A 72,089-nucleotide genomic window follows, 5' to 3' on the forward strand; every position below is an offset into this window, starting at 1 on the left:
TTTTCAAATATCTGTAGACAAGGTGACACAAATTTAAATCGTATTTATCATGAGTTTCTCGGTGGCAATTTCAGGTTTGCTGATTTTAAAGAAATTTGTAGTAAATGTTGGTATGATGAATTTGGATTTTATTATCGACGTGACTAGAAAAGTGAATGAAGACAAATTCAGAAATAAACAATAACATTTCATGACAACATATACGTTAAACAAAATTCTTAAAAATGTTTCATTAATGGTTTTCATCTCTATTAAATGTATGCGAAATAGAAGAGTAAAAGAAAACTTAAAAGGAGAGTTTAAAATGGAAGAAACAACCAAGAACAAAGTATGAAAAATATAAAAAAGTAGATCAGCCAGTTATCAATGCAACTGAAAAAGTTAAACAAGGTATCGAAGGATTAGGTGATAATGTTTTGAAAAATACTGAAGAAAATACAGAAGTTGAAAACCAAATGGTTCCTTATCCTCATTATCAGTTAGAAGAATTCAGTGATATACGGCCATTTACAGAATATGAAAGTCCACAGCGTCAGAGAGAGAGAGAGAGAGAGAGAGAGAGAGAGAGAGAGAGAGAAATGTTAAAAGAAATGTAGCTGAAAGAATGTTAGAATATATTAATCACAGTGAAGATAAAATTTTTGGATTAAGACCTGTTGGTTCCTTTATATTCGTTGTTAAATTAAATTTTGATAGAGGTAAATTATCTGTTGGTGGTAGAACATCTGAAGGTACAGGTGGTTTAATGAATTTCTTAACTAGAAAGCAGAGAACTGTGAAGACATGAATACACTATTTACAGTTTCTGAGTTATCAAATTATGCAGATATATTATACAATTCAGGAGCATTATATTCTGATAAAAATCCAAATAAAAGAAAATCGAGTAGACGAAATATATATAAATATTTGATGAAACAAGTTGTTTATGACTTTTTTCCAGCACTGAGACAAAATTTTATATGATTCATTACAAAGTGACAGAGAAAATGTTGGTGAAGGGTTGGTAAAAAATATTCAGAAAAATTAATCTAACATGTATGGATGATTTACATATGTCAATTAATTGATAGATTAGCTGTAATTTAATTGAAATAAAAACTATAATAATGAAGAAGTGGGAATAATGCAACTGTTGACAAATAAATTTAGTGATTTTGTCGTCAACAATCCAAAATGAATTCCATATTTGATCAGAATTTTGTATAACTTTCCTCATACACTTGGTAAAAATGAAAAATATGGGAAAGGATTAGTCAGTTGGGTTTCAAATAATGTACCATTACCTGATATGCATCTTCCGGGCTATAAATTTTGCAGGCCCTTCATTAAGGTAGCAAATAGAATAGCACTTGGAGATTAAGAAATAATTCCATTAGAAAAATCTTGCAAACTGCATGATATTACCTATCAAGATCATAAAGATTTAGAAAAAAGACATGAATCTGATAATGAACTTGAGTTAGCTGCAAAAGATAGAATGCATGCAAGTGACGCTTCTTTAGGAGAAAAAGGTTGCAGTCACTGCAGTTATAGGCTTTATGTATGGAGAGAGAAAATTAGGTATGGGCTTAGGTGTGGATGGTAATGATTGGGGAGTGTAAAACTTTCAATAGTGGTAAAACACTGCTAACTGAAAATATTATTCCTTATACATTTCTTGATCTGTGTAAATGAATAACTTTTCAATCGTTTATACTTTATACCTAGTGGAAATACTAAACCAAAATCTGTTAGATTTAAACTGAACAATGCTCAGCTAAATCGTATTGAACCATTTAACTGAGGCAGAAAAAAGAAAGCCAGAGAAAAAACTGGTGGTAATTTACTTATTACACTGGGCATTCCTGCTGTGAAAAAGATTATTGAATATCTAACAAAAAAGAAGGAAGATGCTAGATTAACTCAACATGAAGGTGGATTTCTTCCATTACTACTAACAGCATTACCATATCTAGCAACTGTTGGTTGACATGCTGGTGGATTTGCAGTAATTGCAAATGCAGTAATAAACAAGAAAAATCTCATGTAAAATTGGCAGAACAGAAGAGACATAGTCGACTTCCATTACTACTAACAGCATTACCATATCTAGCAACTGTTGGTTGACATGCTGGTGGATTTGCAGTAATTGCAAATGCAGTAATAAACAAGAAAAATCTCATGCAAAATTGGCAGAACAGAAGAGACATAATCGAGCAATGGAAAAGAAAGACGCAGGATCTAGAAAAAAGTCAAAAAACTATCGATTTCTGTTCTAATGCATTAAGTAATTTCCATATAGAAGAATTTGTCACAATTAAAAACCACACACTTTTGTGGCCTTTTTGTGAATAATGAATACGAATCTGGAAATGCTAATTTAGAAAAATCTGATCATGTTTGCTCTCATTGAATTTTTTATTATGAGGATAAGGATATAAAATTTGTTTTTGACTCATTTTCTAGCAAAATATCAATTATACTAGTTAATTATTTGGGAAAAGAGATCTATATTACAATGCTGAGAGAAATAAGAGTTTAATGTATTAAATTGTGGTCATTTATTTTTATTTGCATTAAAATTGCTGTCACATTATTACAAGTTTAATGATATTTTGACCCTACTAAATGGATATATTTGGAAATAGACTCATTGAGAATTTTCAGTCACGAGAGCCAAAACTTGATAAAGAATTTAATCAAAAATTTGAATCACAAATCAAAGAGTTTAAATAATTAATAGATCCAAAACCACATAATATAATTAAACAATTTCAGAAATAGTTTAATGCTACTTTTAAAGTAATTAGAGGTTATATTGGGTTTAAAGGTAGAAGAACTGGGAATGTAAATGACCCAATTGACGGAAGGGATGTAGTAAACAAACATTATTTGCAGAATGGGCTATCAAATGTTGTTACAAAACCCAAATATACAAGTATTCTAACACAGTTGAATAATTATGTCACTAAAACTGATCTATCAAATTACTTTACCAAAAAAGAATTACAAAAACATTTCTCAGATTATTTCTCAAATACAGACTTAGCTGCATACTTAGATGACTTGAGTAATCTTAAAGATAAAGTATATGATAAACAAATAACAGAATTTACACTTATGACTGAAGGGGAACAAAAATAAACTATTCTTAATATGACTTCAGGTTTAAAAGAATTATTGTTGTTGGTGAGAATATAAACAGGTAAGTAAAATCTGATGACTTTGACATCACTGCATGCATGGCTGATAAAAAATACCAAATAAACAATAGTAACCAATCAATAATGGGAAGATATCAAATTTTCCCACCATAAGATTATAAGATTCAGTTAAAACTATTACAGTTGAGGTTAACTGTATTTGATGAAATAATACAACCTTACTTAATTTTCATTCTATATAAAGTGACAATCATAATCACATCTACTGTTAGAAGTGTTAAAAACTAACTGAGACTCATAATCAACACAAATTCACCACTAAAAATGGACAACAGGGGATTGAAGATCTTTGCACTACACGTAAAATCAAAAAGAGTACATTCATCAAAATGATTTTGAAGGTGAACTAAGTTCTAGGACTGCATTAGCAGTCAGTGAAGGGTGTCCACTAGACTCCTTCAATATCCGTGAAGAAATCATTTACGAATTACATAAACAAATAAGAAATCATTTTAAACAAAGAAATGTAAATTCTCTCAGTGTTGATGATCTATGGCAAGACAGTCTAGTCGAAATGAATTCCAGCAAAGAGAAAGATATTTTGAAGATAAATTGAGGATATAAATATTTATTAACTGTGATCGATATCTTTTGTAAATATGGTTGGGCTATCCAAATTAAAGATGAAAGAGGTATGAATGTAGTTGATACTTTTGAAAAAATTTCCCATCGCTAGAAAGCCAAAAAAATTACAAACAAATAATGGTAAATAATTCTTCAATGAAGAATTTAAGGAATTGATGAAGAAATATAACATTGATCATTAACCAACTTTAAGTGAATTAAAAGCATCCATTGTTGAAAGATTTAACACAACATTTAAAGAAAAGATGTGGAAAAGATTTGCTCTTCAAAGAAATTACAAGTCGGTTGTCTAGGTTAAAAATTTAGTTGATGAATATAACAACACAAAACATTCAACTATAAAAATGAAACCTGTACAAGTTAATGAGAAAAGTTTGAGGCCCATATGGGAAGCAGGTCTAGCATCTCCTAAATTTAAAAAAAGGAGATAAAGTACGGATCAATAAACTTAAAGGACTTTTTGATACACAACACACTGCCCAACATATATTTCTGGAATTGAAGATGTTTTTCTTTCTATTCCGATCACGTATAAATTGAATATAAATTGAAAGATATGGAAGGAAATCGTTATGAGCAAGAACTGCAAAAAAACAAAATTTCAAGCTGAAAAAGTTTTGAGAAAAAAAAGGAGATAAAGTTTATGTACAATGCTTAGGTTTTGATAATTCACACAACACGGCAGATTGGTAAGAGTAAAGTAATTATTTAATGTTTAATTTAAATATTCATTATTTCTCTTATATCTTCATTTAAACTTGTACCAAAATAATTTCCATGAAAAATTATTTGTAGTCTTTCATTCATTACATTATATAAATTTATTGAATTTAGCTTTCTGATTCTCAAAGTTATTTTCATTTCTGGAGAATCTACTCATAAGTCAGTCAATGTAGAATTTACAGAACAATTTCGAGTTCTTATAACATAATATGGATATTCCCCCTTATGATTTTTCTCGATTAAAATAAATTCACAATGTTTATCTCGTTTAACAGTTGGAGGAGTGGCATGTTTGTGAACAATTTTATTCTTCTCGTGAATTATATCTCTGGCAACATTTAACATACTTCTCATACTTTCAACTCCATTTTCTACATAATTAATTTTTTTTGTAGTTCATATTGACCATATTTTCTAATTCTGGTAAAACTTCATGAGTAACCTAATGTTACAATTTTTTGCTTCTTCTTTTCTAGAAGATAAAAGCAGAGAAAAAAGACCACATTCATTAACAAATATTGTATGGGGTTAGTAAATTTTCTAATGAAATATGATCATCTTCATCAACATTTATTATGACGGTTTGTTGTGGATTACCATATTCTAAAATTTCAGCAACATCTTTTGCTGTAAAACATGGATTATTATTTTCATCAATAATCACAGAAGCTTGCTTACTGTTGTATGCAAGCTTGTTATTAACGAGATCTACAATCGACTCTATTTATATAGAATAAAGAATAGAAGATAAATTAAAATTCTAGTGTGTGTGCATTCAAAATTTTCCTCAGAGATGTAATTTATATTCTCATTTATTTAATCAAGAATATCTTGGCTTGGTCACATCATTTGTCATAAAAATAAGACAGACTGTTGAAGTGTGCATTGAATACTTCTTTTCTATTGTTTACTGTGCATATGCCAAAATAAGTCCTAAATCTATTCTTTACCAATTTGTAATCTGTACATTTTTATTTTCTGACATAAAATATTTTATCATCTTTATATCTTCCACTACTATAACTGGATAATCTTCCTGAAGGAAGATACTGTGAAGATGTGGCAAAGAAAATAATCTGCAATTTTTTGATCTCAAGTACATCAGTTATTAAATCTTTTAAATGAAGGCATTCTTTTCTCTTTCCTTTAATTCTTTAACCTGTTGTTCAGTAACTTTTGAGATTGAATAACTAATTGTTAGCTTGAATTACTTTGTTCTCTGATGTGTATTTCAAATAATCGAAAAATAAATTTTCTAGGGTTAAGTAATATTTTCTTACTTGTTTACATTGTTTTGTATTGAATGTCATTAGACATTCTTTAAATTTTTCAACTGTTAATGAAGACCATTTCTTTTTTAGAGCATTACTAGGTCTTAAGATTCTTATTTCATTTTGAAGTGGATGATTATACATGATTTCTGTACATGGTATTTCATTACCTCTCAAAAATTTAACATAATGTTTTTTGTTTTCCCTAGAATATGCTGTTGACAAATAATTGACTGTGCGAATATCATATAAAAATGACAAAATATTGTCAGCAATTAATACACTTTTTTATTCAAATAAAGGAAATCAAATAACTTTAAACCAACTTCCGAATTTTAATGTATAGTTTTTCTTTTGAACGAATTCAGAAATATTTGACATGGGTGAAGTTGTGTCGATGGAATCAACTTCATTTATTTATTTATTCATTTAACCTGGCAAGATTAGGAACATCAGGCCCTCTCTTACATCTAACCAGGCATTCTACTTATTTTACATTCATATGTTTTAGTAGGCATGTTAAACTACATCTAGTACAAAAAGTGAAATAAACAATTAGGAAGGCACACCTGTAAAAATACATGCATATAGAGTTTATATTCATAGATCATAAGTACTGTTATAATTAGACATTATTGAAGAGACAGATTTTAGATAGGAGTGCTAGCAGCAGGGAGTATGAGGGAGACTCATGGTGAAGGGAGGAGAAGAATAGAGAGACATGATGAAACAAAATTAAGGAAATATAAAGGAAAAGAAGATTCCATGGCTAATAGAGATAGATGAAGAAGAAGGCATCTCAGGAGCAAGATAGGATACGCTAGCTTTGCTATTTGACAGATGAGAGGATTGGCCTTGTACATTAATTTTGTGGAGAACGTTATGGGGATGATAGTAGGAAATGCTTCAACTTCTTCTTAAAAGCAGCAGGAGATTGAATTTTGCGCAAAGTAAGGGGCAGCTTGTTCCAGAGGCGGACAGCGGCAACTGAGAAGGAGTTCGCAAAAGTTTTTGTTTTGTGAGTGGGCACAGTTAGGATACCAAATAAGAGTGACCTCGTGTTTCGATTATGATGGCATGACAGGTTTTTAATCTCTGAAGCAAGGTACTGGGGTGCTTGCATGACGAGGAGTCGGTGAAGTAGACACAGAGTGTGGTAGTCACGCAATTTGTCCGGCCGCAGCCACGCTAGCTCGGAGTATGAAGCACTAACATGATCGTATCGGCGAATATTGCAGGTGTAACGCACACAGGCATTCATGGTTAGTTCTAGCCGTCTTTTGTTTTCACTACTCATGCCTTGTTGAATCACATTACAATAGTGGAGGTTCGGTAGAACGAGTGCTTGCACGAGCTGGCGTTTCAAGTCCTGTGGAAATAAGTTCCGAAACTTTTTGAAAGCATAGAGACAAGCAGACGTCTTTCGGCACACTGTGACTGTATTCTCCGCCCAGTTGAGATGCTCATCCAAAGTTACACCCAAGTTCTTAACTATTCTGATATGGTATTGGAGTACCGTCGAGCAGAATAGGAGGTAGCCGTTCGTGAAAATCTGAACTTATTAATTTCTGATGGGCTATTAAGATTACTTGCATCTTTTTTGCATTTAGTTTAAGCCCCAGGTTTTTCGCCCATATCACTACTGAAGACAGATCATCATTAATCTGAGCGATTGCAGTGTTTATATCTTCAGGTCGGACGCTTAGGTAGAGCTGGAGGTCGTCAGCATAGAAATGATATTTACAGGAGGACAGAACGGACGAAATATCGTTGACATATAAAGAAAACAAAAGTGGTCATAAGACTGATCCTAGTGGCACTCCCGAGGAAACATGTTCCCATGAAGATTTTCTATTTACGCGGACAACACATTGCTGCCTGTCTTTTAAGTAGCTTTCAAACCATCTGATTGCACTATCAGAGAAATTAAGCTGTTGCATTTTTCTGAGCAATATGTCAAAATTAACAGTGTCAAAAGCTTTGATGACGTCCAGTAACGTCATTATTGTTGCCTTTCGATTGTCGATGGCATATTTCAGGTCATCAGTTACTTTAATTAGAGCAGTTTTTGTGCTGTGATGTTTATGGAAACCGGATTGAAATTTGTCATATAGGCTGAATTCATGCAAGTGTTCTGTGATTTGGTCATGAACAATATATTCAAGTGCTTTGGAAACAGCAGGCAGTATGCTAATTGGTCGGTAATCACTAGGCAGTTGCGGGTTTTCGATCTTAGGGATGGGTCGAATTATGCTTCTTTTCCATGCAGTGGGGTATATTCCGTTCACGAGGGAAACATTAAATATGTTAGGATATCGGCAACATTCTTAGTCATGGTTATACCGATACTGTCGTTGCCTTTTGCATCAGAAGAGATTCTCATTATTGCTTTTCTTGCCGTATTTGTTGTTACATGTTTTAGATGGAAGGTATCGTTGTTAGTTATCCTGTTTGGGGATTCTTGTGGATGGTAATTATCAGCTGTGCGGGTATTCAGAGGTGCAGAGAAGAATTCATTTAATTCGTTAGCTGACACATGAAAAGTAGTTTCCGATTTTGCCTTTCCCACCCCCAAGCTACGGAGATCCTTCCATAGAGTCGTGGGCGTCAGATCGCTGCATACAAGGGAGCGAGCGTGCCTGATTTTAGCATTGCGAATGCATTGTTTCACTCTGTTCCGTAGCTTTCTATATTCTTCGAAACGCTCGGGTTTCGGATCTGCCTTGAAACGCCTGTGGGCAGCATCCCTATTAGTCATCATTTGACGTAATTCAGCTGTCAGCCATGGAGCATGAGATTTTCTTACACGGATTTTGCGCACAGGTGCATGTTTGTCATAGAGGGCAGTGAGTTTATCACCAAGTTCATTAATTTTGCCGTCGATTGTAGGTTCTCTGATTATTTGATGCCATGAGATGTCTGAGCAATCGGCTGTTAGAGCGTCAAGGTCAATAGTTTCATGTTCCTACAAGTTATGTAACGCGATTTGATCCTTGGGGGCTGCACAGAGTAGGCCAGGAATATTACATCATGTGCTGAGGGGCCAGGGGTCGATGTTTGACCAACATCTCTTACTTTGTCAGTCTCTTTCGTTGCGATAATGTCTATAAGAGTATGACTGTGCGCCGGATGGTGTGTAGGTTGTAATGGAAGACTGTTAATGCTATTGCAACTAAACAGTCTTCTTAGGTTTATTGCGGCGGGAGTGTCTCTTAGCAGGTCAATGTTCAAGTCACCCATTACGATGATATGTTCGTATTGATACTGAAGTGAATGTAATCCCGACCGGAAGGAACTCATTGAGCTTATTTTTGGCGGCTTGTACACGACGCCAGACAAGAGCTTCCGACTTTGTATATATATTTCAATGAACATGAATTCAGCCTCTTTTTCTTCAGCAGGGTTTGACGTACATAAGACTTTCGCTTTGAGGTCTGTTCGTATATACGCGCCGACCGCGCCACCTCATTTTTTTTATCTGTCTGCCCTAAGAAATGTGTACCCTGGGAGATGAATAGATGTAGAGGATATGTGTGGTTTCAACCACGTTTCGCATAAGAGGATTACGTGGTAGTTTAGTTGGTTGAAGAAGAGGCTAAGTTCTTCGTAATGAGCAGGTAAAGACTGGATGTTGCAGTTAGCTGCTAACAGCTCTGACGCATTCCGCTGAGCAGCCTGGAGCAGGGTGGCAGACTGGTTTGTCCCTTTGTTAGGCACTACCTGCAGCGAGGGGCACTGGCCGGTGCTTCCGCCAAGTGACATAACACAGGGGTGTCCGAGATTTTGAGCGCCCTGTTTGTGACTCCCCGAATGCCGAAAGAAAGGCGACTGCAAGAGATTTCCTGAGGTAGCGGGAGGATAGAAAATGGATTAGTGGTATTTGGTGCAAGGAGAATATAACCAAAATAGTGACGGCTGTGTGTCACTGTGTATCCTATGTCGTAAGAGGAGAAATGTAATTAGCGTATTTGAAACAGCTTAGCGTGGAAATAAGGGAAAGGGGAGTGATTTAAGAGGCTGATGCTGCCAGCAGAGAGAAGTAAGCTTAATAATTAATAGATTATCGTAGGAAGCTAGAATTAAATTGAGATTTACTCAAGTGATACTGGTAGTGATTATCAAAGGACGCTACAATTAGATTGAAATTTGCTAAAGTGATACTGATTTTTGTTATGAGCAATTTAAACCGAAGAGATGGGTGATTCATGAACTGAAGGAGAGACTAATAATTGCAATAGAACTATTATAGAGAATAAACTGAGAAAATGAAAAAAGTATTAGTAGTAACTAAAATTAAGTATTGGTTAGAGTTACAGATACAAAAAAATAGTAAAAAGTTAATACAGATACAAAAACAATTAGTTGAAGGTACAAATATGGGTATAATTAAAAAGTTAATACTATTACAAGACTATATCTGAGTATATGGCTGTTACAATTTGCAAATGGTGTTAAGTTTGCACTTTTGGCTCGAGTAGCTTCACTTAATACTATTCAGTTCTGTCATGTTTGTGACTGTCTTCTTTCCAGCTGTTTTAATAACCTTTTAGAATTTTAATCTTTTACATATGATGATGTATTGGATAAATTTAAATTCGACTGTTTGTCAATACAAATAATAAACCAATAGAGAGAAAGTTGAATGTGATATATGCAACATTTAAGCCATCTTTAACTTTAGAACATTTGAGAACATGGAATCATGAAAATGTAAAAATAAGTGATATAGAAATATGGGAGGACATAGAAAACTGACATTCTCTCTTTTATGACTGTAAAAGTAAAAGTAAATCATAAATACATATAAATAATTAACCAAAAATTACAAAATTACATTAAAGACTACTCAATATCTTTAAAACTTTTTCACTCTATATTTAAAAAGTTTGACATTGGAGAATACATAAAAACAAATTACTAGGTTATTCTGTTTGTTGAAGGAATGTGGTAGGAATTTTTTATTTACATTAGGAGATAGAGATAAATTATTTGATTTTTAATATCCATCTGGCACTGTACGATAATTTTCTAGAACAACTCTCTGATCATAGTGAAATGAGAGTTCCTTTTTAACCTGTTTTTTGACCAGATTTTTAGTATCAACATCTCTAGTCATCTAACTATACTCTAACTGTGTCTTTTCTTTCACATCACTCTCAATTAGCCTTATCACAGATGGGCCATTAACTTATAAATATTCTTGTAATTTAATGTGAATCAGCATAGAACGTTTTTCGTTTTTCTCATAACAATAACTCTTTGATACAGTTAAAGCCCAGTCTATAATCCATTTATTATCTCTTAACTCATCTGTCCATTTGCCTAACATACAGCCTTTCTCTAAATTGACTGTGCCATCATCAATATATATTACAGAGTCAGTGTCCAAATATATAACATTTCTTCTAAGATTATTTAACCTATCATACTATCTAAGTCTTGTATTTGATGTAGTCAATGGAGCTATGTTTTCCAAATAATAATCCTTAAAACTGTACCTCATCTGTACCTTATGTTCAGTAATAAAATCCACATCCAAACTATCTAGTCGATCATCCAGTAGTGTCTCATAAAATTGCTGTAAATCTGTGATATACTCAGTTTGAATCATATTTTGTCTTTGCCCAAGTTTACCCCATAACGGGTTAAGACATCTCTTAGAAACAGCTCGCTTTCCTCGTTTTTCCTTTATTCTACCACAATCCAAGTTAATATCAAGTTATTCATTAACTGTTTTGATATACTCTTCATCACTTTCAAAATTATGTGAACTGGCTTCTAATTTTATTTTCAAAAAGTCTTTCACATAATTTTTAAACATGTTACTTTTATCTCTAAAATCCCAAACTTCACCAACATCTAAAACCTTATACTGCATTTCCATACCCAACTTCACTTCATCTGTTACGGAAGTTCCAATAAAACATCTTTCTTTATCGCTGTGATTGCACATCCATAATTTTTCGTCTTCACATTTGACACACAAAGGAAACAACTGTTTTTCATTCTCATCGATTCGTTTACATAGAGGTAAAACAGGGTGATACAATTCTGTAGGTGCCAATGCTTTATATTTTATAAATCCATACAATTTTTTACTACAATATCTTTGTCTATATATATTTCTTTCATGTCGCTCAGTATAATAATCATAATATTTCACAATTGGATAAATGTTGCATACAACATATTTCTAATGTTTGTGCTAACATCATCAGCTTTAGCTCTTAATTTTGTAGCATTTGCTTGGCCACCATAACAAACATCTCTTGGATTCAATGGTTCGACAATTTCGGGTAACTTCCAATTTCTTAAGCTTTTTATACTCTGGTGAGTTAAGCCAATCACATTCCCATATTTTCCACTAAATTGTATCCAGCATTTGGTATTTCTGCACTTCTTGTTAATGTCTTTTGATAAAGGTCACACACTGCTGCCTTACTTTTATTGTTAATTATCTCACTTTGGAAACATTTTTTTTCAACCATGCCAGAAGAAACCATGATATTGATAAACAGTATTTCATTCTTCATCAAATCCGTTTACATCTGCACCAGCAATTCATACTTCACCATTAAGAGCATGTTGAATGTTGTTAATGTTTAAGCAGTTGAACCAAGCTATGGATTAAGAATGAGATTTTCACTCTGCAGCAGAGTGTGTGCTGATATGAAACTTCATGGCAGATTAAAACTGTGTGCCGGACTGCAATATCCTTTCTTTCAGGAGTGCTAGTTCTGCAAGGTTCGCAGGAGGGCTTCTGCAAAGTTTGGAAGGTAGAAGGTGCGGTACTGGCAGAAGTAAAGCTGTGAGGACGGGATGTGAGTCGTGCTTGGGTAGCTCAGTTGGTCGAGCACTTGCCCGCGAAAGACAAAGGTCCCGATTTCGAGTCTCGGTCCGGCACACAGTTTTAATCTGCCAGGAAGTTTCAAGCTATGGATTCTTTAATTGTCTTTCTGTTCTTTATCCAATGTAGCAATTGTATTTTTAGGTAAATACTTAGAACTGTAAATAGCTATGCAAACTCTAGCGATGAATAAATAAGACAATGGATCAATATTAACTATTGCTATAAATTGTTTTCTTAGTTCTAAAGAATCTCTTCTCAAAATGTCCATATTGGAATTACAATACATGTTAATCTTTTTCTTCATATTGAATACATAGTTTTCTTTAACTCTTGGGCTGTACCATGCTTCTCTATCTTTTGGCTTCATAGTGTTAGCAGAGTAATATTGAGTATGAGGAATTGGCCCTATCTAATTTTCATTTTCTTGTGTATTGAACAAATGAGGGAAGCAGCATTTCTTCAATTGTTTCAGATCAAATGTTTTTGAAAAACTACTAAGACCCCTTGGACAAATTTACTGCTATCTATAAAATTATGCCTAACCATTTGATCTGCAATAAATCGGTTTAGCTCCTGTGTGGATGGTTTATGGCTTTATTGTATTTTCAAGACAGTACTTCAAAGTGGATGGCATTGTGACCTGTTGCATAGTGGTCTACTAATGTATGATAACTGTTTTTTTTTTAGATATCATCCAACTACAGAACTCATTATTTGTCTTAAATTTGTAAACCGTATCTCCAATAAAATTGCGAACAATTATGATATTTGGAATTTGTGTTCCAGTTTCTTGTTGAGATTCATAATCAAACCATATATCTCTCTTAGCATAGGTACAATTCACCCTACTGGTTAAGCCTTTTTCACAACATTTGTACTATTCACCTGTAACTATTTTATTGCATTCGAAGCATTGGTAAACATAAAAATCTTTGAATTCACCATTAACGTAGCAACCATTTTTATTATAATTTGGGAAACCTTGCACTATAAAATCCTCACAGCTATTCTTTCACAGATACCTCCTTTATGCAACTTCTATTGCATGTAACAGTTATGATTTTGAATTTTCACTGTTTGTTTACAATTCCTGCGATGTTCAAAGCCACGTTTATGTCTTTTAGATCTCAAACAAATCTTTTTGCATTCTTCACATTTGTAAGCTGTATCACAAACTTCTTGGTTCTTTTTTAAGCATTATTCATTATAACAGTATCTGTTACACTTTTCACAATAAATCTTAATTTCTACACTTTCATGTTCTGTCCTATTTTACATCTGCATTGGTCCTTGTTGTTATGTGGCTTATTACAGTTATCACAGAAATTTGATGACCCTAAGAAAGCTGTCATACCGTTAATTACATCAAAATTGTTATGATCTTTATACAGATAAATCTTTTTTTCTTTCTCAGGACTACTATAGTTAACTGAATTGAAATTCCCAGCAATTACAACAATTATTTGGATATCCAACAATTCTTCAATGTTTTTAATGTCAATCCAGAGTAAATCCTTCTTCGTTGCATTCACCCAACTGATTACAAAATATGTCAGTCATCTCTTACAGTAATCAGTATTTTTCTCATTCTGTAATTTTCTTAATGTCATTCGTAGTTAGATCTCTGCCCAAGATATTATTTGTGTGGTATTTTAGTGCCACAATTACTGCTCTAGGACAACACAGATTATCATAATTTTTATTTGTTGTGATATATCTATTAGTCTTTTTGTCTTCAGCTGGATTTATAATTTTTTTATCTAAACAGCCTTGGCCTATGGGAACTACAATCATCCGAATATTAAATAAGGTATCTGCCATATCAGTAGTCTCATCAGATGTTAGGAGATCCCTCATTTTATTGCAGAAAACGTGAATAGATACTCGAGTATTATGTGATGCTTTATATCCTGTGGAAATAGGATAAAACACTTTTGGATTGATGGTAGTTATATTCAGCTTATCTCCTTTCCTGAAATTAGTTCTCTTTTTTGCTACTACAAGCTTAGAATTGAGTGCTTTCGTTATATAATCTGTTTTATCACTGAAAGTACTGAATTTGGAAATACTGACATCATTAAAAACGATTTGGTAGTCTCTAATCTCAAATAAATGCATTTAAGATGGCTCAGTCTCTTTTTTTTTTTTTTGCTTCAATACGTTGCTACTGAATGGATAAATTTGATCTAGTCTGATAATTTTTTCATCACTCAGTGGAAGAGTCTTTTCAATAACATCACCATCAATCCTATAAAAATAATTTATGTCAGGTACGCGTTTTGGTCTTGATCTAGTATTCTGGAATGATTTCAAAGGAAACTGAAAGTCCTGCAACCCAATAGCATTAACTAACTCTGATTACTTTAATTTACTGTATACTTTAATACCAAGCTTTTTAGCTCGAGATTTGAGTACATGTACATTCAAATTATTGAGACTTTTTATAGGAGGAGGTAAATTTTTGAAACAAATTAATTAAGTGATCTTTTCTAAATCAGCAGTTTACTTGTAAATTATTCCTTCTGCAATAATCATGGAGTGATGTCACTGCAAACTCTCTCGGTGAGGGTTCCATTCAATTGTCTTTTTTAGGAAAATTTGTTCATTACATTTTTGAAAAATAGGCAGTGGTAAATTATTTTAAAAGTTTTAATTAATTAAATGACCTTTTTTTAAATCTGCTATAAATTCGGAAATAATTCCTTCGGCAATAATCATGGAGTTGAGCCACTGTAAACTCTCCCAGTATGGCTTCCTGTTAGTTAAAGACAGAAAACACTAGCTTTGCGGAAAATGAGCGTTTTCATTTTCAGTTATTTTGATGTGTCAATTTATCTATAAATGTTTATTGAGAAAACTTTTAAATTTTTCTTTTCCACATGTACACACTATTTTATTTTTTCACAATCTTCTAGTTGGCAAATCTTGCACCTATATGAGAACTTGTTCCTGGATGTATGAATTAAGTAAAAACAACTAAAATCTTTAATTTCGTGACAACCAATACTTTTTACAATGTGCTTCACTTCGTTGTTCTGTATTTAACTAGTGTTGATTGGAGAAGGCAAGAAAATCTTTCATGTCCTTAACTTTTTCCAAAGGATTCTTATAATTAGGTACAAGCTCTTTAAAATAATTTTTTATTCTTATTACCTATGTTTTTCTTTACACATAAGTGAAAGGTTATCCATTGTATATTTATGTGAATGCTAGTTATCAATTGCATTTTTTACACTTCTGCAACACTACCATTTCTTGAGTCAAGTTTTAATTAGATGAATTAAAATTATTCCTTAATAAATGAATCCGCTTTCTTGTTGCTGTGGTGTAGATAGTTGTATAGATAAAATATTTACACTGTTTATTTTCTTCCTATCACTAGCATTTTTACTGTGTATTTTTTTATCTCAATTATGAGCTTACTGTACAATATGCTCTTCATGAAAAGGAAATTTTAATCTATAATGACACACCCCTAAGCCAATTACTAATGGAATTACAGGCGCCAGTGATCTGATGCATAATAAAATTAACAGAGCGCTATATAATTACATGGCTGACGAGTGTCAACAATCAAACATTAAACAGACTTAATGTGATTTTATTAAGTAAGGAATCTCAGGTTCCCTGAATTCCAGGGCGTAAATTTTTATACTGCACATTTTTAAAAGGAATTACACTCAAACAAAATCATATTCCATATACAGAGTGCTATAGAGTTTTCATTTACCTATTATATTTAATTCGATATAAATGGATATCCTACTGAAGAAGCTAAATGATTAAAACAGTTCCAATTTCTTTAAAACAAATTGTGAGCTAGAGGTAAATGAATTGTATTATATTACAGACTGTGAATGTATAAAACAATAGGGAGATATGGAGAGAATATTTCTATGGAGCTTGATGATAAATTTAAAATTATTTTGGTGGCCAGGTTTAATAAAATAATCTGTAACATGGACTTCCACTTTTTTGAAGATGGTTATATTAAACTAAAGTATAATGGAATGAAGAAAACTAAAAGTAATGATACGAATTTCATAATCTGGAGTTCACTGTTTGAATAAATTTTTATTGATTTACTTTTTTGTATCTTAATTTTCTGGGTGGGTTGATCAATAAATAATCATCTAGTGTGCTCAACCTGCCCAGTTACTACTGGTACCATTGGGCCTTCATGGCCATTTTGGGCAGAGTTTAGTTTGTTTCAGAATTGACTGAGCAAGTGCAGCAGGCATGGAGCACCATCCCACAAATCAACATCCATTACCTGTACAACACAATACACATAAGTCTGCATGCTTGCATTCAACATTCTAGCGGTTACACCAGTTATTAATGTCCCAGAATTTCACATTGGCAAAGGTGTAGTTCATGGTTACATTAACCTGCGATTTTACAATGTTTATCACATAAGTATGTTACCTACACAAACGTATTCCTTGAATTACATAACTCTATTGTCTGGGATTGCAACCTTTCCTCTGTCAGTGTCTCTGTATTCAATCAGAGGTAATTAGTCGCCTTGCAAAAACATGTTTGGATTTTATTTGTTGTTGAGTTTGGGAAATAACAGCATCATCATTGGCACTATCTTCTCTGATTGTTCTTTAGACGAAGTGTCCAATGTCGGAAAATTAGCAATAGCAGGTCAGATCATGTTGAACAGGTATTAATGATAAAAAGAACCAAGATACAGTCATACACCAAAGTAGTAAACAAAAGATTGAGAGTTATTAATCCAACTGAAATGCAAACTTTTTAATGTCAGTGTCGATGTGGAAGCTTGGCAAGAAGTCTACAAAGCAAACAATTTCAACAACAAATGCAAAATATTTCTTCAAACAATATCTCATTCTCTAATAGCATTTTCCCATTGAACATCTTCAGGCAGATGTGCTGTAGGAATGAGTAACTGATATGGGTAACTAATAGCACTAGAATACTGTGTAGAAGAAAACGGGTGCTGTATCATTTAATGAAGGATGGTCTGGCTATGGGAACAGAAATTTATTTCAGTCAGTACTGCAAATTGCAAAAGAATATCATCAAACGTCAGAAAGGTTAAAACAATGCCTTACACCAGCAGTATAAAATGATCCCAGAACAAAATTAAAACTATATTGTCAGTTGTGATAGAGGTATGAGGGTAGAATGGTGGTGTCCAACGTAGTAAACCTCGCTTGCATGAGAATGAAACAGTTATTGAACTACCAGAGTTGCCTCAAATCCTCACTAGCCACTGCATGTCCGTTTTTGGCAAGTTAAATAAAAATTTTATTCTTACATGTAAATACGCTAAACTTTCGAAAGCTGGCATTCTGCACAACGCAGCTACAGCAAACGAGAAAAGATGATATGGAATCAATTATTGGATCATTAAGAGTAAAATATTCAATGCCTGCGTAGAAACCTCAAGTATGTTACGAAGATCAACAAATATTACTTCTATGCTCAGTCCATCTGGGTATTTTCTTTCAGGTGTGATTAATTTCCTGGCATTCTGAAAGACTCGTTAGCGAAACTGCTTTTAAAATAGTGCGAAGGAGATAACGTAGACAGTTACCACTCTTATTCATAGTTACCCGAAATCATTATTTAATTCAGTCAGAAGAAAATATATCAAGCGGTAACAACCATTAAAAACAAAGGAGAGAAATAATTATCAAGTTACGCTACTGTTGCCCAGAATCGGAACACCAGTTGCATTCGGAGACGCGAGCAGAAGATCGCAAGATGCAAGGCGTAGTTGAAAGACCAGAAGGTCCATGGTGTGTTCTCCTCTGCAGTCACAGTTGATGGTAACAACAAGGAAGTGCCCTTTTGTGAAGGTTACTCCCGGATTTTTCAATTCCAGACTAAAGGTGGCCGAATGGCCTCTACACGATCCAGTTCTGTTCATGCACTGGTGGGAGGGCTTCCGAAGTGGGTGTCAGGGCAAGTTATTTTTAAGTCGAGAAATCGACAGTTGTCTCCTATTTGGCACCAGTGTTTTCTAAAATTTCTGGAAATGTTATGAACACCAGAGTAGTGCAACATCTGATTTCCAAGATACGTTTCTAAACGTTCTAGCCGGCCGGAGTGGCCGAGCGGTTAAAGGCGCTACAGTCTGGAACCGCACGACCGCTACGGTCGCAGGTTCGAATCCTGCCTCGGGCATGGATGTGTGTGATGTCCTTAGGTTAGTTAGGTTTAAGTAGTTCTAGGTTCTAGGGGACTTATGACCACAGCAGTTGAGTCCCATAGTGCTCAGAGCCTTTTCAACCATTTTTTTCTAAACGTTCTAGAATGAATACCTGTTCTTTTTTCGAAGCTCAGAATCATTATGGCAAGTACAAAATCCTTTCTGAATTGCTAAATACTGAGACGAATTGAAAAAAAAAAAAAAAAGAAAACCAACGTGCAATACATCGATGTATAATAAATCATTCCGAGGCTTAACATTTCTCAATATTTCTCAGTAAATATTTAATGTTTAAAGGTGTGAACCCTAGAGGAGAAGAATATTATTTACTTTTCTTAATTTACACGTGGTAAAAGCCTTATCTACCACACACCAGTTGTACCAGCCTGTTCCACTTTTTTCTATCGAGTGCACCGTTTGTCCATCGCAGCTTTGTCCTCCTGAATGTTATGTCTTCATTCCTTACTTTTTTGTTATCCTCCATTCCATGTGATGTTATTAATACACAGGTCCAAAAGTTTTCCTTAGTATTTTTCTTTCGAATATTAACAGTTTTTCTTCAATTTCCTCTCCAAATATTAATGCTTGACATCTGTATGATGCTACCCTCATAATACACTGAGGTGACGAAAGTCACAGTATACTTCCTAGTATCGTGTCGGATGTCCTTTCGCCAGGTGTAGTTGTAGCAGCTCGTAGTGGCATGGACTCAAGTCGCTGGAAGTCCTGCCTCTATAGCCGTCCATAATCGCGAAGGTGCAGGATGTTGCTCATAAACTGGTCTCCGTAAACATTCTACGGGACTGATATCATGAGATATAGATGGCGAAATCATTCGCTTTAAATGTCCAATATGTTAAAAGAAATTGTGAACAATTGTGGCCCAGTGACATGAGATCGTTGTTAGGGAACATGAACTCCAATAATGGCTGCAGATTGTCTCCAGGTATCTGAACATAGCCATTTCCAATCTGTAGTCAGTTCAGGGGGACCATAGGAGCCAGTCCATTCCATGTAAACACAGCCGACTAGATTACCTGGCACAGTGCCGTGACGAAAGTCAAGGGATACCTTCTAAAATCGTGTCCGTCCTTCTCTTCCCCGGCGAAGTGCAGCAACTGGACGTGGTATGGACTCAACACGTCGTTGGAAACCTTTTTCAGAGCCATGCTGCCTGTATAGCAGTCCATAACTGCGAAAGTGCTGTCAGTGCAGGATTTTGTGCACAAACCGATTGCTCGATTATATCCTATAAAATAGCGGTGAGATTCATGTTCGGAGATGTGGGTGGCCTAATCATTCGCTCGAATCGTCCAGAATGTTCTTCAAACCAATCGCGAACAATTATGGCCCCATTACGTGGCGTATTGTCATCCATGAAAATTCCATCATTGTTTGAAAACATGAGGTCGTTGCTGCAAATGGTAGCCAAGTAGTCGGAAATAACCTTCTCCGATCAATCATTCATGTAAACGCATCCCACACAATTACTGGAGCCACCACCAGCTGGCATACTGACAGTTGACAACTTGGGTCCATGGCTTCGTGGGCTCTGCGCAACATTCGAACCCTACCATGAGCTCTTACCAAGTCAAATCGGCACTCATCTGACCAGTCCAACAGTTTTCCATTCGTCTAGGGTCCAACCGATATGGTCACGACCCTAGGCGAAGGGCTGCTGTCGACATCGTGCTGTTAGCAAAGTCAGTCTCGTCGGTATGTGCTGACATAACCCATTAACATAAAATTTCGCCGCATTTTCCTAACGGATACTTTCGTCGTGCGTGATAAGTTGATTTCTGCCTTATTTCACGCAGTTAGCACCGACAACTCTGAGCAAAGCCACTACTGTCGCCCGTGACATTCCAGCCGTCGGCTACTGCGTTGTCCGTGGTAAGAGGTAATACCTGAAATTTGGTTGTCTCAGCACACTCTCGGCACTGTGAATCTCGGAATACTAAATTCACTAACGATATCTGAAATGGAATGGCTCATGCGTCTAGCTCCAACTACCATTCGACGTACAAAGTCTGTCAATTCCCCTCGGGTACCAATCATCACGTTGGAAACCTTTCCGCAAGAAACACCTGAGCACAAGCGACAACTCTGCCAATGCACTGTACTTTTATACCTTGAGTACGCGATACTCCTGTCATATGTATATGTGGATATCGCTATCACATGACCTTTTTTTTCATCTCAGTTAAGTCCATTGTTACAAACAGATGGTTAAGTTAGTTCTGTGTAATTTTTGTCTTTAAAATTTTGGTAAAACTGAAAAGATTTCCACGCTGTTTCTAGATGGGTATCTGTTTCTACGTAGGTCCGTTCTTTTGCTGTTGCCAAAACGGCTCCCTAAGGAATTCAAGAGGTCGATTGACTTGAAAGTGAATCCATTTACAACCAAAGGTGTAACACTTCCAATTTTCCGATGACGAGATATTCCGTCTTTGCTTCATCAACCTGTAATCCTGCTTTCTCTACTGCTTTGTAATAATTTTCCATCATTCTAATAAATTCTGTTTTGAAACTACTTATTAATTCTACTTCATATGCTTAGGCAAGTCTATCAGTGATCAGTGGATCCTTTTTGGATTAGTTTTAGTAAATTTTCTATCGGTTTTCTTTGGAAATGGAAATGAGCGTTTGGCGTCATGGTGATGAAGACAACACAACAACGAGTCCCTGAGCGGAGAAAATCGCCGACCCAGCCGGGAATCGAGCCCGGGCCCGTAGGACGGCAATCCGTTACGCTGACCACTCAGCTATCGGGGCGGACATCCCTATTCTCTGAGATGGGATAAATAATATACGTGAAATGGCATCTCCTCGTTTCAGTCCAGTGTACACCTCATAATTTTCAGTTTCTCTTTCATGTGTGTTAGCACGACATAAAGTACCTTGTCGACACATTTTAAGTAACATGATTAACTCTGAAGGTGTTTCAGATTCCCTCTTTACATTTACGAGCGGCTGTCGGTGTATTCAGGCCGTTTTGAAATCTAGAAATAATATGAGGACATCTACCCTGAATTACCACCGGGTTTATCCCTGGTAGAAGAACGGTTAAATAGTGCACTCAGTTTCGGGACGATAACTGAGGAGCTACTTGTATGAGTAGTTGCGACTCGACGGTCTGGGACGTATGCGGAAACGGCCGCGAGAGTGGCGAGCTGACCACATGATGCCCGTCCATAGCGCACCCGCATGACGCCGTATGGTTGGTTGGTTAATTTGGGGGAGGGTACCAAACAGCGAGGTCATCGGTCTCAGTGAATTAGGACAGGATGGGGGAGGAAGTCGGTCATGCACATTCAGAGGAACCATTCCGACATTTGCCTGAAGCTATTTAGGAAAAATCACAGAAAACCTAAATAAGGACGGCCGGACGTACTCCCGAATGCGAGTCCAGTGTGCAAACCACTGCGCCACCTCGCTCGCTGACGTCACATGGCAGAGGATGACACGGTGGCCTATAGACATCCCTTGGGCATTCATGACCTGGACGAGGAGTACGTGTAAATGATAATGTGGAGGATCAATTTATGCAGAAGGCCCATTAGTATTCCTCAATTAGTTCTTCAGTTATTGGAATCAGCTCGATTCATAAACAAATTGACAGGATTTTATATATGACACCCAGTAAACTAATTTCTCTGTAGTTATCACACACGAGGATTTCATTCTTCATAAACATGTGGCATGTAATTGCGATTGGCTCGTCTCGTATAGTTTCTTCTGATTTGTTTCAATTAAATTCTGTAGTTCTGATTCTAGGTGTGTACCTGCATTTTTTAATAAACTGAGCGTATTTATCGTCCTCGCCGCAAGCCTTGTTATTCATTAATTTCTTTATTCCTTGCTGTATTTCGTTTACTGAAGACATAGACTTGTAAAATAACCATATCAGTTTCTTCTAGTTTCAAGTACGACCGAGGATCATAGCAGTTGAGTAGATGTGAAAAGTATATCTTCCGCCGTTTTTTTTTTTTTATGTGACTCTTGTTGGTCAGTATTCTCCTATGTTGATACTTTATAAATTGCTCTATTTCAGTGATTTTGCCAAATGATTTTAGTGTGTTTTGATAGATGTGCCTTGCTCTGCGGTGCTTCACATCATCCTCTGCTTCTCTTATCATATTCTTGCACTGTTTGTAACACCATAGCTTAGACATTACATACCTTTTGTCGATTCACTTAGCTTTCTATTTTGTTCAACGCCCCATCGTTGAACTTCTGTAATTAGTGAACGATTAATTCGATACTGCAATGAAGTATAATCTCTGTAATCATTTTTTGTCTTCCTCATATAATCTCTTTGGTTAAACAATCTCTTTGGTTATCTTTAAAATCAAATAATTTTATTTAAATAATTTTGTGTACAACTACCAATATATGCAAATGTTCGGTTTTAATTAATATGTTTGGCTGTTGTTATGTAATTGCTGATTCTAACTTAGGCTTCTTAGTTATTCTGTGTTTAAAGGTGTTGTGGTTCGCCTCGGGAACGTAACTGTGTAGCGTGCGCAAATGGTGGTTGGCCTTGGCAGAAAAGGTGGAATTAAGTGTCAGTCGGGGACGAGCTACCAAAATGTGAACTGCCCATGTAAAAGTTGTATATTGTGCTGGTTCCGAGAGAGGCTTTTCCTGACGCTTACCATTGTCTCGGATGGATGGATAAAGAGCTGGAACTATTCTGAAATTGGTATCTATCATCGCCAAAAGAAATGACAGAGTCCAGCAATTCTACCTGCAAATCCAGCTACCAACACGACGTCGCCACCACATTGCGCAATCACTGTAAAGGAATACTATAGTAATGCACAGTGAAGGAGCAGCTTATTGGATGTGTTAGTGTGCTCAAATATAAGGTAATTTATAACTGAGTTTATGTACCTACCTCGATTTTTTTCCTTATCATAACACCTCTGAGGTTCGTCTCCGTTTCAACTAAAGTGATTACCAAGTGTCCTTATTGAAGGAACATTAAAGCTTAGTGTTTTAACTAATTAATGCCTCTTGAACATAGTAAAAAGAAAGTTAAAGTGAATGTGGCTAGTGAGTGAACTAAAGTAAATGATGCTTGCTGAAAATAATTTTTATATTAAAACTGCTTATTAATATGTTGTTGCCAACTTCAAAATTAAAAGTTCTTAAAACTGAGGCTTATGAAGTTTTGCTTAGTAAATGATCACATTGCTGCCTGTTGTAAATCGCAAAAGGTGAGCCAGTATCTTACAAATATGTCTATATTGTGTCTCACTGTAGTAAAAGTTGAAAACTGCAATTGTGGTCAGTTATGTACTCATGCTTGCTAAGCATTTGTTTCTCTTGTGTATTGAAAGTGCATATTAACAGTGTAATATGATCCATAGTTTATCCTTTATGCTCTTGATAAATAACAATTAATAGAAAGACCGCTACCTATAAAAACAGTAACTTCTTTTATTCAAAAGACAGTGAGAAGTAACCTGTTAGTGAATTCCATTCAACTTTCATTCTAAATAGAAAAGTATTTAGCTGAGAGAGACTTAACCTGTGACCAGTTCCTAATTTTGCAGTGAATTACATTTACAATTTTTTGTCAGATAGAAAAATGTTTGAAAAGTAATACTGAACCTATGTGCAATTTATGATTCTACAGTGAATATTAATAGTAATGTTATAAAGACCATTCAGTTTGAATAAGCCCTGAAAATAATAGTGTGTATTGTTATCTGTTATATTTACGCCAATAGTTTGTTCTGCTCTAGCTGTCAACTCCAAACTTAACGTTAACACATGCAGGTGTCAGCGTTTATTGCACTCGCGAGTGGCATAATATAGGTTGTGTTTGTCCGTTAAAGTTAATTTCTTAAACAAGGATGTTAATTATTCTCATGCCTAATTAGGCTGGCGACCGTTTTTTATTCTTGGAACAGTGTGGATAAGTAAATTATTGTTTGTTACTGTTTGAATATTTACGTAATTCTGACTTTCGCTTCCGATAAGCTACCTTCGTTAGGTACAACACGGTCAACAAAACAAAATTCCTCTCAGAGGGTAACACTGCTCTGCTTCTTCATACTATAATTACTTGAACAAGAATAATTTCGCCATACGAACTGCCTTCAGCTTTGAGGTTATGGTATAGTAGTAGCAGATGGAAGAGTTATATTTCCTCTGGTCCTAACCTTCGATTGTTTCTGGCGGACTTTATGCTGTCATTCCTTCAGTGTCATACACATATAACTGGAATGAGGAAATGTGAGGAGAAGGATGTTACTGCTCAAAAATTTAAGAGTTGCCACAAGAATTCCTAAAGCGAAGTTTCGTGAACACCAGTTCGCATGGTCTCATTGCCGCGTGGGGTAGCAATATCTGGTGCCAGGTCACAACCAGAAAAAGAAGTAGGGGGAACAAGGCGCTTGGAAACCTAAGCGTCCTAGGTTTCAAGTAGGTGTTTTCCTAGAAATAAAAGAAACGGAGGAACATTGAAGCCCATCGCCTCATAAACGTTTATTTCATTACGGATGGGCCGATTTCACGCTGCGAGAAAACCGAGGAAACACAGCTGACATGGCCTATACCAGGAAGTAACGCAGCATTTGTCTAAGAGAATTTAAAGGAAACATAGAAACTTAACTCAAAAATGGCTGGAAGTTGGTCTGAAACACGATCTTCGAGAAAACCACCATTGCCCTACGTCTTCCAGTTTGTTTTAAACAAGGACGGACAGTTCTTACGAAACTTTCTTTAGTCATAATTAAATATTTCAGTATCTCTTCAGCTTCTTGTGTTGTTGGTAATTTTTACCCTACTCATAAAAACGCAACCACAAACTATAGTAATAGTACACCAGTGTCCAACCCTGCTGAAGCAAAATCAGTTGTGCTAAAACCTCTCTTTAGAAATGCGAATTTGTTCAAGCAACGTCGATATAAGATTGAAATGTTAGTAATTCCTATGTGGAAGAAGAATGGGTTACAGCGGTACCACTTGATCTGGATTCGGAGCTATGAAAATTTGCTCTGCTCTTTGGAGGTGACGTGCGGAACGCATATGTTTGAGCCCCTGGGGCGCGTGAATTCAGCCGTCGATACCAGATGTGAAACTTCGTTTGCGCCGAGTGTCGTAACGAATAGCATTAGCGTAATTCTCTTCGGGCCCGAAATGACAGTATTCGTTACTGAATTTCCGTCCAGTCTTTTAACGACAGACAAAATTATTGACACTTCTGCAGTGAAAGGCATAATGTCCTTGTAGCTCATGGTACAATTACTGCGGGGGCAATATATTCTTTATGGATAATCAGTTTTTCTTTACAACTCGTTCTCTAAATTCAGATCACTGTTATCACATCAGGGCGTTGTAGAAAAATTCACAACCCTTTGGGAATTACATCACGCACTTTTTATAACACGATGAGCCTGAACAAATGGGACACGTACCATCAGTCATTTTATTCAACCACGGATCGATCCTCAGTACTGATTTATTGTTTCTAGTTTAATGGTAAGGTAAGCACGTGTGCCTCACAGCTTATGATTGTGATTGGTTGAGATGTTTTTGGCTTTATTCACATTATTTTTGAACATTTCTTCAGACAAAGGATACAGCTTATCTCAATGTTCGTAATTCCATTAGCATCGCATCAGTTTCTTCATCCGAATAAAAATCAAGGGCCATTTATTTGCAACAAAATTTTGATATGCAAAAAATAATTGTATTACTTTCTTTCACTTTTCTTTCCTTCTGAGAACCGATCCGTTACAGAACTCAATTATTTTACGATAGGAATAGAACAGATATTGAAATAGAACAGAGTTATTCCCATTTCGGAACATTTTTGAGAAAATCATCAGTATGGAATATACCTTGCGGCCAAGGGAATCTTCCGAAAAGTGACACTGCTTTTTATATATATATATATATATATATATATATATATATATATATATATATATATATATATATATCTGAATGGTAATTTGTTCCTGAGAAAAATATGGAGGCCAGTTCCGTTTACGCCTGTCTGTCAGTGTGTGCTTAACACAGGAAACTCGATTACTTGTTCGCGATCTATGGCAGGGCACCTGTGGTTTGTTCTGGCATTCTTTAATTCATTAAGGAATTCTTGAATGGCCCATCGGTTAACATGTGTGCTTCCCAGCCTGCTTGCAAATTTCAAAGTTCCTCTTTTGTCAGTTTGGTTGGAAGCCAATTTGTTACACAAAAGTCGCTGATTTCGTTTTGCATTTTTACTGTTTGTAATAATTGTATTGCAACATTTACTTCAGCGCATTATTTTATTCTCAAGTGTAATATTAAGCAGACGTAAATACAGAAGCCATCAAATTCAGTCCCTTAATTTAAACAATTGAAACTAACGTTATTTTACAAATTTACGATATTATAGCTTAATGCAATCCACAAACCAAGTACTGCATGATTCTGTTACATGTATGATTTTGAGGTTGAGAGAGATCCACCATATGAATGCCGTTTATGTTTTGCATTACAGAGAAAAACGGGAGGTAAGTTTTGTACGATAATTTAGGTTAACTAGTGTGTAAGCTTAGGGACTGATGACCTTAGCAGTTAAGTCCCATAAGATTTCACACACATTTGAACATTTTTTTTTGACAAGTTTTGTTACGGCTTTACTAAGTGCGAAGGTGTCAAGGAGATACTTCTTCGACTCCAGTGGCAAACGTTGCAAGAAAAGCATGATGAATCAGTGTGTGGGTTGCTATCAAAATATCGGGGACATAAATTCATAGAAGAGTTAATCAATACAGACTGACGTGTCAGAAGTGATGGGATACCTTCTAAAATCGTGTCCGTCCTCCTTTTGCACGGCGTAGTGCAGCAGATCGACGTGGTATGGACTCAATACGTCCTTGACAGTCGCTTTCAGAAAAACTGAATCTTGCTGCCTCTATAGCAGTTCGTAACTGTGAAAGTGCTGGCGGTGCAGGACTTTGTGCATGTAATGAAAGCTCGATTATATACCATAAACTTTCGATGGGGTTCATGTTGGGCGATACTGGTGGCCAAATCATACGCTCGAAATTTCCAGAATGTTCTTCAAACCAATCGCGAATAATTTTGGCCCCGTTCCGTGGCAAACTGTCATCCATAAAAATTCCATCATTGTTTGGGAACATGACGTCCATGAATGGTCGCCAAGTAACCTTTTCCTATCAGTGACTGATGCAAACACAGCAGACACGATTACTGAAGCCACCACCGGCTTGCACAATGCTTTGTTGATAACTTCGCTCCATGGCTTCATCAAGTTTGCGTCACACTCGAAATCTACCATCAGTTCTTACTAAGTGAAATCGGGACTTATATAAACAGGCCACGGGTTTCCATTCGGAAAGGGTCCAACCGATACGGCCAAAAGCCCAGGAGAGGTGCTGCAGGCGATGTCGTGCTATTAACGAAGTCACTCGCAAAGCGTTGTCCGTTGTGAGAGGTAATGCCTGAAAATTGGTGTTCTCGGTACGCTCATGACACTGCAGATCTCGAGATACTGAATTCCCCAACGATTTCCGAAACAGAATGTCCCATGTATCTAGCCCAACTACTATTCCGCGTTCAAAGTCTTTTAATTCCCCCTGTGCGATCATAACCGCGTCGGAAATCTTTCTAGATCGCCTGGGTGCGAACTACAGCGCCACCAATTACCGCTCTTTTATACCTTACGTACACGATACTACCCTCGTCTGCAAGTGTGGATATCGCTATCTCCCCTAGTATATCATGAGAAAAGCATGTTAGCTTAAATTGAATTGTAGCTCAGACGGAGGCTTACTGAGAATCGAAATTCACTCAAACAATCGTAACTTTAGGCCAATAGGAGGAAACTGACAATGGTACACAAAGTACCTTCCACCACATAGCGAAAAGTTGCTTGCGGAGTACAGATGTAAATGTAGTACAAGATAAATACAGATAGCAAAGCGGTTCCATAATCAAATAAAATGAAACTGATGTTGCGAAACACGCTGTTTTTTTTTTCATTTGCACAAGGATGTAATGGCCAAATCGTTAATATGGGATGACAATTATCAAACAATACGAAATAAAATCGTATTAACTTCTGAACGGTTTGCGCTGCGACGTTCAAACTCCACGGTTAGACGCGGGGCATGATGGAAATTAATATGCGCATTATGAGTTGGTTTAGCGACGAAACCCACTGTCATTTCGATACGTTTGTCAATAAGCAAAATTTGCCCATCTGGGGGGACTGAGAATCAGCATTCGGCGATCGAGGAGTCTCTTCAGCCTCGACGGGTCACTATGTGGTGTGCAATGTCCAGTCACGGAAAAATCTTTGCGATATTCCTTGACCGCATGGTGACTACCGAACGGTAAGTGAAGAATCTGAAGGATTATTTCGGCCCCGTTACCCAAAGTGACCCTGATTCGATAATGTGTGGGCCACGCGAGATGAGCTCGACCCCTTCAAAACAGGAGAGTGTTTGATGTCCTGGAGGAGCACTTTCGAGGCCATATTGAGGCTCTGAGGTACCCAGAGGCCACTGGCATGGGCCCCTACTGACCGCCATACTCTCCAAATCTGAACACATGCAACACCTTTATATGGGGTTATATTAAAGATAAGGTATACAGGAATAAGCCCAAAACCATTTCTGAGCTGTCAACAGCCGTTCAGGAGGTCATTGACAGCATCAACGTTCCGGCACTTCAATGGGCCATGCAGAATTTCGCTATTTGTTTGCGCTACATCATCGCCAATGATGGCAGGCATGTGTTTGCATGCCGTAGTAACTAATTTCCTTTTTTTCATATAGTTCAATAATTGCCATCCTGTTGATATATCACGTCATCGGATACCTTAAAAGTTAATGATACATTGAAAATAATATTGCATAGAAAGAGAAGAAATGTACAGAAAAAAACTGAATCTACACATTCTAACTACAGCTGCAAGATGCCAGTCGTTCAAGTGTAGTTTGTACCTTGCAGCATACATGTTGTTGGGGCTCGTCCGAGAAAAGTGGATAGATGTTGGTAATATTAAATGTCAGATATGAATGGTACTTCACTTTATTTTGCACTTCAGACCAACATTCGGCTACGATGCCACGGACACAGTTTTCGCATCATAACCCAACAGAACGGGGTATTCACGAGCCGATAGAAGCGGCTTCTTTCCGTTACTTTCACCCACTGACGACTCAAACGTTTGTGACATTTGTGGCAGACGCTGTTTACAGAATAGACGACATTGTAACCTCTCCTACCGCGACCATTGAGTATTATTAATTGAACACACTGTTATCAGCTTATATATACTGGAATATAGAGAGGGTATTATTTACGTACTTTGCACTTTGCAACCTCACACAGTACGCTCTGCTCCAGTCTGGTGCTTTCTAACAGAGGCTATCTCTTGTCAGTGAACAGTAGACCTATTACATTCAAAATGAATTCAGAATATACGTATAATATCAATACGAATATTATACTAAATACTACAATACACAAAAAACTATAACTTTAAAATATCTTACGTCTGGGCATCCCTGTTAACGCCAGTTCTGATTAAAGTACTTACTCATAAACTGACTACATTATATGTTAATGTAAGAACAGAACTAAGACACCAGATCGTTTGAAGTTCGTTGTTGTAGTAATTTACTTATTTTATTTTTGCCTAATTTTGATTAAAGTATTTGCCCATACATCGACTTTGTTACATGCAAACAAAACCTGATAACGTTTCTGTGCAAAATAGGTCTATGTTATATTTTCGTATGAAGATACTTGTAACCGGCAACAGCTGTGTAGCACATACTGTATGCTAGAAACATTTCTTGTCTACGGCGTGTATACACACACAACCTGTGAAGAGTGAGTGATTTGTTACTGACTGCCCATCACAGTGGATGGTTATAGATAGATATTAACAACGAATCCGCCCATACCGTCGCAGTAAGAACACAATTCCTTTCCGTTCCAAATCGCCAACTAACCAACTCTCATGGCGTTGCATTACAGCACGTTCCATTTTCTTGTCACAGAGCCAGCACCCAGATATACGATCTGAAATAGTTACGAAACCTCCTTTGCACCAGTTCGAAAACCGATTTCTGGAATAAGTAACTATTTCGACAACGTGACTGGCTGCATTTCTGTATTTGTAGTGAACAGACAGTCGAGCGTTCTTAAACATCCGTAATGGATAAGCTTAATCTAACAAGGTATAATGTCGATGGTAAATACTAGTTGTCTGGCAGAAAAAAAAAACAGCACATGCTCTGCGCTATTAGTTAAATACGCTACATTCATCCCAAGGAACAAAATCTTAGACACTCACTTAATGAGTACCTTGGTCTCTTTGGAGGGCGTGTTCAACTGATAACGAGCGAAGACATGACCCTCAACCGTTGATGGAAGTCGTGGGAGCTACGTAGTGTGTATGTGACAAACGTAGGGTGGAATGAGCCCAGAAATACCGTATGAGTCGAGTGGGGAGAAATGAAGTAATTTTGCTACCTCGCAGTCCAAATAACACATAACGGACGAAGCAAGGAGGACGTAAAAAGCAGCCTAGCACGTGTATACAGGTCGTTCCTGGCCGAAAGAAGTTCGCTAGTAGCCAACATCGCCTAAATTTTAGGGAAAAAAAACCCTGCAAATGTACGTTCGAAGAGTAGCAGCGCTTTGAAGTGAGTTGTGGACTGTGGGAGAACAATAAAAGAAGAGAATCGAAGCGTATGATACGTGGTGCTATTGAGAGTCAGTTGAACTGATAGAATAAGAAGTGCGGAGGTTCTCTTCAGAAACGGCGAGAAACGAAATAGGTGCGAAACAGTGATCAGAAGAAGGGACTGGATGATATGGCATGTGTTATGACATCAGGAAATGTTCCATGGTGCTTGAGAAAGATGTGGAACGTAAAAAGTTATGCAATACATCCGACAAATAATTGAGGATGTTTGTTGTTAGAGCTACTAGGATGAAGAGATTTGCTCAGGAGAGAAAGTGGTGGAATACTGTATCAAACCATTCGAAGAAACAATGACAAGGAAAAGCTGACTAGAGGCTTGCAGTGTGGCTCTAAGAGTCGTGGGTTTGCCTCCTTTGAAATCATGCAAGGCTTCGAAAGTACTGGTAGTGCAATAAGACATGTAACCGCGGTGCGTGGAGAATATATTAAGTAGGTGCCTATTTTCATAGCGATTTTGTTTTGGATGTTGGTACTCCGGATACTATGGGTTTATTTATCGATTGTCATTTTCTATTTGTAGTTCACTGTTGCTATTTCAGTTTATATACTATCACTTTGTCATTTGGAGATAGTGAGTGGAGCTGTGGACCGTAGAAAATATAGTGCCAAGTGAAGAAATCGGAATATTAGTGACATATTATTCTGTTTTATTTCAGGAGAGGGGTGACAGGAACGGAGACAGCCAGAAACCCTTGCGCCCTGTATGGGGATAGTGTCATTGGACAGACATACCATAAAATGATTTCATCGTCTTAAGGACTAATTTATCATTAGTGACTTTCCACGTCCAGGAAGATTTTCGGCGTTTGATGAAAATCGTTTAAAAGCATTAATTCACAGTGATCCACATCAATGTACTCGAGAATTGGTAAATGTGATGAACTGCGATAATTCGACCATTTATCTGCAATGGGGCAGGTTCAAAAATCGGATGTATGTGTGGCGCACGCCCTAAGCCAAAATCACAAAAATCAGTAGGTGGCCGTATGTGCCTCTCTGCTTCCTCGTCACAATCTGACACGTGAACGACACCGACCATTCATATCCTGTATCGTTACTGATGACTAATATGGTGTTTTTACGCTAACATAAGAAAAAGAAACCAACCGTTGAGGCCAAACAATGCAGCAACTCCCCGTTGAAAGACCTGCCTGCACTCGTTCACGAAAGATAACATTACGCACCGTGTGGAGTCCTACGAATTTCTTTCACGAGGTGTAATGATCACTGTTGACATTAACTGTCCACAACTGAGACGTCTTACTGACGCAAGCCGAGAACAACGACCAGGAAGACTGCGCCAACTGATGCTACACGCCCGCTTTCTACTGACAATTCAGGAGCTGCGTTGCGAAGTCATTCCTCACCCACTTTATTCACCTGATCTTGCGACCTCACGTTTCCACCTTTTCCTCTCTGTATCAGACAGCCGTCAAGGAACTTCCTTTCCCGATAAGAATGCGCCCCGAACATGACTCGACGAGTTGTTCGTCTCAGAATCACGTGATTTCTATAGTCGCGGAAACGAAAAGTTACCCCAGCGTTGGTGGGATATTATAAACAGTGAAGGAGAATGTATCACTGGTGACTAAAGTATCTGTTACGTGTATTTGTAGCGTCTATTAAACTTACGGAAAAACTCTACAATCTTATGCACCAAGCTAATAGTTCATGTAAGAGGTGCTTCACTGTAGTTTGTGGGTGCTTTCCATACCGTGACCATGGTCTTCTCACTCATGTTACCGTGAACACGAAACACGTTATTTATTGAAACCTTGTCTGTGACCAAGTGTAGCCCTTTCTTCAACAACTACATGATGAGCAGGCTGCAGACAATCTCGTCACAATGAGATTTTCACTCTGAAGCGGAGTGTGCGCTGATATGAAACTTCCTGGCAGATTAAAACTGTATGCCGGACCGAGACTCGAACTCGGGACCTTTACCTTTCGTGGGCAAGTGCTCTACCGTCTGAGATACCCAAGCACGACTCGTACGTACCCCGACCTTACAGCTTCAATTCTGCCAGTACCTCGTCTCCTATCTTCCAAACTTCACAGAAGCTCTCCTGCGAAGAGAATTGAAGCTGCGAGGACGGGGCGCGAGTCGTGCTTTGGTAGCTCAGATGGTAGAGCACTTGCCCGCTAGAGGCAAAGGTCCCGAGTTCGAGTATCGGTCCGGAACACAGTTTTAATCTGCCAGGATAATCTCGTCACCTGTAATGACAACAGCTAAGCTGAGAGGATTCCAAGAAAACAATCACGGTTTGAAGAACATGCAGGCACAATATAGCACCTCGAGTTGCCCGATAAACCACCCGGTCTTAATTTGACAGAAAAGGTGCAGGTGCAATGTACCAGTCAAGACCCCGCACTTTGGAACCTCTACTCGATGCATTCACCAACGTGTGCATCAACGACTGGCTTCAGCCGGATCTGACATATCTGAGGAAATTTGTGGACAGTTCTTCAAGGCGAATGAAAGTCACTATCAATGCTATATGTGCCGTTGTGTAGTATTAACATGATATCTCGAGTAGAGCAGTAATGTTTTGTGTGTTCTTGTACAGGGTGCCAGGGAGAGAGGTATAGATATTGTGATCATTGGTAAGATGTACTCACATTAGTAAGTTGATTTTCCACTGTGTCTAAGGGTCTCCCTACATACAGATCACATAATTTAGTACCTGATGTTTTCTGCGCGATCGTAGCTGCGCCGAAAAATGGACTACACTTGAGAGTACAGACCACACGTTTTGGGTCCACAAGCCCACACTGCAATACCTGACCTGCTGTTCAGAGCAACATGAACATTAATGACCTGCTTATGATATGCGTACTTAGAGGAACTAACGTACCTAAAATATACTACTCGTTATAGCTATAATTATTACTCTGAAAATGAAGTAAATATTGATGTAATTGTTTTGAATACAGTGTCCTCAATAATTAGCAGAAATGTTTGCATTTATACCCGTATGACGATGGGGTCTTACACACACACACACACACACACACACACACACACACATAAATGCCAAATATTTGTGGGAATCGGAGTACATCCTAAAACCCTTCTCCCCATTCCCTCTTCCCCCTCTCTTTGTCCATCTCCTCCTCCTCCCCCTCCTCCCTCTCCTCCCCTCCTCCCTCACTGCTTTTTCATCGCCTCCTTCCCCCTCGCTATGTCTATTTCCTCCATCCCACCTTCTGTTCTCCACCTCTTCTCCCCTCTCACTCACCTTTGGCCTGGTTTATTGTTGTTGTAAACGAAACCTTGATTGGGAATTGAACTCACTTGAAATGAATGGCTAAATATGTTGCGATCATTGGTATACGGCGTAAGAGAGTCTCTCCTCCAGCCACTGAATGTGTCAAGATAGTAGCTTAAATGACGGCATTTCGCATAGTTTTAATCCTCCGAACTGGGTAAGATCACAAAGCTTTCGATGATTCAGGTTCTGGAGTACTATTCGTAAGCCGATTAGCCATAACTAGATCTTTCTTGTTTTATGTAAAACCGAAGGCACGGAAGAAAACAAACCAATACATTGTTGTCTTTAAGATTTTTGTAAGATTATATATATGGAGAAAGAATATAATGTGAGAAACAATTTGTATAATGGTGTAAGTCCCACCACGGTAGTGACAAATGAGTACGACAGAGAAAACGAAACCATACATTTTCGAACCACAACGCAGCACAGCATTTTTGCTCTCGGAGGCGGTATTAACAAAAAATTTGTACACTGTCGTTTAATAAAATGTGTGGCTCGTGTCCGACGGAATGTTTATTACTGTATCGTGAAAAATTTCGTTATTGGTGAAGAATTTTCCTACATTTTGTTTAACAACGTTTCCTCTTTCCACATTATACAGGACTGCCAGAAACAATATGAAAAGCAAGTAAGACTTGTAAGTAGGCTGTTTATGTTTTCTTATTGGCAACGTTACGTAGCGCTCTGTATGAAAATCACTGGCTGTGCTGTGTGCAGTCTGTGGCTAGTTTGCATTGTTGTCTGCCATTGTAGTGTTGGGCAGCTAGATGCGAACAGCGCGTAGCGTTGTGCAGTTGGAGGCGAGCCGCCAGCAGTGGTGGATGTGGGGAGAGAGATGGCGGAGTTTTGAAATTTGTAAGACTGGATGTCATGAACTGCTATACATATTATGACTTTTGATGACTATTAAGGTAAATACATTGTTTGTTCTCTATCAAAATCTTTCATTTGATAATTATGCCTATCTGTAGTTAGTGCCTTCAGAAGTTAGAATCTTTTATTTAGCTGCAGTAGTGGCGCTCGCTGTATTGCAGTAGTTCGTGTAACAAAGATTTTTGTGAGGTAAGTGATTCATGAAAGGAATAGGTTAATGTTAGTCAGGGACATTCTTTTCTAGGGATTTTTGAAAGTCAGATTGCGTTGCGCTAAAAATATTGTGTGTCACTTTAAGCACAGTCATGTACAATTTTTCTAAGGGGATGTTTCATATGTCGACCCTTAGCCGAGGATACCTCACTGGAATCTTCTGATTTTTTCTTGTAGTTTGTGTAATTAGTGTAGATTTTGTTTATTGCTAGCGCGTAATTGTAGAGAGATTCTCCTTTGTAGTTGCAGTCTTTCATTGTTGTACAGTAAAACAGGTGTGGCATGCATGTAAATTTGCACCAAGTATTTCGCAGCCAGCTTTACTGTATGATTAAATGATGATGGCGTCCTCTTGGGTAAAATATTCCGGAGGTAAAATAGTCCCCCATTCGGATCTCCGGGCGGGGACTACTTAAGAGGACGTCGTTATCAGGAGAAAGAAAACTGGCGTTCTACGGATCGGAGCATGGAATGTCAGATCCCTTAATCGGGCAGGTAGGTTAGAAAATTTAAAAAGGGAAATGGATAGGTTAAAGTTAGATATAGTGGGAATTAGTGAAGTTCGGTGGCAGGAAGAACAAGACTTTTCGTCAGGTGATTACAGGGTTATAAATACAAAATCAAATAGGGGTAATGCAGGAGTAGGTTTAATAATGAATAAAAAATAGGAGTGCGGGTTAGCTACTACAAACAGCATAGTGAACGCTTTATTGTGGCCAAGATAGACACGAAGCCTACGCCTACCACAGTAGTACAAGTTTATATGCCAACTAGCTCTGCAGATGATGAAGAAATAGATGAAATGTATGACGAGATAAAAGAAATTATTCAGGTAGTGAAGGGAGACGAAAATTTAATAGTCATGGGTGACTGGAATTCGTCAGTAGGAAAAGGGAGAGAAGGAAACATAGTAGGTAAATATGGATTGGGGGGAAGAAATGAAAGAGGAAGCCGCGTTGTAGAATTTTGCACAGAGCATAACTTAGTCATAGCTAACACTTGATTCAAGAATCATAAAAGAAGGTTGTATACCTGGAAGAATCCTGGAGATACTAAAAGGTATCAGATAGATTATATAATGGTAAGACAGAGATTTAGGAACCAGGTTTTAAATTGTAAGACATTTCCAGGGGCAGATGTGGATTCTGACCACAATCTATTGGTTATGAACTGCAGATTGAAACTGAAGAAATTGCAAAAAGGTGGGAATTTAAGGAGATGGGACCTGGATAAACGGAAAGAACCAGAGATTGTACAGAGTTTCAGGAAGAGCATAAGGGAACAATTGACAGGAATGGGGGAAAGAAATACAGTAGATGAAGAATGGGTAGCTCTGAGTGATGAAGTAGTGAAGGCAGCAGAGGATCAAGTAGGTAAAAAGACGAGGGCTAATAGAAATCCTTGGGTAACAGAAGAAATATTGAATTTAATTGATGAAAGGAGAAAATATAAAAATGCAGTAAATGAAGCAGGCAAAAAGGAATATAAACGTCTAAAAAATGAGATCGACAGGAAGTGCAAAATGGCTAAGCAGGGATGGCTAGAGGACAAATGTAAGGATGTAGAGGCTTGTCTCACTAGGGGTAAGATAGATAATGCCTATAGGAAAATTAAAGAGACCTTTGGAGAAAAGAGAACCACTTGTATGAATATCAAGAGCTTAGATGGCAACCCAGTTCTAAGCAAAGAAGGGAAGGCAGAAAGGTGGAAGGAGTATATAGAGGGTTTATACAAGGGCGATGTACTTGAGGACAATATTATGGAAATGGAAGAGGATGTAGATGAAGATGAAATGGGAGATAAGATACTGCGTGGAGAGTTTGACATAGCACTGAAAGACCTGAGTCGAAACGAGGCCCCGGGAGTAGACAACATTCCATTAGAACTACTGATGGCCTTGGGAGAAATAGTCATGACAATACTCTACCATCTGGTAAGCAAAATGTATGAGACAGGCGAAATACCAACAGACTTCAAGAAGAATATAATAATTCCAATCCCAAAGAAAGCAGGTGTTGACACATGTGAAAATTACCGAACTATCAGTTTAATAAGTCACAGCTGCAAAATACTAACGCGAATTCTTTACAGACGAATGGAAAAACTGGTAGAAGCGGACCTCGGGGAAGATCAGTTTGGATTCCGTAGAAATACTGGAACACGTGAGGCAATATTGACCTTACGACTTATCTTAGAAGAAAGATTAAGAAAAGGCAAATCTACGTTTCTAGCATTTGTAGACTTAGAGGAAGCTTTAGACAACGTTAACTGGAATACTCTCTTTCAAATTCTGAAGGTGGCAGGGGTAAAATACAGGGAGCGAAAGGCTATTTACAATTTGTACAGAAACCAGATGGCAGTTATAAGAGTCGAGGGACATGAAGGGGAAGCAGTGGTTGGGAAAGCAGTGAGACAGGGTTGTAGCCTCTCCCCGATGTTATTCAATCTGTATATTGAGCAAGCAGTAACGGAAACAAAAGAAAAATTCGGAGTAGGTATTAAAATTCATGGAGAAGAAGTAAAAACTGTGAGGTTCGCCGATGACATTGTAATTCTGTCAGAGAGAGCAAAGGACTTGGAAGAGCAGTTGAACGGAATGGACAGTGTCTTGAAAGGAGGATATAAGATGAACATCAACAAAAGCAAAAAGAGGGTAATGGAATGTAGTCAAATTAAATCGGGTGATGCTGAGGGGATTAGATTAGGAAATGAGACACTGAAAGTAGTAAAGGAGTTTTGCTATTTAGGGAGTAAAATAACTGATGATGGTCGAAGTAGAGAGGATATAAAATGTAGACTGGCAATGGCAAGGAAATTGTTTCTGAAGAAGAGAAATTTGTTAACATTGAGTATAGATTTAAGTGTCAGGAAGTCGTTTCTGAAAGTATTTGTATGGAGTGTAGTCATGAATGGAAGTGAAACATGGACGATAACCAGTTTGGACAAGAAGAGAATAGAAGCTTTCGAAATGTGGTGCTACAGAAGAATGTTGAAGATTAGATGGGTAGATCACGTAACTAATGAGGACGTATTGAATAGGATTGGGGAGAAGAGAAGTTTGTGGCACAACTTGACTAGAAGAAGGGATCGGTTGGTAGGACATATTTTGAGGCATCAAGGGATCACAAATTTAGCATTGGAGGGCAGCGTGGAAGGTAAAAATCGTAGAGGGAGACCAAGACATGAATACACTAAGCAGATTCAGAAGGATGTAGGTTGCAGTAGGTACTGGGAGATGAAGAAGCTTGCACAGGATAGAGTAGCATGGAGAGCTGCATCAAACCAGTCTCAGGACCGAAGACCACAACAAACAACATTTCGCAGCTGCGCTTGCAATTAACTAGATATTATTTTCAGTGCTATGTTAATGTGTTCTCTTATTTTTGCTCTTGAAATTGCGTTTTTCTGTGTTATCGTGTGAAATATTGTGACAATAATGGCGTGTGAAAAACGTAATACTAGGCTCCAAAGTAAACTGAGAAATGACAGTGAAGACGAAAGCAGTATGTTAGCGCCACCGAGTAATGAATTAACAAATGTTCAAAGTAGTAATTTGGTAATTGTGCATACTGAAATGGAGCGGGCGTCAAATAATGGCGTAGACAGTGAAACAATTAGTGAACAGGGATGCATTATCGATCGATCGGTAGGCAATAGCTCGCTTCAGGAATCCGAAATGACAGGACACAATCTCGCAAATACTGCAGATTCAGGTTTTTCGTCCTCACCGTTTTCTCAAATAAGTCAAGACACATTTTCTGCTTGTCAAAATGTGAATGTTGCCGGTGCAACTTCACTGCCGAAAAGCACTGAGGAATATGTTTCAGACACCAGTGCATTGTTATTACAGTTAATGCAACAAATGGGACAAAGGCTACAAAGGTTAGACACAATGGAACAAAATCTTCACACCACGCTTGAACAAACACGTGAAGATTTAACTACTGAGTTACATAAAATCGAATCGAAATGTCAAAAAGTCTGTAATGACGTAAAAATACAAATTTGTGAGCATTTCCAACCTATTTTTTCGCGTCATGAAAATGCATTACAGAATCACGAAGCAGCCATAAAAGAACTGCAAACTATTGTTCATGAAAATCACGACATCTTGCAAGCTAAAATTGACTCAGCTGCATCTACCGATTCGGTTATGCAAGTTGCAAAAACTCAGGAAAACTTAAAGGAGACAGTAGATACGATTTCAACTCAAATGGACACTCTGAAACTTGGTTCAGAAAAACACACTGAGGAAATAAGTTCACTATCGGAGAAAGTAGCCGAACTTTCGGATCAGTTCACTAACTTATCTACAAAGGTGGATGATGATCTGAGTGACACAAGACCTGTAGCCTTCACTGACACAGAACAGTATGAACAAATTAAGAAATTCAACAAAATCAGATTCAAATTAATACGCAACACAAAAGAGAAATCCAGGAAGTACAAGATCAGTTGGCACAAGTAATACAAGAATTACATATTTCAGAGGACACTCGTGCTCCAATACGGGAAGAGGGACATAGAAATACGGAACAGCCACAAAATAATAACACAGGACACTTCGGAAATTATGAAAGAAATTGGCAAGGCGCGTTGGATTTTGAGATGGAACCGCCGAAACTAAGTAACAATGAGCGATGTGCGACTCGGCGACACGATGATTTTGACTATAAGCTGTTCATTACTACATGTAAATTCAAAACATTTAAGAATTCTGGCAACGACATTCATCCACAAGCGTGGCTCCATCAATTCTCTCATTGTTTTCCTCCCAACTGGTCATTAGAGCACAGATTAGAATTTATGTGTGGCTATTTGGAGAATGAACCAGCTGTAAGAATGAGATTGGTCATTCACGATTGTCACAGTGAAGGAGAATTTTACCATGCCTTCCTCTCAGCATATTGGTCTGAAGCTACACAAGATCGAGTAAAACATAGCATCATAAGGATGAAACATTTCGAACAATCTGAATGTTCCAGTCTTGTGAAATATTATGAAGACATGTTGCACAAGAATCAGTACCTGTCAAACCAATACAGCCCCTCAGAACTCATCCGCATTTGCTTAATCAAATTACCTGAACATTTACGACATATTATTTTGGCAGGACGTTGCCAAGACGACATTGAAGCTTTTCAGGGACTCTTACAAGAATTAGAAATTGACACTGACAATCGCGGAACGCGAAAACAGGAACACAACAATTAAAGGTCACATCCGTCGCAATTCCGCGATGAAAGAAATAATAACTGGACACGACGAGGCTATTCTCACAACACAAACCGTGACCAAAACAGACACCACCCGTATGAAAATCACTGGCAGATAATAATAACAGAGAAAGTTCGCATTTCCGTAATAATGAATATGACGGAGACAATCATAGAAACAGACAATATGGTAACCAGAACTATTATTATCAAGGGAGACAGAATAATTTCAGACGCAACAGTTCAGCGCGCAGTTACGATTCAGGGAGAAGTTCTCCACAACGTGACCGACAAGAAAGAAACTGTGGAATCTACCGACATGACGACAGACGATATAATCATAACGACAGACCTGAATTTTATCGGAACTGGCGAGCTTCAAACAGGGCAGGGCCTTCTCGTCAAGGTGAATTTGTAGAAGTTAGGTCTCCTGATCCCAATAACGACGCGCGCCAACAAAGAGACAGACAATGACTCTCACAGCAGGCAGCCGCGTGCACCTGCTGGCTCAGGGAAAAATAACATAGACGCTAACCTTGAGAAAAATTCCAGTATTCTTTACCGACGTATACCACATGATAATAGCGTTAAAGTCGAAACTCTGCGTAGTAGGAAGAGCAAAGGGTTACACCACATTTCACTTGTAAAACAATTTATTGAGAGATAATCTGCTTTTTAACTGAGTCTTTGCTATAAAATTATTCACTTCACGTTACTAGTACTCTTTTTCAATCTTAGAAATTGTTAACATGCAACTATGTTTTAAAGTTAACTATCCAGTCAAGAACCAAGAGAACGTATTTAAACAGAAATTACGAATGCATTGTTATAGTGAACAGACGTCACAGTGTTATTGCGTGTGTACATTCTTGCTTGTTAGTTGCACGATTACGTAACGACTATAAGGCTTACATACTTAGAACGTATACTGCTAATGAGATTTTAATGCAACATTTTCGTTTACTTCAAAAGACATTCCTTATTTGAAGTAGTTTTTGTGAGATTAAAGATGACTTAGTATTTGGTTTCTAATGACAGCTACACGATTATATCACGACACTACTAATGTGTAACACAATTTACATTGTTGCTTTTGCGGTGTATCTGTTTTATATCTGCACAGTTTTTCTGAATTATTCTGGAAAGTGTAACATGTTTTAGTAGTAATTTTTGTGGTATAGCTACAATGAGACATCCTTTTTCGTAGCACAACAATACGTTACATTATAGTACTTTCTTGATCACAGTAAGGTACGTAATAACTATGATATCTATACACAAAGCATTTCACTTTCGTTTATGATGAGGTAAGTACATTGACTTCAGCAGAACTTTGTTTACAGAGAACGATAACTACGACACTTCCACAGAATTATCTTACGGCAAGACGCACATTTAGCGCTACAGGACACGCATTTGAGTGATTAATTTTGTACTTAAACCATTTATTTTTCAAGATTTTTGAATTACAAAGAAAGTTTTCAGTGATACATTTCATTCCATTCCTGTAATCTGTAACACCTGAGGGTATAATTACATTAATCCTCAGGGGGTACACGCTTACTTTGTGTACCATGTGTTTGGCAAGCACAAGGAGCCCTAGCTAATATGGTATTTGCTTATACAACTTTACACATCGGTACCATATTTCTCTAACACACAAATTACACAGCTATCTGATCATTTAACTCAGAGATAAACATTTTTTTTTACTACATCAGTGACACATGTTTACGCAATTACACAGTTGGGTAACTTCACACTTATGAAGTTGTATTTTGTCCATACTTTGTGAACTGTTCATATTTTTTTGGAACCATTGTGATACTATGAGAGCTTTGAATGATGTATTTGGTATGAGATCATGATTTTTAAAGTACGTGTGAGGTAGATGACACTATTGAAATGAGTAGAGAATTTTTTTAGGTTTTGACATTATTGCAGAAAGCTACGACGTTTTTGAGATTTGACGAGGTGTCATGATGTTATTTTTACGACAACGATGTGTATTATGCTGTTGAGGTACGTTTATGATCAATAAGCTGAGAATCGTACATTAAAGAGTTATAAAATGTGTTTAAATGTGTGAATGTATCACAATGCCAGCGAAAATTTTTTGGACAATGTTATATTTATAGAATTTTGTTTCTACACATTTGTAACGCAAATTCTCAGCCTGTGAAATTTTTTATATAAGACTGCCACTGTAGCGGAAACTGCTGTTGTAAATATTTCAGTAAGAAATTTAAGTGACCACCTGCACATAATGCGTCGTGGGCACCCAGCTGCGCGACAATCGCCTGGAAAAAAGACATTTGTGTGTGCCTTTCAGAGGCACAGGTGAAAAAAAAAGGGGCCATTATCCTCGCTATTGACATTACTTTGTAGAAAGTATCGCAAATACGACACGCTCAAACTTGAAAACATATGATAACACTGTGGAGCTCTTAATTTATGATATTTACTGAAATGTCTAATGAAATGACGAGAAATATTTTATGTCTATACACCTGATTATGACTACTGTCTTTCTAGTTGAGAGATTTTTTTTACTACCTTATGAAATGTCATATGGCTAATGAATGATGTTTATGCCTTCCTTTGTACATATTTGCTCATTTTCTTTAATATCTAGTTTCTAGCTGCACTGTAGCATTGGTTATTATAAAATTTAATAGATGTACTAATATCACTATTTTCTATCTACAGACCCAGTAAAGAATACGTTTCTCATATACTTTCTTAGAAAAGAGAGCACAAATAGACATTTTCCTTCAAAGGAATTCCATAAATATTAATGACTTGCAGAGTAAGTTTTTGTGATGCATCACTCTAGTGTTAAGATGTGACATAAGTATTAGACATGGCCATTTTTAGTGTAATATTTTTTCTGCTTGAGCTATGTCATGTTTAGATATAAGTTATTGCATTTGCTGCTGCTGTTTGCCAGGCATAGTGCTACTAAATTTCACTTTACATTACTCTGTTAAGCCAGTTTTACTACGAATTTATTTTTCTTGTTTGCTGCACATTGCCTTATATTAGTTGTAATATTGCATTCGCTTTGCTGATTTATGCTGCTTGCTTTGCCATTTGTATTTTTTATCATTGCTGTTTGTGTTAATTGTTTTGTGCTGCTGCATTGCCTCGTTCCTTAGTTTAGCATCTGAGCTCAGTAGATTAAAGTTAGCTTAAGATGGGGTAGGCCATATACGAGAACAAGTTGTGATGAATTGGAAGAAATGCATTGAGAAGCTATAAGAAAATGGTTTGGCCAAAAAAGTATTTTGAAAGAGGATATGAACCAAAACAGTAGGGTTTAGGGACAACAGGTTTAGGTAGGATTTTCTTGGAAATAAATGATAAGGTAAGATAATGGAAAATAAATAATGAGGTAAGGAATGTGTGAACATATAAATACAGAAAGCAAGCTTGGATAGATTTTTTTTTTGTGGAAACAAATGTTGAAATAAGAGGAAAGAAATATGGAATGAAGTTTTGGGGTGGACTGCAGTACCAAATGTCACACTGAAAACAAACCCTGTCCTGTATTTTTGTGTTATTACACTACGTGAATTTGTGTTTTTATCTGTCTTAATGTGTTTAGCTAGTGAGATTTATGTTGTACAATTTTTCAAATACTATGTTATTCACTTTGTAAAGATGTTTAGACATTATTAATTCTGTTCTGTTTCTATGCTCAAATGTGAAATTAATGTTTCGAAAACAATTCTCATTATTTTATATATTTACTTATGTCATAATTCCTGTAACACTGATGTACATGTTTATTACTATTCTTTTGTAAAGCCTGTTTTACTACAAATGTTATCTGTATTGTTATGTTCTTCAATGATGTATTTTGTACCTTTGTAATTGTATTCTTATGTTATAAAATTGTAATTGACACCAGTTCATCATATTATTAACTTGTAAGTTCCATTTCACTGCACACGTTTCTGTTGGTCATAGTATATGGACAATATGTGAGAAGTAGGGACTGTTAGTGTTCGCACATGTGTTAAAAATTCAGCTAGGCACTGGATAACAGCATTGATGGTTCTAAGGACAATTCCAAAAACTTTGTGAGTGCACAAGTGGTGGTTATGGACTTGCTATATTGTGTGCAAGACTCTTTGATGGTGATTGTGCACCTGCACAGTCGCAGCAGATGGCTGCTGGCCATCTCTACAAGGACTACAGTGGGTCTACACCTTTGATGACCCATCAATACCATTATTTCTACAAGGACTGCAGTGGGTCTGCACCTTTGGTGGTCCACCAATACCATACTCTCTACCAAGACTATAATGGGTCTGCTCTGTGATGACCTATCTACCAATATTCTTCAAAACTTCGACTGACTCTGCGGTGGGTTTGCTCTGTTGTGGCCCATTACCTGTCTGCATGTCAAGAGTCAGCACTGTCTTTTCGTTGGGAGAACAACACTACTTCTTCAAGACTGCATGGAAATCCACTACTTCCATGTGCATTTTCTTCCACTGCTCAGACTTTGAGAAAAACACTGCTATTTTACTGTGATGAACGATCAGGACTGCCTTTATGGACTGTGAGAAAATTTTAGCTTTTGACCAACATTGTATCAATAAGTGTGTGCATTTGATTTCTTTGTTATTGTAATTATGAAAAATTTTATCAAATCATTATTGGCCACTGTCCAAAACATGTTTGCTTATTGGCTACGTTACGTAGCGCTCTGTATGAAAATCACTGGCTGTGCTGTGTGCAGTCTGTGGCTAGTTAGCATTGTTGTCTGCCATGGTAGTGTTGGGCAGCTGGATGCGAACAGCGCGTAGTGTTGCGCAGTTGGAGGTGAGTGGCCAGCAGTGGTGGATGTGGGGAGAGAGATGGAGGAGTTTTGAAATTTGTAAGACTGGATGTCATGAACTGCTATACATATTATGACTTTTGATGACTATTAAGGTAAATACATTGTTTGTTCTCTATCAAAATCTTTCATTTGATAACTATGCCTATCTGTAGTTAGTGCCTTCAGTAGTTAGAATCTTTTATTTAGCTGGCAGTAGTGGCGCTCGCTGTATTGCAGTAGTTCGTGTAACGAAGATTTTTGTGAGGTAAGTGATTCATGAAAGGAATAGGTTAATGTTAGTCAGGGCCATTCTTTTGTAGGGATTTTTGAAAGTACGATTGCGTTGCGCTAAAAATATTGTGTGTCAGTTTAAGCACAGTCATGTATAATTGTTCTAAGGGGATGTTTCAGACTGTGCTGAGAAATAATTGTTATAAATTCGATACGTTGCGCCATTTCTGAGTTAATAATCATTAAAGTTAGCCAATCCGGTCCTTGTGTACGCATATGCACATAGCTCGCCACATAAAATATGTGTCAGTTGTTCTCACAGCGTAGGTGGCAGAGCACGATACTGCTCATCCTCTTTCTCGGGTTCGAGCGTTACTACCGCTTGACGACGCTGTCCCCGGCGCAGCGCTTGAATGTGCGCAACGGCCTGATTAGCCATCTCTAATGCTAACATAGGCGGAAACGGCACAACGTATCGATTTTCTTTTTTGACAATTATTACTCAGAACAACCTGTCCTGAAATTCCCTTACAAGTGGCGTAGTAGAAGGATTTAGGTTGCAGCAGTTAATCGGGGAAGAAGAGATTTTCACAGGATGGAGTACATCTACATCTACATCTACATCTACATACATACTCCGCAATCCACCATACGGTGCGTGGCGGAGGGTACCTCGTATCACAACTAGCATCTTCCCTCCCTGTTCCACTCCCAGACGGAACGAGGGAAAAATGACTGCCTATATGCATCTGTACGAGTCCTAATCTCTTTTATCTTATCTTTGTGGTCTTTCCACGAAATATAAGTTGGCGGCAGTAAAACTGTCCTGCAGTCAGCCTCAAATGCTGGTTCTCTAAATTTCCTCAGTAGCGATTCACGAAAAGAACGCGTCCTTTCCTCCAGAGACTCCCACCCGAGTTTCTGAAGCATTTCCGTAACACTCGTGATGATTAAACCTACCAGTAACAAATCTAGCAACCCGCCTCTGAATTGCTTCTATGTCCTCCCTCAATCCGACCTGATAGGGATCCCAAACGCTGAAGCAGTATTCAAGAATAGGTCGTATTAGTGTTTTATGAGCGGTCTCCTTTACAGATGAACCACATCTTCCCAAAATTCTACCAATGTACCGAAGACGACTATCCGCCTTCCCCACAACTGTCATTACATGCTTGTCCCACTTCATATCGCTCTGCAATGTTACGCCCAAATATTTAATCGACGTGACTGTGTCAAGCGCTACACTACTAATGGAGTATTCAAACATTACAGGATTCTTTTCGTATTCATCTGCATTAATTTACATTTATCTATATTTAGAGTTAGCTGCCATTATTTACACCAATCACAAGTCCTGTCCAAGTCATCTTGTATCCTCCTACAGTCTCTCAACAACGACACCTTCCCGTACACCACAGCATCATCAGCAAACAGCCGCATATTGCTATCCACCCTATCCAAAAGATCATTTATGTAGATAGAAAACAACAGCGGACCTACCACACTTCCCTGGGGCACTCCAGATGATACCTTCACCTGCGATGAACACTCACCATCGAGGACAACGCACTGGGTTCTATTACTTAAGAAGTCTTCGAGCCACTCACATACTTGGGAACCAATCCAATATGCTCGTACCTTAGTTAGGAGTCTGCAGTGGGGCACCGAGTCAAACGCTTTCTGGAAGTCGAGGAATGTGGCATCGGTCTGATACGCTTCATCCATGGTTCGCAAGATATCATGTGAAAAAAGAGCGAGTTGCATTTCGCAGGAGCGATGCTTTCTAAAGCCGTGTTGATGAATGGACAGTAACTTCTCTGTCTCAAGGAAATTCATTATATTCGAACTGAGAATATGTTCGAGAATCCTGCAACAATCCGATATTTAGGATATTGGTCTGTAATGTTGAGGATCCGTCATTCTACCCTTCTTATATACAGGCGTCACCTGCGCTTTTTTCCAGTCGCTCGGGACTTTACGTTGGGCAAGAGATTCGCGATAAATGTAAGCCAAGTAGGGAGCCAATGCAGTAGAGTGCTCTCTGTAAAACCGAATTGGAATCCCATCAGGACCTGGCGATTTATTTATTTTCAACCCATTCAGCTGCTTCACAATCCCAGGGATGTGTCCAACTATGTCCTCCATACGGGATTCTGTACGAGACTCGAACGGCGGTATGTTTGTACAATGCTCCTGCGTGAAACATTTCTCAAATGCTAAATTTAAGATTTCAGCTTTCGTTTTGCTGTCTTCCGTTGCCAGGCCAGACCAGCGAGTGACTGGATGGAAGCCTTCGACCCGCTTACCGATTTTACGTAAGACCAGAATTTCCTTGTGTTTTCAGCAAGATCTTTTGCTAAGGTATGACGGTGGTAGTGGTTGAATGCTTCGCGCATCGCTCTTTTTACAGCAACACTAATCTCTACTTACTTTGGCTTGTCCTCATTCTCCCTATCTTTCTTGTACCGCGAGTGCAACTGCCTTTGCTTCCTGAGCATTCTCCGAATTGCGCTGTTAAATCACGGTGGGTCTTTTCCATCCGTAACCCACTTTTTCGGCACATACTTGTCCAATGCGTGATTTAAAATGTGTTTAAAATTTGCCCATAATTCTTCCACGTCCATAGTACCGGAAGTAAATGAAGTCGATTCATTTACTAAGTGGGATGCTCTTTCTAGTAAGAATACTCTCCTAGTCTTCTTGACCGACTTTTTAACTTTCGTAACCATAGTCGTAATGACAACATCATGATCACTAATCCCTGTCTGAACACTGACACCGTCGATGAGGTCTGGTCTGTTCTTGGCTACCAAATCTAAAATATTTCCATTACACGTTGGCTGTCGATTTAGCTGCTCAAGACAGTTTTCGGATAATGTGTTCAAAAGTAATTCACACGACGGCTTGTCTGTACCACCTGTAATGAATCCATAGACATCCCAGTCTATACTAGGTAGGCTGAAGTCGCCTCTAACTAATATAGCATGATCCGGATAATTCTGCGATACAGAATGTAGACTCCCTCTGAATGATTCTAGAACTGTCACGGTGCAACCTGGTGGCCGGTAATAACACCCCATAATTAACTTTATTTCCTGTAGCCCTGTTAAACGTGTCCAGATAACTTCACATTCACACTCTACTTCGACCTCAGTAGACACAATATTTTTGTCAGCTGCAATGAAGACACCATCTCCTACGGTGTCTAACCTGTCTTTCCGATACACGTTCCAACCCTCACTAAATATTTCAGAACTTCCTATCTCATGGTTCAGCCAGGTCTCAGTTCCGAGGATAATTTGCGTGCCACAATCTTGCTGGAGGGCAGTAAATTCAGGAACTTTATACCGACCGCTCTGAAAATTTACTGCTAATATCTTGATAGCTGAAGTGTCTTTATACTGAGCGCGTCCTGATTTCCCTGACTGCCAAGTCGACTGGTGAGTGTTCATCAGGACACCTCGCACTACTGCCTAGCCTAAAAAAACCCCATGTGCACGCCACAACTACTCTGCTACCCGAGTAGCCGCTTCCTTTGTGTAGTGCACCCCTGACCTATCTAGGGGCGTCCTACAATTCCCCACCCAATAGCGCAAGTCTAGAAATCTGCAGCCAAGACCGTCACAGAGTCGACGAAGCCTCCTGTTGAGACCCTCCACTCGGCTCCAAACCAAAGGATCCCGATCCACTCTGGGAACGATGCTGTAAATAGAGAGCTCTGCTTGCGTGCGAGGGCAGCGGTCTTCACCAAATCCGCCAGCCGCCTGTACGAGCTGAGGATCGCCTCAGAACCCAAGCGACAGGCATCATTGGTGCCGACGTGAGCAACTATTTGCAGACGACTGCACCCCGTACGCTCGATAGCCGCAGCATAGGGGAGTTATGTAAGAATTTTACGAAAGAGGATCAGGTAGTGATAGTGGGTGGAGCAGGGAACAGTCTCGATAGGGACGGGGAATATGATGTCAGTGGTGACTTGGTTAAGGTAGCTACTCAAACTGGTGGCACTAATGTGCATTTCGTGCAACTGTTTCAGCGTCATGATCGGCCTCACCTTAATGCGGCTGTTAGGCGCGTTAATATGGGGCTGGGGAGGGCACTGATGGCGGAGGGCATGGATCACATCTCAGTGGTGCCAGTTGGGTCCATCACTAGATGGGAATTCACTAGGCATGGCCTGCACCTCAATAGGTATGGGAAGGGGAGGCTGGCTAAGCTTATAGGTGACAGTGTAGTGGGTGGTGGTGGTGGTAGTGCTATCACTCATGGAAAAATTCCTGTGGTAGTTGGTGTTAGAGCTGCACCTTTTTTAGACTGAAGTCAGCTGATAGATATACCTGCTTAAAGGAAGTGCCTCTAACTAAGGGCTCACCACCAGAGGATGTAATGTTTCCAGGTAAAGGAATAAGCATATTTCATCAAAATATAAGAGGCATTAGAGATAAAGTTAGTGAACTGCTAATAGATGTTAACTCTGAAATTATCGGTATATCAGAGAACCACTTAAATAATTTGATAATTCAGAGGCTTCCTTTACCAGGCTACAGATTAGCTGGCTGTTTCTCAAGGAGTTCCTTGCGGGGTGGGGGAGTGTCTCTGTACGTAAAAAACAGTATTTCATTTGAGTCCATAGACGAATCACGACACTGCACTGAACAGATATTTGAATGTTGTGCAGCATTAGTTGAATTTAGTGGAACTAAACTTCTAATTGCTGTTGTTTATAGGTCCCCTAACTCCGACTTCAGACCATTTTTGCTTAAGCTAGAGAGGGTTCTTGATTCACTTTGTAGGAAGTATCAGAAAGTAGTTCTATGTGGTGACTTAAATATTAATTTTGTACATGATTGTGCAAGAAAAAGGATGTTGGTAGATCTCCTAAATTCATATGATCTGATGCAAACTGTGTTTTTTCCAACTAGGATGCAGGGGAACAGTAGCACAGTCATAGACAATATTTTTATTCATTCTTCATTACTAGATGGGCATTCTGTTAGTAAAAGCGTGAATGGCCTTTCAGACCATGATGCACAAATTTTAACACTAAAAGGTTTTTGTACTCAAACCAATGTCGTATTTAATTACAAACTCCATAGGAAAGTTAATCCAACAGCAATAGAGAGTTTTTCAAAACTTGTCAAGGAACAAGAGTGGCAAGATGTTTATAGTGCCGATAATATAGATGTTAAATACAATGCTTTCCATAACACATTTCTCATGCTCTTTGAGAGTTGCTTTCCATTAGAACATTCTAAACGGGGTACTAGCAGTAATGGACAGCCCGGTTGGCTGACTAGTGTGATAAGGATATCATGTAGAACAAAGCGGGAATTATATCAAAATGTTAGAAGTAGTCACAATCAAGCTACAGTAGCCCATTACAAACAATATTGTAAGTTTCTTAAAAATGTTATTAGCAATGCAAAAAGTATGTGGTATGCAAATAGAATAGTTAATTCACAGGATAAAATTAAAGCCATATGGTCAGTTGTGAAGGAAGTGTCTGGTCAGCAGCACAAGGTTGGTAATATAAAGTCAGTTCACAGTAATAATGTTTCTGTTACTGATAAATCAGATATATGTACAGTGTTTAACAACCATTTCCTGAGCATTGCTGGTGAATTAAATAAAAATTTAGTTTCAACAGGAAATCATATAAATTTCTTAGCAAGTGCGTTTCCGAGATTGACGTCTGAAATACTCCTCTGTGATACAGACAAGAGGGAGATTGAGTCAATAATTAAATCACTGAAGAATAAGGACTCTGATGGTTATGATGGAGTGTCCAGTAGAATATTAAAGTAGTGTGCTGCACATGTTAGCCCTGTATTTAGCCATACTTGTAATTTTTCCTTTAGGAATGGTCAGTTTTCTGAGCGATTAAAGTACTCAGTAGTAAGCCGCTTTATAAAAAGGGAGAAAGGGATAATGTATATAATTTTAGACCTATTTCTATGCCATCAGTGTTTGCAAAAGTTATCGAAAAGGCTGTATATGTAAGGTTAATTGGTCATTTTATATCACACGATTTGCTATCAAATGTACAGTTCGGCTTTAGAAGTCGTTTGACAACTGAAAATGCTATATTCTCTTTTCTCTGTGAGGCACTGGATGGGCTAAACAAAACGTTTCGAACGCTTGGCGTATTTTTTGATTTAACAAAGGCATTTGACTGTGTTGATCTCACAAGATTGCTCCAGAAGTTGGACCATTACGGAATAAGGGGAGTAGCTCACAATTGGTTCACCTCTTACTTTAGCAACAGGCAGCAAAAGGTCATTATTCACAATGTTGATAACGGCTGTGATGTGGGATCTGAGTGGGGTACTGTCACGTGGGGGGTGCCCCAGGGATCAGTGTTGGGGCCGCTCCTGTTCCTTATTTATATAAATGATATTCCCTCTAGTATTATGGGTAACTCTAAAATATTTCTGTTTGCTGATGACACTAGCTTGGTAGTAAAGGATGTTGTGTGCAACATTGACTCGGTTTCAAGTAGTGCAGTACATGACCTCAGTTCATGGCTTGTAGAAAATAAACTAACATTAAATCACAGTAAGACTCAGTTTTTACAGTTTCTAACACACAGTTCAACAAAACCTGACCTTTTAATCTCACAGAACGGGCATATGATTAGTGAAACTGAACAGTTCAAATTCCTAGGTGTTCAGATAGATAGTAAACTGTCGTGGAAAGCCCACGTTCAGGATCTTGTTCAAAGACTTACTACTGCCATTTTCACTATTCGAACGGTATCGAAAGTGACTGATGTTTCGACACGTAAATTAGTCTACTTTGCATATTTTCATTCACTTATGTCGTATGGTATTATGTTTTGGGATAACTCTTTCCATTCTAGAAGGATATTTTTGGCTCAGAAACGGGCGGTTCAGGAAATAAGTGGTGTGAGTTCACAAACCTCTTGTCGACCTCTTTTCACGAGTCTGGGTATTTTGACATTGGCCTCTCAATATGTATATTCCTTATTGTCGTTTCTTGTTACCAATATTAGTTTATTTCCAAGAATAAGCAGTTATCACTCGGTTAATACTCGGCAGAAATCAAACCTCCATTTGGATCGGACTTCCTTAACTCTTGTGTAAAAAGGTGTGCAGTATACTGCTGCATCCATTTTCAATAAGCTGCCACTCGAATTCAAAAATCTTAGTAGTAATCTACGCGCTTTCAAATCGAAACTGAAGAGTTTCCTCATGGGTCACTCCTTCTATTCTGTCGAGGAGTTCCTTGAAAAATTAAGTTGATTCTCATTGTATTGCTGATAGCGTTTGCTTAAACTTACGGACTGAGTTTCTTTCAGGTTGCATGGGGGCTTAATTGTACATAATGCAAATATTTTTAATTTTAGTATCTGTCTGTCCGGTTACGCAGTCTCGTAACCGGTTGGCCCTGACTAATATTACTCCGCAATCTGACTGCATAGAATAACAACAAAGAATGAAACGAAATTTCCGTTAACACAATTAATTAATTAAGTCCCAAGCAACTATAAAACCTACGAAACAACAAAGCACAAGTGTAACTGTTCTGTGTGTGGAAATGTGATTCAACGTACACATCTGGCACGGTTCTTCCTCAATAAGACAAGATATTTTAAATACCATTTACACTGAAGTAATTAAAAAAACTGAAATACTATAATTGCACAGAGAATCCCGAATTACAGTCTAATACATGGACACAAGCCAGATGCTTTGTTGACTGAACCTGTGACCAAAAGGCATTGTTAGGTAATTTAAAAAAAATAAAAAAATGTTTTTTACCTTCATATATATTGACGAAAAATACACTCTGATCATTACAACATCCCCATTCGAACAGCATCGGCTGTCTAGCCCATCAAAACAACTGCACACGACATGACCTCAAATAGTACAGCTACCAACATCCTCTCAGCAAAGCACTAACCACCACAACTTCTGAACAAGCACTGCCAGTGGAGGCGGCAGAATAAAACTCTTTGGCGCAATCTCTGGCGCTGTGACTCAGTGTAGCCACCTTTCAAGGTTCATGAACATTTACTTTTATCTGTTATTACTTTTATGTTGTAAGTTCATGTACTGACTCGTTCCATGACCTTGGAGATTTGCTCCTCAATTTTGTCCCACGGAACTTGACATGTAAATAAATAAATAAGGCCGCCTCCACATCTTGGATGAGGCTGTAACCTCCCCCTCACTTATCGACATCCTTAATAAAGAAAGTAAATGTGCGGCCGTTACGTTAACAATTAACTAGCGGTAATTAGATATTTGAGATTTGGGGGAAATTACAGTCGCCAGTCCTAAGGACAATTACTATAGTAACTGAAAAAGAAAGATTATTACACATATAATTAGCACTAGAAGCGTGGCAACTGAAGGTTGACACGTGTAGTGTGAAAACTGAAAGTCTGTCAGAAGTAATAAATTTCGCTACACTCTGACTTAATTTAGCAAAAGAATTAATAAAACCGGAAAATCGAAAGTTAATTTAGTGACTGAAGTTAATAGTGAGCTTTCTTTCTGAAGCACATCGAAATTCAGTAAAATACGGTTAGTCTTGGACTACCTCAACAATCATTTCAAAATCTACTTGAATCTACGCAATTTAGAAATAAGAGATTTAACTTTGAACTTGAATTAAATGATTCTTAACAATTAACAATAGTAAAATTTAGTACGTACCAAGCTGAGCTGCAGTCACAGGTAAGCTAAAATACGGTAACAAAACTCGCACTCTTAATTTGTGCTTGTGTAATCTAAATATTGTAGCCAGCTATGAATAATTTAACTGAACTTTGAAATTAAGGCAGTGAAATTGAATTATATTATTTTAATGCTGGCGTTTGAATTTCAACGACACTTGGGTTCATTTCGGGAAAGGAAGGGACCCTGCTTGGCAATGCAATTGGGACAATGAGCAACAAAGGTTCATGCTAAGTTGCTGTAATTTTGTGATGCAACAATTTTAAAAGCTGAGGTCTGCCATACAGTTCTGAAACTTTACGTGCTTTTAGTCTTCCTTGTTGGTTGACTGAAGGTTTGAAGTCGTCGATCGAGGAGGTGGCGACAGTCACTCATTGTCGGCCGTCGCTGTTGCAGAAGGTAGATGCTGGCGCGCCTTCTTCTCGACACGGTCACCAGGCGAAACGGGCTCTTGATGTGTGCCAGCTAATGCTTCCCATCCGCGACACCGTGCTAGAAACTATTATAGCCATTCGAGCGCAATTACATGCTGCCAAACCCCGAAAGAGCGGCAACTCGCGGGAGCGTCACACAACACACCTGCTCAACCGCACTACTCCAGCCAGACTCCCTCTGCTCTGCCCGCGCTCCACGCGGCCGAGTTCACACTACCAAAGATCCTAAACACTTTTCTTCTCCACACGACCTATCGATGTATTCGTTCGATAGCATAGTTTTCCCTAGGCCAGACCCAGCGTATAAATACAAATAATATTCACGAAACAAACCAACATAAATGCATATATATATATATATATATATATATATATATATATATATATATATATATAAACAGTAAATCAATTACAATATACAAAGACACAGAAACGTCGTATATTCAGGTAACAAAATATGGAAAAAATATTATAGTACAATAGATGGAAATAGGAGGATATGCATTTCCGGCGTTACGAGGCCCCCCGGCAGACAAACCGAGTGCACGCTGGATTTCTTTCCAGCCCTGTACGCTATTTCCCTAAGGGGCTCCATCACCCGCCTAACGTTGGAGCTCTCAATAACCAGCAAGCCTTTGCCCCCGTGTGCCTGCTCGGTACCTGCTGAAGGAGCGGCCACCTGCCCACTGACAGGATGAACGGGAGATGCCAGCCGGCCAGCCTCCACATTGACCCTCCGCCTCGAGCGACGCGAACGCGTTGCAGTCCGCCACTCACCCAGAGGTGAGGGCGGCCCCAACTCGCCGGCTACACTAGAAGGTGCCTCGGCGGCTGAGTCAGCGGACGCAGCAAGCGACACCAGGGGTGTCTCAAGCGACGCGCCAGACCCTCCACCGTCGCTGCACCTCGAGGCAGCAGCCTGAAGGCGGCTGACCGTGGCCAACAGTACGCTCAGCTGCTCGCGAATCGCGGCCAGTTCCTCCTGCGCCCGCACACAGCACGCACACACCCTATCCATCCTACTGCTAATATCTAACGACTCCGCGAATTTATGCTCTACAGCTATCAATAAGCAATATTACTCCTCTCAAATACGAGAATACGCACGGGTTTTATGTAATTAAATATGCAGGCGCGCAAACACTCGGAAAGAAATTAAGAATCAAACTACAAAACAAATATGAAAGCTAAATATGCGACTCGCTACTGCACTGCTGCTGCACTATACTTCACCAGCGGCTGCTCAAGGCTCAAGTACCATGGAGAGCCGCAAAAAGCCGGTCTTCAGACTGGGAACCACAGCAGAGCCATGTTCATCTGAATGTTTATCACAGTATCGGGTAAAAGTTTCAAGTAAATAGGTCTAGAACCTTCCAGGATTTTTGCTAACAACATTTCACTATTATATGCTGTATACATACTTACACAGTATATACGAAGATTCCAAATTAGTCCCCCATTAAAATCTCCTGGTTGGGAGTACCAAGTGGAGGTGACCATCAGAAAAAGACAGACAACCAACAAATGGATAACATTCTGCGAGTCGGAGCAGGGAATGTTGGAAGTTTGAACGTAGCACGAAATCTAGAAAATCTGAAAAGGGAAATACTATGGCTCGGTGGGTGTTAATGGAGGCATACGGAGAGAAGATAAAGATTTCTGGTAAGTTGAATATAGGATAATATCAAGAGTAGCAGGAATTGGTAAAACGGGAGTAGGATTCGTAGTGAACAGGAAAGCAGGGCAGACAGAGAGCCACTGGGAATAGTTTAATGCTAGGGCGGTTGTCATCAGACTCGTCAGCAAACTACGCTAATAACAACAGTACAGGTATACATGCTAGCATCGCAAGCAGATGTAGATAGAGATAGTATAGAAGGACATTGAACTGGTAATTCAGTATGTAAAGAGAGATGAAAAATAAATTATCATAGGGGGACTGGAACGTGGGAGTAGGAGAAGGAACATGAGAAAGGGTTACGGGACAATACAAGTTAGGGAGTAGGACTGAGAGAGGAGAAAAATTAACTGAGTTCCACAATAAATTTCAAATGCTAATAACAAATACTCTTTTCAAGAATCAGTTGTGTACTTGGAGAAGAACGGTAAACATATGAACATTCCAGCTGGATTATGGTCAAAGAGAGCTACCGAAATGAGATATTGCGTTCTAAAACGTAGCCAGGAGCAGATATATACTTAGATAATAATTTAGTAATGATGAAGAGCACGCTGAAGTTTGAGGGAAGTGGGACACTGATGATCTGAGTAATGATAAAAAGCATTAAAAGTTAACTAAGGATAAGGATATTACGATAACAAATATCCCAGTACGTAATTGATTTCAGGAGAAAGGGATATCTCTAAAAAGAGCAGTCTATCTGTTGGACAGGGAGACATATACTAGAAAGTATCTCTGAAGGAATGTTGGATAACAGCATTACTAAAACTTCAACTGATCAACCAAAGAAGGAAGTACAACAATGTTCGGGAAAAGACATGAATACAGCAACATAAATCACTTACGAATGAAATAAATAGGATGTACAGGCCATCCAATTCCAACTGGCTGATGGAAAATGAGCATAAATCGAAAAAGAAATGATCGTCGAAGGGACTGACTCATGGTATAGAAAAGTCAAAACAAACCTGTGAATTTAAAAAGCTACGATGGTAACGATCAGACTGCAGTGAGAATTCCACTGTTAAACCCAGAGGATCGTTGGAAAGAGTACTCTGAAGACCTTTACAAGGAAGAGTACATGTCTGGTGACTTGATACAAAAATAACTTGAGTCGATAAGGAAGATATAGAAGATCAAATATTAGAGTCAGAATTTAACAAAGCTCTGGAAGACATGAGATCAAATAGAGCACAAAGGACAGACAACATTCCAACGGAGTTTTTAAAAGTATTTGGAGAACGGGTAACCAAACGTGTAATTATGTTGGTGAATAGAATCTACGAAACTGATGACATGCGGTCAGAATTTCTGAAAAACACCATCCACACAATCCCGAAGATATCAAGGGCAGACGAGTGCGAACACTATGGTATAATTAGCGGAAAACTTCATGCATCCATGCTGTTGACGAGTAATATATAGAGAAGTATTGGGAAACAAAATTTAGGATCTCATAGACGATGATCAGTTTGGCTTTAGGAAAGTAAGGGCATCAGAGAGGCGGTTCTGTCATTGCGATTGACAACGGAAGCAATACTGAAAAACAATCAAGACATGTTCACGGAATTTGTTGACCTGCAAAAAAGCGTACGACAATGTAAAATGGTACTAGGTGTTTGAAATTCTGGCAAAAATAGGGTAAGCTAAAGGGTAAGGCGGGTAACATACAACACGTACAAGAACCAAGAGGGAACAGTAATACTGGAAGCCCAATTAAAAACCGTGTAAGAAAGCTATACAGTCTTTCACACCTACTTTTGAATCTGTACCCTGAAGAAGTGGCGGAGGTAAAAGAAAGATTCAAGAGTGGGATCAAAAGTCAGTATGAAAGAATATTAATGGTAACATTCGAGGGGACATATTTACCCTAAGAGAAAGTGCGGAAGAGTTACAGGATCTCGAATGGAAAGTCTAATACGTACAGGAAATATGGAAAAAAGAAATGTAATTGGAAGGAGCAGAAATAAGAACATCATGAATTTTAACATCAAAATTGTTGATCACGAAGTAGATGGAATTAAAACATTTTGTTACCTTGGAAACTAAGTAACCCATGTGGGACGAAGCACAGAGGACCTAAAAATATCTGTTACAGGCAAAGAGGGAATTCATGGGCAAGAGAAGTCTACTGTATCAAACATAGGCCTTAAATTTATGAAGACATTTCAGGGAATGTACGTTGGAGCCCAGCACTGTATGATAGTCAGTCATGGCCAGTGAGAAGACCGGAAGTCAGGGAGTTTGAGATGTGGTGCCACAGAAGAATGTTGAAAATCTTGTGTACTGATAAAATAAGAAATGAGAGGGTTCATCAACTGATGAAGGAAGGAACATATGGAACACACTGATAAGAAGGGACATGATGACAGAATATGTGTTAAAGTGTGAAGTTTAACCTTCATCACCCTGGAGGGAACAGTAGAGGCTAAAATAATGCATCCAACAAATAACTGAAATGAGAAGGTTGGAAAAGAAAGGAACTCGTGAAAAAAAAAAAAAAAAAAAAAAACATGCCTCAGGCTATTCGTCCAATTTCTGAACCACGTATTCCGAAATTCTGTCACCTTCTTGTTGTGTCCTGAGAGAGGAACTACGAAATCCCACAATCCCTTTTCGTGCCCTAAGAAAATCATTCAACTCTTCAGCCAACTGCTAATGTGACTATATCTGGACTACCTCTTGCCACAGAAACGAGCTTTATCATCGGGGTTGCCATCTTAACTACACTCCTGGAAATGGAAAAAAGAACACATTGACACCGGTGTGTCAGACCCACTATACTTGCTCCGGACACTGCGAGAGGGCTGTACAAGCAATGATCACACGCACGGCACAGCGGACACACCAGGAACCGCGGTGTTGGCCGTCGAATGGCGCTAGCTGCGCAGCATTTGTGCACCGCCGCCGTCAGTGTCAGCCAGTTTACCGTGGCATACGGAGCTCCATCGCAGTCTTTAACACTGGTAGCATGCCGCGACAGCGTGGACGTGAACCGTATGTGCAGTTGACGGACTTTGAGCGAGGGCGTATAGTGGGCATGCGGGAGGCCGGGTGGACGTACCGCCGAATTGCTCAACACGTGGGGCGTGAGGTCTCCACAGTACATCGATGTTGTCGCCAGTGGTCGGCGGAAGGTGCACGTGCCCGTCGACCTGGGACCGGACCGCAGCGACGCACGCATGCACGCCAAGACCGTAGGATCCTACGCAGTGCCGTAGGGGACCGCACCGCCACTTCCCAGCAAATTAGGGACACTGTTGCTCCTGGGGTATCGGCGAGGACCATTCGCAACCGTCTCCATGAAGCTGGGCTACGGTCCCGCACACCGTTAGGCCGTCTTCCACTCACGCCCCAACATCGTGCAGCCCGCCTCCAGTGGTGTCGCGACAGGCGTGAATGGAGGGACGGATGGAGACGTGTCGTCTTCAGCGATGAGAGTCGCTTCTGCCTTGGTGCCATTGATGGTCGTATGCGTGTTTGGCGCCGTGCAGGTGAGCGCCACAATCAGGACTGCATACGACCGAGGCACACAGGGCCAACACCCGGCATTATGGTGTGGGGAGCGATCTCCTACACTGGCCGTACACCACTGGTGATCGTCGAGGGGACACTGAATAGTGCACGGTACATCCAAACCGTCATCGAACCCATCGTTCTACCATTCCTAGACCGGCAAGGGAACTTGCTGTTCCAACAGGACAATGCACGTCCGCATGTATCCCGTGCCACCCAACGTTCTCTAGAAGGTGTAAGTCAACTACCCTGGCCAGCAAGATCTCCGGATCTGTCCCCCATTGAGCATGTTTGGGACTGGATGAAGCGTCGTCTCACGCGGTCTGCACGTCCAGCACGAACGCTGGTCCAACTGAGGCGCCAGGTGGAAATGGCATGGCAAACCGTTCCACAGGACTACATCCAGCATCCCTACGATCGTCTCCATGGGAGAAAAGCAGCCTGCATTGCTGCGAAAGGTGGATATACACTGTACTAGTGCCGACATTGTGCATGCTCTGTTGCCTGTATCTATGTGCCTGTGGTTCTGTCAGTGTGATCATGTGATGTATCTGACCCCAGGAATGTTTCAATAAAGTTGCCCCTTCCTGGGACAATGAATTCACGGTGTTCTTATTTCAATTTCCAGGAGTGTATAAGTGTCGCTTTCCTCCTAAGACCTGGCTCATGGATCGATCTTGCTACGGTACCTAATGGTTACTACTCAAAAGTTGCTATTCTTAACGGCATCCCACGCGAGCAAACCACTTGGATTTTTACCTGTGGTTGCTCGTATATCAGGTACTTGGGCTTTGCATGGCTCTGTTTGAAAGAATAGCTCTATGTAGTTATAGGGTGGAGCAGCGAACGTCTGCTTTCATGTCATACAGCTAATTCGCTGGAAATAATAACCTGTAGCTGTGATACTGCAGTAAAATTGTCTATTTGGATAGATTTTTGAGTTAATAAACTACACAGATACACTTAATAAAACTTAAATGAATAATTTAATAACAAGCGTCCTATTCTAATGTCTGTGATTGATGTAGACGGCAGAGAGTTGTGTTGAATAATGTCTATTCAACAACGGACATCTCAAATAAACGGGATGTGGACCTACGATATTCATTTAATATGTAGACAGAAAATACCACCATCAAATGCAGTAAAGTTACGTTGATAGCGTTGCGAGAATAGTAACAAAGCTCCCAAACTAAACAGTCATCAAAGATACGTGAAAACTAAGTCCGTTCCATTCCCAGAATATATGATATATTCACCAGTTCAGAACAGTTGTCGTAACCCAACGGGAGTCGCAACATGCTTACGTGAATCTCCCAGTGGAATAGGAAGCGATGTGGGATTTTTCAGGTCTACCGACTCATCGGCAAGCGAGCGGCTTCATGGAAGAGCATAAGTCGGCGACACGGTCTAGCTGAGGTTTATCAGGACTCTACGGTTGGAGAAAGTACAGAAATACTCGGGTATCAGGCTAAAGAGGTAAAACGGAAGAAACGACCTTGTAGGTTAGTACCTTGAACTGATTTTATTACTTCTTCCCGAGTCTACATTAACATGTCGAAGAGCACAGACACTGGTTCACTCAACTATTATCAATGAGCGTAGAACATCGATGAGGCTTACTAGAACAAATAGCGTGTCTGGCTTATCATTTCGACTAGAATCATGAGAAAGAGCCAGCTTTTTATTGCTCAAATCGAGCATTCAGATTCCGTTACTTGGCACACAGTAAGTGACTGTCACAGGTACAAGTAAGCTGTGACAGACTAACTACCCACAGTCCAGAAGTACGTACAGGCAAGAATGCAAGTCTTTCTTAGTGTACAAGCTTAATTGGATAGATTCCTTCATTCACGTAAGTTTCTGCTGCTGGTTGACGGACACTTGAGGCTCGTCTGCCAGTGGGGAGTATCGGGCTGTTGAACTTTGCCCAACTCAGCAGGTGGCCTCTTTATACTGTGTTGGGGTGTTTCCTTATATACGGCCGGCCGGGGTGGCCGGGCGGTTCTAGGCGATACAGTCTGGAAACGCGTGACCGCTACGGTGGCAGGTTCGAATCCTACCTCGGACATGGATGTGTGTGATGTCGTTAAGTTAGTTAGGTTTTAAGTAGTTCTACGTTCTAGGCGACTGATGACCTCAGAAGTTAAGTCCCATAGTGTTCAGAGCCATTTGACCCATTTACACCTTAAAGATGGCAAGTGACTGCGTCACATTTTTCCCAGCAGTTCTCTGTCATCCAGCTTCAGATCAGCGGTTTCTTAGTGCTAATAACTTCATATAGGTCTGGCGAAAGCGTCAAGCACTGTACACCCACTTATATATATCAGGCTCTATTTGTTAAAATTCTTACCAAGCTGACATATTATTTTTTCGTTGGCAATCCCTTCATGATTTGGTCACTACACCTCCCTCCTGTGTAGAAGATTTGTCCTCAAATGTTAGACACTAATTTTACATTTCTTTTGTTTGTTTATGCAAGTTACATACATCTACATCTATATGGTTACTCTGCAATTCACACTTAAGTGCCTGGCAGAGGATTCATCGAACCATGTTCATACTACTACTCTACCATTCCACTATCGAATGGCGCGTGGGAAAAAGACACACCTAAATCTTTCCATTCGAGCTCTGATTTCTATTATTTTAATATGATGATCATCTCTTCCTATTTAGGTGGGTGTAAACAAAATATTTTCGCATTCGGAAGAGAAAGTGGGTGATTGAAATTTCGTAAATAGATCTCGCCGGAAAGGAAACCGCCTTTGTTTCAATGACTGCCACCCTAACTCGCGTATCATATCAGTGACACTCTCATCCCTATCGTTCGATAACACGAAACGAGCTGCCCTTCTTTGCACATTTTCGATGTCTTCCGTCAATCCTACCTGTCAAGGATCCTATACCGCGCAGCAATATTGCAGCAAAGGACGGACAAGTGTCTCTTTAGTGGGTTTGTCGCATCTTCTAAGTGCTCTGCCAAGAAAGCACAGTCTTTGTTTCGCCTTCCCCACAGTATTGTCTATGTGATCTTTCCAATGTAAGTTGCTAGTAATCGTAATTCCTAGGTATTTAATCGAATTGACAGCCCTTAGATTTGTGCGATTTATCGTATACCCAAAATTTATCGGATTTCTTTTAGTATTCATGTGGATGACCTCGCACTTTTCTTTGTTTGGTGCCATTTGCCACTTTTCGCACCATACAGAAATTCTCTCCAGATCGTTTTGTGATTGGAATTGATCGTCTGATGATTTTACTAGCATCATCTGCAAACAATCTAAGGGAGCTGCTCAGATTATCACCTACATCATTTATGTAAATCAGAAACAGCAGACGGCATATGACACTACCTTGCGGAACGCCAGATATCACTTCTGTTCTACTCGATGATTTACCGTCAAACACTACGAACTGTGACCTCTCTGAGAGGAAATCACGAATCCAGTCACACAACTGAGACGATACTCCGTATGCACGCAATGTGATTAATAGTCGCTTGTGAGGAACGGTATCAATGGCCTTCTGGAAATCTAGGAATATGGAATCGATCTGGGATCCCTTGTCGACAGAACTCATTACTTCATGGGAAGTGTTGCACAAGAACGATATTTTCTGAATCCATGTAGGTTATGCATCAATAAGTCGTTTTCTTCAAGGTGATTCATAATGTTCGAGTACAGTATATGCTCCAAAATCCTACTGAAAATTGAGGTCATTGATATGGGTCTGTAATTCAATGGGTTACTCCTATTTCCTTTCTTGGATATTGGTGTGACCTGTGCTGCTTTCCACTCTTTAGAAACAGACCTTTACGCAAGTTAGCGGTTGTCTATGATTGCTGATAAATGCGCTATTGTGCCTGCATACTCTCAAAGGAACCTGATTGATATACCATCTGGACCCATGGATACATGGGTTTCTCTTTTCTTCCAATACATGAATAAAAAAACCATACATTCATAGATGTTTTTCTCTTCTTTCACATATAAACGTTTGTACAGGAGTTTTTTTATTAGCATCAACATGTGCATTGAGTGATCACCTCCTTCTCCTTAGTCATTCATTAGCGATCCTGTGCAAGTGGTGGTGAAGTACTGTGGTTAGGGGAAACTTCACCAGCACTTCTTGTGAGAATTTCTCCTGAGTTGGATCGTAGTTCACGAGCACCAGGAAGTAACTCCTCTCTTCTTTCCACTGTAACGCTGGTCGCTGTGTTCGAAACACATAAGAAGTAATCCTATGGCTATGAGGTTGGCTGTTGTCGCTGATGCATAGATGGAAACAAGTGCACCCCAACTGGGTCTCTCAGTTTCTGCTATTGTTTATAGTAATCCTAATATATTTTCTACTTCGTGCAGTCGCTGCCAGACACCTTTTAGGTCCTGTAAGTGACGTATTTTCGCAGGTGCGGGGAGCGGTCATTCTTCATGTCCCACGCTGTCTTTTGTATTCTAGTCCTATATGAGAACTTGGTCATGTTAATACTGAGTACAACCAGAGGCGTGCACCAAGCCTTGGCTGCCCTCCCGGAACCCTAGCCTTGACTGCCGGGCCACCCTCGCCTCGCGCTATCTGGGGCCCATCGGGCCGAGCGCTGGCCCGCCAGAACCCGAGCCCGCCTGGGCACCCGTGTAACTCCGTTGCTCATCAAGTCGCACGTCACGCATCACACTGTTGGGCCACGAAACGAAATCTCTCTGTGGTCCGTTTGCAAGAAATTTTTTGCTTCGCACAGAATTTGCCGACACAGTACTTTACCTCCGGTCTTATATTAAAATGACTGATGGCTGTAACATCAGCAACAAGACTGTTACTCAAATCTCCACCGTTGCTTGCAATTACTAAATCAGCTTATTGTAAGCTGTATGTAGAAAACCACTGTACCTTATGAAGCAGTGAAAATATTTAATTTTATTAAATGGTCATCCCACCCTCCTACTAGCCAGTATTTAAATGTTTTTATTGACTGGATATATCACAGCAGAAATTTTGTCATACTGTATGACGTTTACCTTTTTTTCACCAGGTACATCTTTCCCTAGGCAAGGTCTGACTGCCAACTGTAGCTTACTTCAAAGAAATTTTGTTAAGAAATCAACCGTGTAAATTTATTACTTCATGGACCAAACACAAAACTGTGTAACGTGCAAGACCGTGTGAACGGTTCATTAAAAGCCTTGTAGTTTGGGAAATCTGTCTGAATTCCAATCAAATAGAGTTCTTCGATACCCTTCACGGTTCCACAGCAGAATACATCTCACTTCGGACGAGAATGTCGAGAATAAAATTAAGGAACATTTATAGGGATTTTGAAAAATTTAAGACACTATTTCTCTGCTCGATCTAGTAATAAGAATTCGCAATCGCTTGCAAAAGACAATAATTTTGGAATCCACATGAAGTGTAAATTGAAACGAGCAGCTGCTGGAAACTTCCAGTGACTCAGATATAGAAAATAAATTTTATCCTTCGTATGTTTTCTGGTTTAGCTTAAAGACGGAGTTCTCAACGCTGTCAAATAAAGCAGTAACAAAATTATTTCCTGTCTCGTCCACATATCAGAACGAAAAGCTTTTATGCAATTTTACTTATAATCCGTCTTGATTGCAAAGTATTTATTCACATGACCGGTTTCGGTTCCTCTAGAGCCATCTTCAGATCTGCAAATTTCGGTTACAGGAGTAACCCGTCCACACTCAGCAACATTGGCTTGGTTCAAATGGCTCTGAGCACTATGGGACTTAACATCTGAGGTCATCAGTCCCCTAGAACTTAGAACTACTTAAACCTAATTAACCTAAGGACATCACACACACCCATGCCCGAGGCAGGATTCGAACCTGCGACCGTAGCGGTCGCGCGGTTCCAGACTGAAGCGCCTAACACCGCTCGGCCACACTGGCCGGCTCAGCAACATTCACATGCTGCGTCACCAGTACGTGAATGTTGCTGATTGTGGACGGATTACTCCTGTAACCGAAATTTGCAGATCTGAAGATGGCTCCAGAGGAACCGAAACCGGTCATGTGAATAAATATTTTCCAATCAAGACGGATTACAAGTAACATTGCATAAAAAAGTGATTGCGGTATCCCTGCAGACATTGTGTCTGTTTTTGAAAAGGCTTTTCTTTCTTACACGTATATAAATGTGAATCTGGAAGCAAACTTCACAGTGAAAGTAATTTTAAACTTTCTTTACTTTCTGTGGTTCCTGATTTCAAAGCTATGTCACATGCAAAGCATTCGGATCCTCCTCAACGAATTCGTAGAAAGGCTTGAGCCAGTCAGTTCCATGCTGAAAACTTTTAGATTAACTGAAATGTGTAAAATACTTTGATATTGCATACTGCACATAGCCATTGTGCAAAAGCTTCATCAGTTCTTTTCATAAGATACAAGTGAAATGTAAAGCGTTATAAAAACATTAAAGCTGTTAAACCATTTGCTCTGAATTCAGTTACTTCCATGTTACAGTAAGGGTAGTGGACTGACAAGGCAGCCAGTCCACAGAGACGGGTAGCCGAAAGGGCACACGTACACACACGCCGACTGGCGCGAAGTCTGGAACAGGATACGTGATGAATGTGATAAAGAAAAGAACGTAGCTACTAGAACACTTAACTTTTATATCGTCCTTTGGTATACAGCATTCTTGATGATACAAGTGAGACTCTTTAGATTCATGAAGTAACTAATGGCGCCTTGCTAGGTCGTAGCCATGGACTTAGCTGAAGGCTATTCTAACTGTCTCTCGGCAAATGAGAGAAAGGCTTCGTCAGTGTAGTCGCTAGCAAAGTCGTCGTACAACTGGGGGAGTGCTAGTCAGTCTCTCCAGACCTGCCTTGTGGTGGCGCTCGGTCTGCGATCCTGACAGTGGCGACACGCGGGTCCGACATGTACTAATGGACCGCGGCCGATTTAAGCTACCACCTAGCAAGTGTGGTGTCTGGCGGTGACACCACAGTAAGAACTTCCTTTGTTTTATAGCTATCATTTTACATTGCGCGTTATTTTTCTTTGTAAAGGATCGAGAACGCCCTGTTCCGAGCACATCAAACTTTCACGATCCTCAAGGGAGTGCAGATGATTCAGAAAGCAGTACCGCATTCCGTACACGTGTGGCCAGTCAATCGCTCCTTCCCAGCGCCGCCTGTTTCCCAGTCGCACCTTGCCCTGTTGACACCTGGGGTCGGCCGGGTGGAGCCGTGACCTTCGACTGCGCATCGCGACTCGCGCACTCCGTAGCAGGTGCAGTGGAGCTCAACAGCCCGTGGTGCGGGAAACAGCTGGGCTCGGGCGGGTAAATGTGGCGCTATGCACGGCTCTGGGTAGAAGGTCCCGGAGCGCTCGTTCAGCAGTGTATGTAGTACAGTCTAATCACCATATCCACTTCACTTCTTTAGGTATGTCAGTTTTTGTGTTCCCTTCACTGTTACATCTATAGGTTCATGACAATCGCATAAGAAAGTTAATCTTTCCTTTCTGGAGGTTACACAGATCCATTCATTCATTCCTACTGGGGTCCAAATGCTGTTTGCTATATATACAAGTTTCTTAATACAGTTGCTTGGAATCTCCTTCGGTTGTTTCAACATATCTATCACCCATGAGTTGCATTTCCTTGACGTCTTGATCGCAAACATGTGTTTGCACAACTTCTGAGCTTGTGATACTCCTTAGCAATCTAACTGTTCCTTAAGTTTCCTTTAATTTATGACCATGGTCATAAACTTTTTGTTAACAGATTACCGGTTTCGGTCTTTAACGACCATCATCAGATCTTCAGCAAAAATGGGAAAAACATAAACACACTCGCAAACTGTATACAGCTTAAGAACAATACATAGATCGTAATGAAAAGTAGAACTGACAAAAATTACATTTGTGCTCTTTAAATACGAAGAGACATACTTGTTTCATAAAAACAAAGTCCTAATGTACTGCAGCCATAGTGGCACCGTTAAAAATGTTAAACGCGGAATCAGCACCAGCGTCGTCAAATACATATAAATTACATCAAATTCACGAGTCATGCTGTCAGTAGTACTACTGTTTCAAACAAGCTGCCGCACAGTAGCCACAAGGTGTTTGTGTTGCAATTTCATCAGATGTCGCTAATGTCGGCATACGCTAGTTTTCAATAACTAATTGAAACAGCGAAAATAAAGGGGGATACAATAGTTGGAGTCTGTTATAAGCCTATAACGTATAAAAGGCATTACAATAATAAAAAGGAATAAAAAGAAGAACACAACAAAAGTAATATTGTTAAAAAGAGGAAGAGTTAAAAAACTGTGGTTGATATGTGCTCTAGTGCCAATATTATAGATAATGACATAAATATTAAACACCGTTGATAGTGCACCGGGTAATATTAAACAACCATAAAAGAAATCGCTAAAGGAGCCAAAGATGAAAGAAAACATATTGCTGCACATAATCAGCGCCCTGTTCCTTCTATATGGCTGCGTATTGTTGCTTGCATCATCATTATCAGATACTCAGCTTCAGGAGCTAGGTAAGCATACCATTCCTTCCCCACTCTTACTGGAAGTCTTAATGCACTGTATAAATTAAAGATCTCATTCTACATTAAGGGAATTTTCAAAGGATATGCTAGGTGTTTTTGAGGTAGAGATATTAAGGCGCCAAATAATTATTAAAATTTATGGTGAAACCTTCAGCTGTCGTTACATTGCATAATTCGCTACTAGTTTCAGTCAATGACCATTATCAAGCTTAGGTGACATAAACGGCAGGGATGTTTAACCACAATTTGAACAAATGAAATTTTCTCTTTCAAGCCCACCCTAGTACGTAAAAAATTTCCCACGATAACAACTGTGTACGATAATTTTCGGCAAGATGCAAGTCCACATTGACGCCTACTAACACAAACCCTTTCAAAAACTATGCCAATTTAAAAGTGGTCGAGGGCATGTGTTAGCGGACTTCACAGCTAGAAAGAGTATCGAAAGATGCCTCTATCAAAAAGGCATAAATAGTGATCTAAACAAAATTTGATTACAGGTCGTTGTCCATCAATATGAGCGCACTTGCTCACGTGTACTAGCGTATTTATTTATGAACAAACCTTTATTTGTAATCATTGTACATGGTCTGAGTGTGACCGAATGTTTGTAACATTTCTTACACTACGTATTTTTGTAATATGTTAGTTTAGTGTGGGAAAGTGGTGATGTTGCGTCAGATCATGTCTGTAGGCATTAAAAATGATGTGCCCTTGGGGAGACTTGCACTGAACATGTGAATAAATTTACTTGCAAACTGGTAAGCTGTTCATTAAATAAATACACAAATATGACAATATGCGAGGTATTCTTGCTGTATTCATTTGCTGTGTAACTGTGGAGTACACGATGTTCTGACAGATATTGGCATAATAAAACGATATAAAATACGTCTTACATCAATGAATAAAATTCATAAAGGTATATAGCTTTCAGGAATGATAGCTATAGCGCAATGCATCTGAGGTACTGTACGTTGAAATCACATGAAGTTTTTAAAAGATTTTAATTCAGAGGTTCATTAGGAATATGTTTATTTGCTGTGAAATATTAACGTCTTTAGTTATAAAGGTACTGAAATATCGTTGTATCATAGGATGCAGCTCGTATATCTGAGGTGGATGTATTCAGATTTGCTTTAAAACTTGAGTGTGAGTTATTGTCGTATCACAAAGAGCTGCCTTTTCTATTTATCTGACACTCTGCGATTTCCTGGAGCACTGTCTTGCTTCTTGAGCGTTAAAATTTCCGTTACCAGGTTTTTCCCCATTTCCAGCGATACGCTCCAGGTTTCCGCACCTGGACTCGCCTGGATCGGTCGTGACGTACCCTCAGTCCCTGGGCCCACTAGCATTCAGTTGCACAACAAATTAATCTTCCCTTATACGAATGTTGGCAGGCCGATTATCTCGCCTAAATATGGGCAATGTTAGAACTTCAAATTATCATTATTGTTGCACAGTTCCATGACACATTGTCTTTGAAGGAACGGAAACTCTTTGTCCATGCTCTCTTTATCAATGCAACAAAAACACACACTGAAGAACATTCAAACAGTTCTGTGCACTATGGGACTTAACATCTTTGGTCATCAGTCCCCTAGAACTTGTTGTTGTTGTGGTCTTCAGTCCTGAGACTGGTTTGATGCAGCTCTCCATGCTACTCTATCCTGTGCAATCTTCTTCATCTCCCAGTACCTACTGCAGCCTACATCCTTCTGAATCTGCTTAGTGTATTCATCTCTTGGTCTACCTCTACGATTTTTACCCTCCACACTGCCCTCCAATGCTAAATTTGTGATCCCTTGATGCCTCAAAACATGTCCTACCAACCGATCCCTTCATGTAGTCAAGTTGTGCCACAAACTTCTCTTCTCCCCAATCCTATTCAATACCTCCTCATTAGTTACGTGATCTACCCACCTTATCTTCAGCATTCTTCTGTAGCACCACATTTCGAAAGCTTCTATTCTCTTCTTGTCCAAACTAGTTATCGTCCATGTTTCACTTCCATACATGGCTACACTCCATACAAATACTTTCAGAAACGACTTCCTGACACTTAAATCTATACCCGATGTTAACAAATTTCTCTTCTTCAGAAACGATTTCCTTGCCATTGCCAGTCTACATTTTATATCCTCTCTACTTCGACCATCATCAGTTATTTTACTCCATAAATAGTAAAACTCCTTTACTACTTTAAGTGTCTCATTTCCTAATCTAATTCCCTCAGCATCACCCGATTTAATTTGACTACATTCCATTATCCTCGTTTTGCTTTTGTTGATGTTCATCTTATATCCTTCTTTCAAGACACTGTCCATTCCGTTCAACTGCTCTTCCAAGTCCTTTGCTGTCTCTGACAGAATTACAATGTCATCGGCAAACCTCAAAGTTTTTACTTCTTCTCCATGAATTTTAATACCTACTCTGAATTTTTCTTTTGTTTCCTTTACTGCTTGTTCAATATACAGATTGAATAACATCGGGGAGAGGCTACAACCCTGTCTCACTCCTTTCCCAACCACTGCTTCCCTTTCATGCCCCTCGACTCTTATAACTGCCATCTGGCTTCTGTACAAATTGTAAATAGCCTTTCGCTCCCTGTATTTGACCCCTGCCACCTTCAGAATTTGAAAGAGAGTATTCCAGTTAACATTGTCAAAAGCTTTCTCTAAGTCTACAAATGCTAGAAACGTAGGTTTGCCTTTTCTTAATCTTTCTTCTAAGATAAGTCGTTAGTATTGCCTCACGTGTTCCAACATTTCTACGGAATCCAAACTGATATTCCCCGAGGTCCGCTTCTACCAATTTTTCCATTCGTCTGTAAAGAATTCGCGTTAGTATTTTGCATCTGTGACTTATTAAACTGATAGTTCGGTAATTTTCACATCTGTCAACACCTGCTTTCTTTGGGATTGGAATTATTATATTCTTCTTGAAGTCTGAGGGTATTTCGCCTGTCTCATACATCTTGCTCACCTAGAACTTAGAACTCCT

This window comes from Schistocerca nitens, chromosome 2 (genome assembly GCF_023898315.1).
Source record: "Schistocerca nitens isolate TAMUIC-IGC-003100 chromosome 2, iqSchNite1.1, whole genome shotgun sequence".
NCBI lineage: Eukaryota > Metazoa > Arthropoda > Insecta > Orthoptera > Acrididae > Schistocerca > Schistocerca nitens.